A 72,089-nucleotide genomic window follows, 5' to 3' on the forward strand; every position below is an offset into this window, starting at 1 on the left:
TAAATAAAGTCCTAAAGGTCCTAAGTGTAATGATGTTTGCCTACGCAGCCCACTTTTAATTGTGAGCTTTAAAGTGCCAAATAGTTTTGTGATGAATAGGAAGCCAGGCAAAAACAGCTGAACAGGGATAAAAAACCCCGAAAGGCGACAAACAAACCACAAGCCTTAGACATGATCAGAGCTGACTCAAAATGAGATTCAAGAGCTACTGAAACATGAGTTAATAAAAGCAACAGGACTAATGCACTTTGTGATGTACACAGGTTGAAATTAAGACCAGAGTGGGAGGAAGGGAATTAACTGAGCTCAAACACAAGGCTCTTCACTTTCCCTTTGGGAAAAATATAATTTGAAAGATTAGAACAGAAGGAGAAATAAAGAGAGAAAAGCAGTAGGGAAAAACAATTTTGCAAAAAGAGTGACAAGTATGTCCCCTCTCAATAAGGATCATGACTAAGAAAAAAATAATTCTTTCTAGTTCAGTTTGGTGCCAAAAGAAGGCATAGAGACAGCATTTGAATTATGAATAACGTATGAATAACATCAATAGCCTGAAAATGAATTTTCTTGTCTTTTCAAAAAGCCCTCAAGAGACATCACACAATCTTCTGCAATATTGCCCCAAATGGCAAAATGACTTGTGGACTCAGCAAATGTGCACAGCTGGATACCTCTTGATACGTCTCACATGATACCTCTGGAAAAAAAGCAGTGGCAAGAATGGAGAAAAAGAAAACAGATACAGCCATCCAAACAGACATGCAAGTGGCAGGGACATTAAGCAGCCTAATACTTGCAACACAAACAATGAAAAAGTAAGAACCTTCCAGTTCAAAGCATCTTCTTTAGTGTAGCACCACATTTATTTTTTAAAATTTTCAACCAAAAAAAAAAACCCTTTATGTCTACAACCATGATTAAAATCATGACACATCAAATTAGCAATCAGTCATTACAAGCTCCTAAAATCAGAATAATTGTCAGTAACTTTTTCTTTCAAGATTAAATAAAGTGATTTAGTTCACTCTAGTCAGGTAAAGTTGAGTGTTCTGAGATTATAACTACTTGCACCTCTGAATTAAAATTTAAAAGTTAAAGTGAATCTTTAAGTAAAAATATGGAAATAAAGAGCACAGCCTGACTAATCAAAGAATCCCAGAATGACAGAACAGTTCAGGTTCGAAGGGACTTCTGGAAATCATCTAGTCCAACCCCTCTGACAAGACAGGGTCAATTAAATGACAGATCTGGGGCAGAGCTGCCCAAACCATGTGGAAGAGCAGATGCATAAGAAGTCTTCTCAGCACCTCCAGGGATGGACACTCACTTCAGCTTGGGACTAGAATTGGAGAAGCCCATTTGCAGCTGGTGAAGCACTGGGCTGGACCAGAGATTTTAGGCTCTCTTCAGGGCTCTCTTGCTATAGAGTCTTGAGCAGAGGATTTGATTCCCCTATGAATTCCATTCCCTATTTTTGTTGCCTCAAGCACACAGACTAAACTCTTCCAGGAGCACTAGTTTACTCTGAATGCTGACAGCGTCACATGAGCACAGTCTTGGTTAAAAAGCTACAATTCAGAATTAACAATTTTGAATACAGGACACATTCTGAGCAGAGTAGAGAGAGAAAAACATGCATATCTAGAGGACAGTATGTGGAGGAAGTCAGGGAACTCCTGAATTTAGGCTTAGAGGGATGCAGGAAGAAAGAGGACAAAGGATTCACAAAAGAAAGACAGACTTTTATCAGTAATATCTTGCTTTTGAGTGCTTACATGTACAGCCCCCAGGGAATTTAACATAAAATGGTTAAGCTCCACTTTGGGAAACAAAAATACAAACCACCACACAACACTTGAAAATTTCCAGTGTCTGCTTAAAGTGATTTCCACAATGTAAATAAATAACACTCTTTCCCTGCTTCTTTTGATTCCAGGTTCCTTTCATTCCCCTTAAAACAAATCAAGATTTTGATTATTTAAAGAAAATTACAACAGCAATTTTATGCAGTTCCCTTCCATCTCCAGTGAAGCATACCATATCCAATATTAACACAGCCTTCTGTACAATAAAATGTTACAAAAATTATGTATCTTTTTTCCCTTAGTAAAACTGCTGCCACTACCAGCAGCCTTAAATCTGACAATTGTAATTACAACTCGAGGATTTTATTGTCAAATACATTCCCCAGATAAATCATTCTTGCCTTTTCAATGATTTTGACTGATGTACTGAGCATAGAGTCATCTCTTAAAAGCTGGAATGTATGGGGTAATGCAGATTCTCTTGCCTTTTTACAGGCTATACAAAGCCTTTTGGCAAATGCATTTTTTAGTGCTTGTTTCTTATTTGTATGGCTCATTTTACATGAATCTGTACTGCATTGCAGCAAATCAGATTCAAGTATATTATTTGTGAGCTACATACAAAGGCAACAGTGAGAGCATTAATCTGTTCTTTTCAGCACACTAGGTCTCAAGAAGCTCCTACAATCTAGCATTAACAAGCTATTTATTTCATTTACCTACTTAATGACTGAAGAAAAAAAAAATGAAAATGATGATTGCTTGTTTGTTAATGAAAGGGTGCTGTGGTTAACCACTGGAAAAACTATTAAGCATCGTAAAATTGTCCTTGGAATTTGACACTTTTAATATCTCTGATGTGCCATACTAGCAATGCAGTAGAAATAGAAAGATCAATAAAGCTTTCACCTAACTCCCAATTAGATAATTTCATGGATTTGGGGAAAAAAATAAAAGTTAACTTGAAAAGACGGAAATCTAAATATTAAAACATTTTAGATTATTGAACAGTGAAAGGTGACATGGATTGAGTTTTGCTATTTTATGATCATAATTTAGCTGCCTTATAAAAACATGGACCTACTTATTTTTTGTATGTGTTGCTTGTTTTTGTCCAGCTAGGGAAGTTTCAGATCCTTTAAGGTCCTTTCTAGATTACCAATTATCTTCACAAAAATGGAAAACAAAAGAAAGATTTTTTGATAGATTTTGATATTTTCCTTGCTCTTTGCATTGGGAGCCTTGCAGAAGACACTGTACTGAGGAGCTGCTGACCTTGAAGAGTCCATGTCTCCTCTGCTTGTACTGTGGGCTGGAGCAGGCTGTATGCAGCACGAGTAGCCACTGCAGGGGAACCTGCTGCCTTGCCCAGTGCCAGCCTGTGCTGCAGCAGTAAGTGGTAGGGCAGAGAGAACATCCCAGCCTGTCAGGAAACTCTGATAGCTGAACAGTTTCCCAAAATAACCTGTAACTTTTCTCATGCTTGGGAACAGGAGAGTCCATGCAGATCAAGAGGTGCAGGCATGTCATTCTGACTGGGGGGCTGCTGTACCCCCAGAAGTCAGGGATCCACATCACAGTTGACCTGAGGCCTGTGCTGTGCTGGGCCACCTGTCCAGTGCAGATTCAGGATGTGTGCTGTTGCTCAAATACCTTGCTTGCAGGACAAACTCAGCCAGCTCACCATGGTAGAAAAGCATGCAGGCAGCTCCCCCTTGGTGCTGCAACTACACCACCTGTATGACCTCACCTTGAACAGGAGCTGCTGGGAGAAGCCTTTGTGAGAACATCCTTTATGAATGGAGAGGTTTGCTTGTTAGATAATTAAGTATATAGCTCAAAGGATCAGAAGGGAGGAACCTCTCTCCTTGGACAGGATCTCTCCAGCCTGCTATGGATATCAATTGTGGTCTCTCTGATGATGCATGAACAGGATGTTCCCAGCATTGGAAGGGACACCAGATTTATTCCAATAGTCTTCTCTAGAGGGCAGATTAGGCAAAAGAAAATAATTATCCCTATATTATTTAAAAGGCTATTTTATTGAATTACTTGCTGTTGGTTCATCTCTCTCTCTTGCCTTGCTGCATCTTGGTGTCCAAGGCTTAGAACTTTGATAAAATATTTTTTGCAAGGCTGCCAATAAAAAGAACAATGAAAATCTCAAAATCTAAAAATTTTTTCAAGAACTTTGCCAGCAGATCACTGCAAGTAGATTTCAGTACTGACTATGGATGTCACTACCTTTCCCCCTGATTTCATCCTGCCTAAAAATCTTGGCTAAAAATCTTTGACTACTCAATTCTCAACTGGCGAACTCTGCAATTAGCATTGGAAGCTTAGTCCTGCAAAGAACAAGAACTGAAGCTATAATATAAACTTACTGTTACAGCAATTTGGAACATCTGATGGGAAGGCATTTGGGACCAAGGTGGGACCCCCCCAAGTAAGAATTAGGTTTTTGACTAAGTTATTCAAAAGAGCACCAACGCTGGTTAGGTGGCCAGATGTAACCTAATTTAGCTGAAGAAAATGGTCAGGAAAGTGAGAGCTCCTGAGTAACATTCCTTTCCTAGGTTTGGTCTCCATGCTTTGTAATATCTACAGACACTTCACCATGTAAAAGCATCAGAACTAAACTTGCTGTTTTGCAGGCAGAGAGGCCTAGCAGACAATTACTTTCTTCCTTTCTAGATAGAGACACGGGTGGGTAGAGAGTAAGTGAACAAAAAGACTTTGCCCAAAATCTTGGGTTTCTGCATCAGATTGAAGCCAAACTGCTGGACAGTATTGAGATTAAGACGCTGCAGAGAAAGAAAACTTTAATTATAAATAAGACTATAGATGAAAGAAAGCTCACAGGTTTTAAGTATTTGTCACAATTTTGAACATCCAAACTATGGACTTAAATAAAATGAAAGCATCTAAAATTCAGTTTAAAAAAACAACTCCTGTCACAGATTTAATCATTAACATATAGGAAGGAAAGACCAGATGTACTGAAAGTCCTTTAGTATTTGATCAGTAAACATCAAGGTGTCTCTGCGTGGATTACAGATCCTGAGAAGCTCTGGTTCTCCCATCTTTTATGTGAGTTTATGTGTTATGCATTATTAGACTAAAAATAGAAATCTTATGAAGTCTACATATATTACTTCTTATGAGTAAACAGTAAGATCTGTGATTATGCTCATTGATTTCTCCAAGGAAGCTGACATACTAAAAACTGCAAAGCTAATTCATGGCAATAGATATTGAAATTTACAGATGAAACATCAATATAACTTGGAATACAGGCAGATTTTTGGACTTTATGAAGTTTATACACTGCCAGTCTACTGAACGGGTTTATGTTCTCTGTAAGTGCTTCATTTCATGGCTCTCAATTTTTACTGGGCACTCTGGAAAAAAAAAAAATCAGTATTTATATCTCTGGACACTCATGAATAGTATGTAAGAGATGAAGATGTAACCATAAAATTACTTTTGTCACTCTCCATACAGTCACCCTGGCCTCTCAATTCGGGTTTGTTAGGGGTTTCTTTTCCACCTTTAAGGTAAGAGAATATTTTTACAAGGTGTGTAAAAACAAGCAGATATCAAATCTTCCCTTTGCATTGCTTCAGTAACAGTCAAGCCCTTGAAAAAGAACTACAGATTGTGTTATGGAGGATGCTACAGAAGTAAAAAGAAATTCTTGAAGTGATGGAAACATAATTTAACGAACCTTTGAAGCTCATTATAATTTCAAATCTAGAAACCCCTGTAAACTAGCACTCATTATTTTTAAAATATTTGCATTGCATACATCAACTTTATTCTGGTGTAAGACTAATTTTTGAAGAAAGAGAAAAACCCCACCTATTAGTCGAAAAAAATCTTTTTTTTTGCCTTATCTATTTCAGATAAAAGTTGGTTACTAGACAGTTACATAGCTCAGCAAACATTTCAACTTATATGCCTCTGCTCATGTGCATAGTGTTGGTACTGATTTGATTACCAAAATAAACAAAAGATTGTGGAAACAGAAAAAAACCCCTGGATGACTGTGGAAAGAGAGGGACTGAAAAGAAAATGTTTAGCTCTTCCACAAAGCCTTTCCTTAGTAGAACAGCCAGACATAAATATAGATAGAAGTGAAAATTTTAATTCAATATATAATATTGAATTAAAATCTGGTCTCCGACTAGATTAGGATTTACATCAATCTTTATTGATATAAACAAAAAGACAGCATATACTGGTCAGGCTCTCGGTAACGAAATACTAAACCTGAATTAAAACATACACTGTAGAGATATTTGATACACATAGAACATATGATACAATAAACCAACAATGTAATATAAAAAAAACCCCAAATAATTTAAGAAGTATCATGTTCCTTTGATAAAATAACCAAATTAACCAATAAATACATTTCTAGTCTCCAGAAAAACCTACTCAAAATATGAAACATTTTTTTCATTCTTTGCCATTGTTTGCATAAGCTGTCTTTCAAAAGGGGCCTAGCATTCATTCATTCCTTGTCCAAACCAAAGCAAAAGTGCAAATGAATTATGGATGGCAGAAGGAAGATTGCACGATACCCAGGAATGTAACTCAGGGAAGTCCCCTTTTTAACAATTCTTTATGATTTATTTTATCAATCGCACACATTGATTGCAAAGCATCATTAAGCATATGCATGACCATACTAGGTATGATTCTATTGGTCTCATATCACTTTGTTAGAATTGCATCAGAAAATTCTATTACTTGTTATAACATTTATTGTTACCAATCTGTCTTTACCTTACTCTTTGCTACAAACAAAAAGTAATTGTAGCTTACGACTCTACATTAACAGAAATGTCCCACCTGTAATTTAATTTCTGAACAAGGTCAGTATAACCTTTCACATTTAGTTTCTGTGTTGTAAACAATGCAATTTGTTTATGCCATGCAAGCTGCCTAAGTTTTCACTGCTCACATTTCTGCACAGTTAAGTCACTTGAACATAATCAGCCCTTCCTTATTCTCGGCCTCAATGGATCCTAATTCTTTAAAATAGCCTTCTAAAGAGTACAAATGTTTCACTTTCGTTTGCACCAGTGCCAGAACCACAGGCAACAGCATATACCAAACTAGTAAGAGGGTGTCTCCTCAAAAAAACCCTAACTGCAGGAGATGAAACATTAAGATAAAATAGAAACAACAGCAGTGGAGCTGATAAGGGGTGCAGCTCTGTGGATTGTATTTATCTTGAGCACTTAAAGAAGACTCACAATCTACAGCTGAGTGCAATGAAAGATGGAAGATCAAAGAAAACAAAAGCTTTTTTAGTGGGGCTTTGCTATTGTGACACAGCTCATGATAATAAAATCAAGAAAGTCACAGGCAGAGTGTGTGAGGTGCTGAATAGTGAGAATGAGTCATCTGGGGGAAACGTGATCCATCCCAACTCAAAAAACACAAGAGAAAAGAGGCAGTGTAACAGGCTGAAGTAGCAGAAGAGAATTTAAACACCTGCAACAGTCTTTGAAAGATGTCATAGTCCCATCTCAATTAAACTTATCTTCATTCGGTATAAAGAAAATCTTTAAAAACATGTGTCAAAACAGAGGTTCTTCTTTTAATATGTTAATAATGATTCTATTATTGCTTGCCTTAAAATGTGAGAATGGTACCAATAGGACAAGAGTGAAAGTAGGACATCACTGTAGTGAAAAAGAAAATAGTGACAGAAAAAGCCAGTCCCATTTCTCTACTGAAGCCTAAAAAAATACTTTTCTAAAGATGCAGTGCTCTGTCTCACTACATACCTCCACTCCTTCATTTTAGAGATGCTCTGCTAATACCCAAGAACTTTTTCAAAAGTCAAGGAGCAGTATCAATGTTTCTAAATGCACAAACAAGAAAACCATTAGAAGTCCTTTTGAAGGGAAGAAACAATACAGTCACTGCAATGAGAAGAGACTCCTTCAGCTGTACACTTCAGAGACTTTCATCATGCTAATAGTTCCTTAATCACATGCTTAAATTCAGGTGCCTTTCTGAAATGCCTTAACATTAGGCAAGAAAAGTAGCAAGGATTGCCTGTGTCTACCCTTTGAGAAGTGCATGTTAGATTTCAATACTTGTGGGAGGAAAACTTTTCTGAGAGGGATCTGGCCAGGTTACCCTAAAGAGGTTTTTTCATTTTTAACAGCAGTTTACAGTGTATATCAAATTAGATATATTCAAGTAATCCGTTCTATGTTGCCTTTATTTCCTAAGTAATATAATAATACAACATCCTTTCTAAAGTGAGAAAATGAATAATTCCTTCTATAGAACCACAGACAACACTTAAAGTTTATGACAAAAAGAATATGATCCTGGTTCTGAGCAAGACACTAGTTTACAAATAAAAATTGAGGGAAAAAAAATAAGAAAATAACTTCAAATACTGCAATAACCTGATAAAAAAGAATTTTCATAAAAACCTACCACAACCATAGCAAAGATTAAAAAAATAGTGAAAGTAACAGACTTTTTTTTTTTTTTTTACTTTTCTATTAAGTACACAGTAGATATTAAACCGATAATTCATAATAAACTTAATAGCTAGTCTCAGGAAAGTGGGAAAATAAAACAGCAGGAAATAGGAAATTATGCATGAAATAATATTATCTAAGCCTCCCAGTGCATCTGGATTTTATACCTGCATTATATAGTATACTGTAGTAGATATTGTGGGCCCCTGGGCAATTTGCACTGGACCTAACCATGCTTCATCAACTACCATAAGGATGTAAATTTTATCTCTTGTCTATTTATTTTTTCCCCACAATTTAGCAAGGGAATAGCATTAAAGCTTAGCGTGGTGTTGCAACAGGGTTGCAAAATGCCACTGAAATGTTTTGTAAAACAACCAGGCTGCCTGCCAGCTCCGTTGTCGCTGCTCCCTTTGTGTGTGTGAATCCAAGCCTTGCCCAGGTGAGCTCACCTACCCTGTCCCTCCTTCACACCAGCAGGGATCCAGGTAGGGTTCAGGATTGACTGATCCTTAATTTCACACATGAGGTGTTGACCTTGGCTGGCTGCCCAGCACCAGCTCCTCCCTTTGCTCACTCTCTGTCCCACACAGGACAAAGAGCAAATGCCTTTCCTCCCAGTCATTCTCAGACCTTAATGTTTGTGGGACCGTTCCCCTTCTTCACACTTGTTTGTGAAATGCCAATGCATTCAGTCATTGCAGACCTCTTGGTTATGTGCCTTAAACAGCACCAATACCTCTTTTTATCACTCATAATGTTCCAGTCTGACTTCTCCCCCATTCTCCCACCACCACTACCCTTCTCCCTTTGCTCTCCCCCCAACTCTTGTGCTTTCTACTTAATTCTTCACATTCAACAGATATATGAAGTGCAAAAGGCTTACGTCAAGAGATGCTGTCAATTACGTATTTACATTTAGGAACAGGGTTTGGTGACTGTTGCAAAAACATGTCATTCAGAAGAACCCTCATTTCTTACATAAAAATAACCCAGCAATTTAAGTACCATTTGTTCACTTAGTCCTTTCAGTGTTTAAGACTCTCCTTTTCAAAGAAGCCTTCAATATTTCTTGTCTGTTATTGAAAATTACTTTTTTGAAATTTGGTTCAGGTTTAGACATCCAAGGCTTACTACCTCAGATGGCATGTGTCAAAGTTTTTTGAAAGCACTTAAAAACTACTCTTTGCAATTATTTTCTCCTGAAAAAAACAAGCTTTATAAATGCCACCTCATATAGGAAATATTATAGGATTATCACTGTTCTAGTCTTTCAGTTTGTTAAGCATATTTTGCAACACTACCAAGTGTGTTCCAAGTTAATGATGTCTTTCATTTTGTCCTGTAAGCAGGACATGACAGACACCATTTAAAGCCATGGGTGGAACAGAGAATTCCAGAAATCACAGTATTTGTATAGAATTGAATAATCCTGAATTTGTAAGTTATACATAGGTCCCCAGAGCCTCATGATTAGACACTCTGAAGTCTGAAGAGCTATGGGGCACTCATGTGCACATTAGAAATCAGGGCTAGTAAAATTGTTTGTTGAATTTTCAAAAGAAGTGTGTCAAAATTGGCAGTTTTAAAATTGGTACTGATGCCTTCTCACATTAATAAATGCCACTGTTATAAATCCTCACCATCTACAAAGACCTAGCTCTGATTATTTCTGTATAGAAGAAATTACCAAGACTGAAAGTTTACAAAAAACATTTCTAGCTGTTTGGTGTCTCAGCATTTGGATTATACAAATTAATTTCTCTACTTTTATTTCTGGGCACAAGCATGTACACCAGGACGTATGGAACTAGTAAGTTCTCACTGATGAAAATATGCTTTTGTTTTTGAAAATTTATGTAGTGCTTTTTAAAGCAGGAAAATAAATGTAAACAGACATAAAACAGAAATACAAACAAAGGAACAAATTTAAGAAGCAGCTTCCATTGCTCAGCATATCTGCAGATAAAGCTAGAGAGTGGACAAGGAGTGGATAATTTGAAAGCCTATCCCCTTTAAATGGTTGAATCAAGTCTTCTGGCTCCCTGTACCTTCTAAAATCCCCTGCTATTGAATAGGCACACCAAAAGCTTCTTTTCAGTCAACTCTGCAATTACACTATTTTACAGAGAATCTTTTCTGCAGATATTTGTTAAACTGTTCTTTTCTAGAGTATTTTTAGGCACTGCTATACTCAGGGATATTTCCTCTCTAATTTCTGGGAAACCAAATAAGTCGGTACAGAATTCACCCAATACTATAATTAAGGTCTTAGTTCTTATTTGGAAATAAATATCAGTAGGAAGTATCAGTTACTCCACTATTACCTGAAGAGTGGCATTGATGGATAAGTGTCTCAAGCATTTAGCTGTCCACATGCTATGGCATCTGAAGGTGCCATCTCAAACTGTGATAGAAAACAATTTAATTTTTAAAGGACAAACCCCAACATCAGTTTCTTGAACAAATAATATGCAAATGAGCTGAACACTGAAGTACTTACTGTCAAAAGTATAATGCAGTTGGTTTAAACTAATCCAACGCAATGTGACAAAATCTACTTGAGGAAGAAAAAATATTTTTCCACACAAACTGTCAGAAAATACCTCAACAATGTCTCTAGTAAACTATGCTATTATGTCTTCAAATTATTAAAATCTTTTCTTCTTCCACAAAAACAAGCCTTCCTTTAGGTATCTGAAATTATCTTTAGGGTGGCAGGGTAGGGAATTGGGGGGGGGATCCAGACTACCCTCTGCCGGTCCACCATGTGTAGCACATGGTCAAACTTTCTAGAAAATAAAATAAAATAAAATTAAATAAAATAAAACATAATAAAACAAAATAAATATATTTATGCATTTAGCTTTTCATACTTCCTCTGAGGAAGGACTTGTCAGATACAACATGTAAAACACTTAAAAACATCAGCAAAGAAATATTTCCTCTAACCCATCACAAATTGATGGATTCCACAAGACAAACACATAGAGAATGCTTTTAGTTCAAGGAATATTATGCACTATTTTACTGTTCATATCTTATTTTTGAAAGGGTGAGTGGACAGAATTAAATACGTGGGGCAGAGTGGCAGTAGTAGGGATTGCTGAGTAAAAAAACCTTCAACATTATTCCTAGGTTTTGAAAAAACAAGACATCTTACTAAGTCCTGATTTTTTTTGCCTGTGGCCCATCTTGATATGCCATCTATGGCATTTCTGAATGTTCAGTTTGTTTTGACCTATTCCCAAACTGAACAAATTTGTTGCTTATCTGTTCTCCATTAATTCCCAGACCATTCTGATTATCAATAAAGTATATAGTTTTGCTTTAAAGGCTATGGCTATGTAAACTTCAAAGGAGAATGGCAATCTAGAGGTGAAAAAGCTGATTCTGTGCAATTGCAGTAACAGTTTGCTTTGGACAGCTGAAAATATTAACATCCTCTTGCAAGCATATGCTGATGGATCAGAGGTTCATTGGCAAGTTAGAGATGAGAGACAGTTTTGAGAAAACAAACATGTTTTCTCTGATAGGGGCATGATCCTTTAACTGCCAGTGTATCAGAAACAAGTATAAAGCTGAAGAGAGGAGAGGAAGGAAAAAAAAAAGATTTAAGCTAAGATCGTAATTTCAGCAGAAATAATTCCATATGAAAATTCTAGGAAAACCCAAAGTAATCCTGTCTTCTACCTCTAATGTCAGCATTCATATTAAATGGAAAAAAATAAACAACTCAGAAAGATCATTAAAAACCAGATAAAATAGCCTTATCAGTTAAAGAATTTAGATCTTCACCAGAGATATTACATGACGCAAAAGCATGAATCCCAACTTGAAGTCAGCTTAGTATGTTGTCCAGTACTAGTTAATGCTCAAAAACATTACCCTTTCCTGTTTAAATAGATCTTTAAAAAAAATTTCTCCTTTTAGAAAGCATATGAATAATATTTCTCAACCAGCCATTTTCATTTTGAATTCCTAGGAAGGTTGGACAATAAAATTTAGCATGTGGACTTTGCCAAGGGAAAAAAAAGATAGTTTTGTATCATGTATCATATTGCAGTATTGCTGTACCTGAGACCACAGCCCCACAAAGCAATTGTAGGGAACAAAAGAAATATATAAATAATGCAAGTAACATGCATAATATTTGCAAAGCTTAAAGTAAATTAAAACTATGACAGCATTTAAAACTTCAAATCCATTTCTCACAAAGCAGATCCACCTGTCTATTTCTTGGTTTCTCTGAGAATCATTAGGTTTCTGTTCTTCAAACAAAATTATTTAGAAGGGTTTAAATAGTTGGTCAGTTCAGTAAAGCAGTAATAAGATTTTATATGTTTTATGTCAACAACTTGTACTTTGCTTCCTCCTTCCTCCCTTGTTAAGTAAGCCTTTGTGAAAAATCAGTCTATGAAATGATGTCTGCTGATTAGTCACAGTTAATTTTTACCTCCATGTAGCACTAATATCTTTGTTTAAGATGAAGGCTTATGTTAGCTTGTACTATCCACTCACTGCATTTTGCCCTCTTGAGTTAAGAGATGTAAGTCACGCAGGATGCAGTTTTAAGAGCAGTTCTGCTCAGACAGGCTTTGTACAAATAGCAACTCCACATTTAGAGACACAGTTATTAGCAATTTTGCCCAACTTCCTCCTGGGCTATAGTTAGGTAAAATTAATGAATTCTGTCTTGTTCAAATTAGTTCTTTAAGTTAAAGACTAGGGGGAAAAGCTAAGGTTGAGGGCAATGCACATTGCACTTTGTTATACACAGAACAAGCAGCTTCCCTATTCCTGTCTCTGGCGCTTTGGGCAAGATTCACCACATTCCACATTAAACAAAACAATGGATTGCAGTTCAAGTCCTTCAGGTTTCCTGTTGCTAATTAGGGTTTTAAACAACCTTTTAGAAGCATAAATGGATCAAATTTATAACAAAGTGTCCTGGAGGCACAAATAGATTTAATTCCTTTCCTGCTGGTAATCTCTCTCTGTCCTACATATCCAGTAGAACAACTCACTTCATTCTGATGGCTACTTCACCTCAAAGGTCTGACCCTCACTGGGGTGTCACTGGGCTAGACATTTACTTACAGCACCACTAAGTTCCCTGCAGTTTTTGGCTTATAAATCTTTGTCCTCCAGCCATGCTTTTCTTCCTCCCAGCTCTGTATTGCAGAAAGCAGTCATTTAGCACTTTCTAAACATAAATGGAAAAAAGAAAATTATGTGTCACACAAAACAATATAATTCTATATGCCCCTGGGAAACATCACATCTTTTGTTAACTTTGGTGTCTCTCCTCCTCTCTTATAGCTTCCAAGTGTGGTTGGGATGACACTGGTTTACTGGGATCTTTCTCAAGCAATCAGTTACAAAAATCATAGATTCATAGAATGGTTTAGCTAGGAAAAAATCTTAAATATCAACTAGTTACAATACCCCCCACCATTTAGAGTGAAACCTTCCATGAGACCAGTGTGCTCAGAGTCTCATCCACCTTGGTCTTGAACATTGCCAGGAATGGGAGTGGGGGCAACCTGTGCCAGTGCCTCACCACATCAGCAGTAAAGAGTTTCTTCCTAACATCTAATTTATTTACCCTCTTTCAGTTCTGTCATTACATACCCTCGTTAAAAGTCCCTCTCCAGATTTCTTGAAGGCCCCTTTTATGCCCTGGAATGTGCTATAAGATCTCCTCAGAACCTTCTCTTCCCCTGGCTGAATGGCCACATCTCTCACAGCCTTTCTGTAAAACAGAGGTACTCCAGCCCTCTAGTCAACTTCCTGTCCCTCCCGTGGACTCACTCCACCAGGTTCACATCCCTCTTATGCTGGGTGCCCAGAGCTGGACACGGCACTCCAAGAGGACCTCAGGAAAGGAGAGAAGAATTCTCCCCCTTGCCCTGACTTACCACACTTCTTTTGATGCAGCCCAGGAGGCTTTGGCTTTCTGGGATGAAAGTGCACATTATTGACTCATGATGAACTACTTGTAAACCAAAAAAATTACACAGAATAACTTTATCAGATGCTAAAACAGGGAAATATAATACTTCACTATGCTATTCAGTATAAGGAAATAAAATACTTATTCATCTTTTGGTAACTCATTGGAAAATTATTTTCTGTGTCTGAGACACCCTTATACATTGCCAAACATCAGTCACTTGAGTTCTCAGAAGAAGCTCAGAATGCTGGAATATATCATGACTCACTAAAGTACACTCTAAAAGCACTTCTAGTTTGCAACTGGCCCAACTTGCAAGAACAAAGAAACCCTGCAGATCCCTATCACAAAATGACCTCCCCTTTGGGAGGTCTGTGAACCTTTGGCTCTGTGAAAATGTAGGCATATATTGATAGAGATTTGAAATATTTGGCTGCATCACTGAGTTCTCTGTCACCAAACAGAAGACTTTGTTACTACAAAAATCAAGACAGAGCTTCTGGATATAATTACTTATGAGTTTAAAATCAGAAAGGAGAAAAAGAGTGATAACTATGTTGCCTACATGCAAATATAAAAAATAAAGAATCAGGAGTTTTATGGTAGTCATAAAACACTCTTGTTAGACATTTCCAAACATTCACTGCCCACCTCGCTTACTTCTTCCCCTGCAAACTATGGAGAGAGGAAAGCAGCTGCACAACTCACACCCCTTAGGCTGGCCTATTTCCCAGGGAGGGATACAGGCACCAGAAACCCAAGACCTTCAAGAGGCACTGAGCCTCTACTCTCTGAGCATTTTGTTTTCACTACACAGTCTAGCAAAGCTGCACAGAAAGAGTTTCTATAGTTGCAGCACTCACATGACTCTAAGGAGCTGTGCTCCCTGCTGATGTAAGAGGACACAGCAAATATGCCTACCTCAGGTCTCTGGGATGACAATAGACAGGAGCTGTGGTCTCCCCAGTCAGAGAGTATCCCTCACTAGCTGAGAGCCCTGAGTCCTTCAGCCAAAAGTTCAATTCAAGAGTTCTACCTTTATAAAACTTATAGATATGCAGATATTATGGATATTCACAAAACAATTTCAAGGGGAAAACAATTCTCTTTATTCAGTTACAAACCCCTTCTTTTAGTTAAACAAGAACAGTACTAAACAGTTTTACATATAGTAAACTTAATTCCTACCAATCATCATTAAATATTAATTCCATTGCAGTTTAACTCCTTTAAAAAATTATTTTCATAATCCTCCGTTTAGATATTTTGCTTGATCTTTACACTTCTGCCCTGTTTGGGATAAAATGGCAGTACTTTCCTTTGGATTTGTGTTCTCCCACTAAGTGAGAGCATACATGTGGCTCGTTGCCTGCGGCTGGGAGAGATTAGACTCTATAACCATTCAGATCCCTGTAGTCCAATGTTCTGTCTTCTTGTTACTGCACATACCATTAGCTCAACTGCAAGGAAAAATTACAAATGAATACTGGTAAATTTGTTGCTCACTGGACAAAACAAAAACCCTGGAGACTAGTATATATTACCAGGAAAAGGATTTTTGCCTTGAAATCCAGGACTAAAAAAATTATTTCACAGGACTTTTTTCAACATTGTATCTTAAATATATATATATATATATATATATGCTTCCTGGAAAGGTTCCTGAGGGATAGGGAGATGAGGAGTTTCTTGGTTTCAGATGTCTTTCACTTGACAATGGGTCTAACTCTAATATAGTCTGGAAGCAGATTATTATGTCAAGCCATTACCTTCAATAACTTTCAGAAAATATTATCCACTGGCAAGAAATCTGTGGAGCTCATCATTTACCATTCCCTTGCCCATTATAAACTCCTCAGGCTTGGAACTGAACATGGTAACAAGATTTTACTAAGCAGGTTTCCTTAAAAACAAGAATTACATAGTCTTGCTGCATGAATATGGCAAACATATTATTTATTTCTCCACTTTTGTTTTTTTGACTAATTTTATTCCAGATATACATGTTTTCAGATCCACACCTTTATCTCCTGTTCCAGCTCTCCAAAACCTCATGAGTTTCTGGTAATATAAAATATTTTACGTTGGCTCTGGGGACACCTGGCATAATAAGGCAGTAATTTAAAATAAAGTCTGCCAAAACAGGTACAAAAATTGCAGAAAATCTCAAAATAAGCATTCTCAGGAGAGCAAAGAGCTCTGTGAGTTGAAATTTAAGTCTGACAGAGGTCAAAAATACAGCAATTTTGTTATGCCTTATTATCACAGAACCCTTATTTCAGTCTACCATGTAGAGTATGTCTGGTCTTGGCTGTGATTAAGCATGCCATTGAATCCAGAAAGAAAGAGCTCTAGAATACTCTGTGTTGCTGTGCTATTATGAGTCTCACATTTACAACTGCTCAAAATGCTCTAAATTCACCTTAGAAAAAGCACCATCTGGCTATTACTGGCTGCAAATTACCAGCTGTGAAATATTACTATATTAAGAATGTCAGCCAAAACAACAGCTGACCTTTTGTGCAATAGAAATGCTGTGTATAAGCCTTGCAACATTTTGATCCAGATTTCAACTTACAAACAAAACTTATGCTAATTTTGCCTTTTCACAGAAGGGTGAATTTTCTTCAGTATTTTAAGGATAAAACTGATTTTCTAAAAGGTTTAACTCTGACGTTTTCTCTTTATCACTGAAATTAATGGAGGATTTGGCTGGATTTGTCTTTGTCATAGATATGAAGATAGATACTGTATTGTAATTCAGGGAATTTTTTCAATATTAATTCCTCTATATTGTCTTTCTTTCCAGAAAACTTTATAATTGATCCTTTATCAAGAACTATAAACGCTCTTGGGGTTTTTTAGTGTGTTGTTTTTTTTGTTTGTTTCTTTGTTCTCATGGTTTTTGTTTTTTGTTTTTTTTTAATTAAAGTAATATTTTTCTGACGTGGAAATAATTTTGGGGGAAACAAAATGTTTTGAATTGATAATCTTGTGGATTTTAAGGGTTAGAGTGTGTTGTGCTTTGCTTGTTTTCTCCATGCCTTCACTGACTATTTTGCATAATGTATAGATAAAAAACTTTTGAGAGGTAAGTGCTGTAAATCCAATATGATTTCTAATGGCAGGAAGAACTGGTATACATGAAAGCTTGCTTTTTTTTTCCCCCCCCCCAAGGTTATATTAACTGGTCCAACAGAAGATAAAATCTTTCCCTTCAAGGTTTGCCACAATATATCCTAGTCCTTGACAAAAGCAGCAACATTAATGACATAAATGCAAGAAAAAATATGTTGTTCTGCAACAGTTAGCAGAAAAAAAGACAGGGAAATTTGAATATTTGTCTCAGTGGAGAGAATATGAATAATTGTTTAGGATGCTTTGAAAAAATTTTTGCTTTTATCAGGCTGTTTATCTACTATAAGATTAATTCTGCTAAATATTGTTCTTCTTAGGCAGAGTATATTATGAAAAATAGATGAAAAAACATGATGTTGAATTAATGAAGTTAAAATTATGGAAAAAACTTATGCTATACTGCACATTCCCTTCTCTATTCCATAAGTGTTAATTAACAATGAATATTAATGAAATATCACAAAGATTATTAATCCAGAGAAGCAGCCTGGTACTGAGGGCTTAGTACACAACCAAGTAGCCACTCATTAAGACAGCTTCAATAACTGGAAAATATGCATGCTCTTTGCCCGAGGAGGTGTACAAATGATCTTTTATTCAGATTCAAACTAATACATTCATAATTGACTAGAAACATTTGCCTCATCATTATGCTTCAGATAACAAATGGGAACTCATTCTACACAGTGATAAAAAAAGTGGCCATTGCTCACATTTTGTGCTTGTGTTTCCAAACCTGACAATGTCATTTTATCTCCAGGGCCTTTAGTTCCACTGTAGCAACTATGTTCTGCTACCTCATCAGAGACATGAAGGAACAGCACTATTGCACTGTCTGGACTTTGGCACTGCACAAAGAGACTACCAGCAACTAGTACTCACTACCTGAATGCAATCAAAGATATGGCATGCACAGGCATGTCCTAGCAAGCACCTAGCTCTGCTTTTGTCTCCAAAACAGACATACTATTTAGAAAGACCATTCAGTCCTAGACACTTTCAGTCACCCCATCTACTCCCTCAAACCACCCTGATATTGAAAATTGTTACAGGAATGGCAAACAGCACATTGAACCAAATATTTCACAGAACTATCAATCCAAACTTTTCTTGCTCTGTTGGAGCTTCTGGTTTTGCATTTGGCACAATTTGCTTTAGTTTGGTCTCTCAGGAGTTAAGTAGTCTATATATTCGCCTAGGTGAAAGTTCAGCTTTTTTTCCTCTGTTTTATAAGGCTGTTCTAGACTGCTTTACTATTGAGGAAAGGAAACACATTTCCCTTACTTCAGGGGTAAATTCTTATCATCTGCAAGCTTGGAAGTTTCACACTGCATGTATTTTCAGTGACACTACTGAAGTTAAATAAAGTCAATATCATTGTCAATCCTACAGGACTGGTGTCTCATTTCTCCTCCTTTACCCTGAAAAGTGATAGCTAAGCCTTACCCTTCCTCTACTCTAACTTTTAAGACAAGAAAAGCCTTTGCCTAAAGCCACATGTAAGTTTTCAACATACTCTGATCAGGTTCTTTAATGTATGGAATGGATAATGTTTATTGTAAAATTTACTTACTTGGAGATGTTTGATGCCACACAGGGTTTCTGACTGAGCAGAGTGATACATAATATATTGAAAACACAATACACAAGTAACTTCACTTCACAAAATATAGCAGTTGCAATATACAGTTCAATTCCATCACCAGTCCTGTCTTCTGTTGACTGTCACAGCACTGGGCATCCCACCTTACCAGAAAGCAATGTGTGGGTTGAAAGCAGCTCAACATTGTTTCTCTCTTCAAAATATTTTCGCTGTTTTACTGTTTTGTACTCTATATTGGGCTAAGCATGAACTCACTCCCCCCATTCCAGTCTGACTAACTCAGGGAGACATTTACACCTCTAGTTAAGCCACTCAACTGTTGTCCATTGAAAACAAAACCCACTCTCTGGTGCCTTTTGAGTGAAGGCAGAAGTCAGTTTCTTTGCATCTGGGCATACTCTGGGCTTCATGAGCCCATCACCCTTGCAGATTCTTCTTCTTCTTCTATCACAAGGGTTCATTCACTGGGTTACATTACACCCCTAGGGTTTTAGTCAGTCATACCATAGTAATTTAATTATCTGCACTAGATTTACTTTGTGCACATGATACCCCATTCACACAAATGTTACACAGATTTAGTGAGGCAGGTCCTCCCTCTACAGAAACCATGCTGACTCCCAGAGAGCTTTAATCCATGTGCTTATACTTGTTATAACAGTTTCTGCTGTCTTATCAGAGGGATACTCCAGCCTCATTGCTCTGTAGCTGACAGGATGTCCTCCAGAGCCCTTTTGCAGGTAGGATTGCAGCAGCAATATTCCACTCCTCCTGTACAGTTCCTATTTGTAATGTTGGGCTGCAGACCAAGCTTGCAATTTCACATCTGAATTCTTCCAGAGTTCTCTGGTGAATATCATCCTAGCCTAACCAGATGGAACTTGTCTATCAGATCTAATACAACCCATATATTTACTGAAAATTGAGCTAGTGTTTCTGCTCTGTCTCTTAAAAAGCGTGGGTCACTAGGAATCCCTCCAATACCTGCAGCAGCAAAGGCCAATGCTAAGAATTTCACTGCCCTGCAATCCTACCTCTCTGACTCTTTTGTCACCAAGCAAAAGCACCAACTACCTTCCTGCTTCCTCAGTTTTGAACTATATAAAGAGATTCTTCATATGAACTCAAGTATGGCACCTGACATATTTTGTGGCCTTTCCGGCTCTTCTTGCTTTCATTCCTATCAACTTTTTGACTTCTTTTTTTTTTTTTTTTTAATGCTGACCTTTCAGTCTTGTTTCTTTTCTGTTTGCATCTCAACTTATTTGGTCTTCTAGTAAAATGGATTTTTATCTGACTAGACTGCTTGCATTGTCTTGCACTGCTGCTTTAAGGAGGTGTTTGGTTTTGACAAATTCTCTCATTTTCATACACTTCCAACTCTTAAAAATGAATATGCATGGACTGGATTTGTTTTGCCTATTGGCTCCTGCTACAACATTAAACTTCATTGTATTATGGTAACTACTACAGAGCAGCTGTACAGTGTGGATCAGCACTCAGTGTAAACCAGAAAGTCATATTTTCCTGTTGTTACACATAGTTTGTCTCAGAAGCAGCCAATTATTGCATCTAGGAATTGAATTGATCTGTTCACAGTAGCTTTAATTTCCTACTCTTCTACCTGCCATAAATTTGCAATTTGACTGATTTTGTTTAAGACTGTTCATTTTTTTTCCTAACCATGTTATAAACAGTATAATTAATAAAATCTTACTATTAGAATCTTGGAATTCTGGCCACAAGGGTTCCACAGTACTTTTCCTTTAAAAGCTGTCCTGTTATGCCATTCACTCTCACACCAGCGAAAATAATTTGATCCCTGTGAAGTTGGTAGCCTGGTAAAATTATGTCCTGTTGAATTTCCTGCTTCTGAAATGGCTGCTTGCAAGCACCACTTAATGTCATGTATTTTAATTTTTTTTTTTTTTTTTTCAGAATTTAGACTGGTGTAAAAATACTTCTAAGTTTTATACTCAGTCCATCATTTAAAGCTGCACATATGAATCAGTTTGCATTCTAGGTGAACTAATTTACCTCCTTTAATTATTGCATGCCATTTATTTCTTTCAGACTATTCAGGACTGAACTGGACATTCTTCACATTACTATAAACCAGGTGATCTTCTGTGATTCCAAGCTTTCCATCAATTTCTATGTTTCAATATTCCTCTGTAATCTTTCTAATTCGTATTATCAACTTGACTCCAATATTATAAAGATGCAGCTCATCCTTCCTACACAGTTTCCTCAGTTCCAAATATAAGTAAATCTCATCTTTACATCATCTACTCATCTTTATACCATTATAATTTATCATTATCATCTATATCTCATCTACACATTGGGACTTCAAATCTCTGCCTGGCACTTGAGATAAAAAACACAGATGAACCTAAAATAACCCAGACTCTGGTTATTCTCCTAAACACCTTTCCTACATCTTTGTGATTACTCTGTTGCTGGTTCCAATACAGATATCTGCATTCATGAACAGATATCTCCTCATGTTCACTGCTTTTGCACCTGGCAGAGAAGTTCCCATTACTATCCTACTGGAGGTCAAAAAGTGCCCATGTTTCCATGTATCACTGAATTTTCACTCACTACCACCTGCTTACTCCTACTTGTGGCTACCCTTCTGCTGTACCTTGAGCATAAGAGGACACTGACCTCAGCTGGAAAGCGAATCTTTTTCAAAAACCTTCTTGTTAGTAGTGTTTTCCATCTTTAAAACTTGGTGCTCTTCTGTAGCACTGGGAATGCAGAAACAGGTGAGGCTATCATGATGTTTTCCTGTCAGCCACATTAAAAGAAAAAGGGGTTTCCCTAATCAGCTTAAATCAGTCCCAAACTAAAAAGCACATGCCTGTTCACTTGGTACTGGTGGATCTTTTAATTGTGTTGACAGATATAAAATCTACTTTTTAGATCAGTCACTGCACTTTGGAACAAATTGGGTAAGCCCTGCTCCACTGAGGGTGTTTTTTTTTTTGTTGTTTTTTTTTTTTTTAATCTTAGTGGACTAATAGTTTCAAATTTTTCTGTTTTTATGGGTTGATTATTGTTTCTTCCTTGAGATAACCACCAAGAAGTGAGAGATATGCAAGAACACGAAAAGAAAACAAAGTTCAAGGAAGTCACCAACTACATTTCTTTCCTATCCAATAATGATAGATGCTAAAAAACCTGAAGACTTTGCTCTCTTCCTTTGGTCTTGAGAGATTGACTTTATGGATTTTAACTAACCTTAGCTGGGTATCTCAACATAACAAGTTTCACATTAAGAGCTGAGCAGTAACCTGCACCCTCTATTGAATATTTATGAAGAATCTGCTGGCCAAGACAGCCACAGCATCCTGTATCTTGTGATGTTCACATTGATTTTCTGAATTTATATGTACTAGAGAAAAACAAATAAGTCAACTCAAGTGCCCTGGTTACTATCTCATAGCAACTCAGATATACACATACACAACAGCAGGTTACTGCTATGTCAGTAGTCAGAGCACACGGAGCGTGCCTCTTAACACTTTGGTCCTGAGCCTGATCCAGAGCTTTAACACATTAGCATCCCTACCTACTGCTCTAGTGTGCAAATCATCAGGCATCTGTGAACAGTAACCCCAGCTGGAGATGGCAAATGACAACACAGTAACGATAAGAAACAGCTTGTTCAGTCATCCATTAGTTGTATCTGACTGGGTGAACACTTGTCTACTCCAGCAGCCGTTTACTTACAATTCAATGAAAGCATCTTTAACAGCAGTTTTTATGGAAAAGGAGCAGCAGAGAGACTATTCAAGATGGTACTTTTGCTCAAATGTTTCTTATTGTACTCAGAAATCTATTTCTGCCTCACAGTCCAGTTTAACATGACACACCATGCTGAATTAGACATCAGGCACATTAGGTGTGACAGATTTCTCGTGTTTTAAGGTTTCCAAAGAATGAAATGTAATACAGTCTAGGCTTGCTGGCTTAAAAATATAGCTAGGCAATGATTTAACCATACTGACATGTACATAAAAAATTCAATAATTAGTACCAGTCAGTCCTTCCAGCTTTCTTTTGAGAAAAAGACATATAGATTTTAACCTCCAGAATTCCACTGATTAAGTTATCCTGTTATTTCCCAAAGGTAGCTTCAATTAGAATTCTTCAGAAGTATAAAATGTGGAGCAGATATGAAGTCTGCATCCTCATTCTACTCCACTCTTGTGAAACCCCGCCTGGAATGCTGTATCCAGCTCTGGGGGTCCCAGCACAGGAAGAACACTGCTGTTGGAGTGAGTCCAGAGGAGGGACACAAAGATGATTACAGAGATGGAGCACCTTTCCTGTGAGAAAAGGCTGAGAGGATTGAGATTGTTAAGCCTGGAGAAGAGAAGGCTTTGGGGTGGCCCAGCTGTGGCCCTCCAGTACCTGAAGGAGGCCAACAAGAAAGAGGGAAAGGGACTTTTACAAGGGCATGTAGTGACAGGACAAGGGAGAAGGAATTAAGACTGACAGAGAGTAGGGAAAAAATCTTTACTGTGAATGTGGTGAGGCACTGGAACAAGTTGCCTAGAGAAGTTTAGAGTGCCCCACTCCTGGAAGTTTTCAAGGCCCGGCTGGATGGGTCTCTGAGCAACCTAGTCTAGTGAACGGTGTCCTTGGTTATGGGACATTGCAGAGGGGCTGGATCTATATAATTTTTAGGTTCTTCTCCAAAGCAAAACATTCTATGATTCTCCATAGAGTTTGTGAAAGAGTTGGCTAAAAAGAAGTACAGTGGGAAGAGAAAGGGAAATTATTAATAATTAAGATTTCAAAGTCAATTTATGAACTTGAAGCAAATATACTTTTCACTCTGCTCTGATTTCTTTGGTTACTTTAAAAAAAAATGAAAAGAAAAACCACTACATTTTTATTAACATTTTCTGAAATAACTTTGTTAACATAATTCTTCTCTAAAAGCCTGTCTTCGGTAGTAATAAGTTTTTATCCAGACAAACAGATTTGTAGCTCTTCTATCAACCTACCTAAAATCTTTAAATAAAAAGAAATCCAAAGTTTTTGTTTTGAGAACTTTATCTTTTTAAAGAGCTCTGTTTTAACAAGCAAGCAAAAAAGCTTGATCATTGTAGTTTTGTCACTGCTTACCAGAAGATGAGAAGCCTATACAGAATTCCTGAAATGGAATCAATAAAAAGGGGCCAGTATATACCCAGTAATTTTAAATAGCCAAGTAGTACACAGACACTTATAAGCATTCTCTCTTTTGAGGGTCAGTTTCATGATGCCTGTCGGTCATTAGCAGACATTGCTGGAACATATATAGGCTATAATTCTTGAACAGTCTGAGTGCTCTACAAGTTCTACCAAAAGTAAAAAATTAATTTAACAACTGGTCATATAGTACCTTTTCTGTTTTACTCTTAGAGATCTGACAATTACTGTGTATCTTAAAAAGGATGGACACAAAGTTTTGCTTTATTAACCAGGTCATTTTGCAGAGACAAAGTCAGGACTTGGTGTAACTGTGGGACACAATTGCAGAATATCAGGAATAACCTATATAGCAGTTGCATTCCAAAGTCCTAGAAAGACAGCTTTGTAGCACTAAGAAATGAGCACTACTGCAGGTATTCAAACAGGAAGCCCTCCATGCAAGCAACAAACACATGCAAGCAATTTGATCTTTTTCTCAGATTCCTGGTTCTTTTCTCATTACTGTCTCTCTATTTGGTACCCATTCCCAATGTTTATCCTACTTGTAAGCTATTAACTAAGCCAGGGTGGCAACAGACAATAAAGGGAAAGCCCCTCCTCTTCCACAGCATCATGTTCCTAGTCCTTGCCCCATCCATTGTAGCTTGCCTTCCTGAGCACTGCTCACCTCAGAAAAATCCCAAGCAATTCCTTTACTTGATTTTCCTTGTTGCCAGGGTCCAGAAATTACTGTACACCCACCTTTTTATCCTTCCTCCAGTTCATGCTTGTTAACTTCCCCCCCCACAAAAAGCTGTTGCAACTTGCTATAATTCCTACTACACCTCTCCCTGTGCCAGTCTCTCTGCTATGCCTTTCAGTTCTAGGCTAGCTGCTTTATCCCATAGTTTTTCCACTGGAAAAGCAGCAGTATCCAATAGAACAGAAAATGCATGTATTAAGGACATCAAATAGCAACCAGAGATTCCATCTTTTGCCTCATTTAAGTTTCCTAAGTACAAACAGAAAAATGTTAGCATGGTTATGGAAAATGCTATGCTAATGGTGACATTCCTCTTTTTATTAATTCTTTCAGTTACAGGATAATTAGTACACTTCTGGGATTTTTTGTCTTTCTTGTAAGGAGCATGAAGAAATATCACAGATGTTTTCTAATGTAAACAATCAGGATTTTATTTTACTTTAAGCATCCCTATGAATATTGCCTGTACATCAAAATATTTTTCAGGATTAAAAAAAAAAAAAAAAAATCATCAGAACAGGTTGCAGACAAAGTTTCTCCTTCAGAATGTTTCTGAAACAGATGACATTTGAAACAATTTTTAAAAGAGAACAAAACAATAACCACTCAAAGTCTTTAATATTTTACCTTCAGACTTTCAAGCTTGTTGTTTTCCGCAGGCTTTCGGAGACACTAGGAAAGTGTCTCTAGACAGGAAGAGGATGCCACTAAAAAGTATGGGATTTGCCAGTGATAAAAACGTTCCTATTAGATTTCCTTTTGGAGGATAACTAATTCAAAGTTCTTCCTAAAATTAAATGCTCTATCTGGACTTGGAAGAGGGAAACAGACTAAAGTATATGTTATGGGGTAAAAAAATTGAGTAGTGTGACTTTAGTGGCTAGAGCCAGGTTGTTTGGTTGGTGTTTTATTTGTTTGTTCACTGTTTTGTTAACCTGGGGCTTTTTCCCTTATTTTTATTGATTTTTGGGGTTTTTTTAGGCACCGTTGCGGACTTGTATCAGTGACACAGCTATAAGCCAAAAATCTCCCATTTTGAAGTTCCTTGTTCCCTTTCTGGCTGGCAGACACTATGTGTTCATTTACGTATAGTGCGTTCCAATGCCCAAAGCCTCGTAATCTATTGATAAAAATAGCAGAAGATAGTATTGCTCCCATTTTGATCATGCTTGCAAACAAATCTAACCCAACACAGCATGTTTGTTTCAAGAGAATACCATATCCTAATTAAATTCTTGCAAAGATGTAATTATGTAAAAAGCCTCAATGCATTTCATGTTAGTGCTTATTACTTTATCTTAAGTACTGCTATGATTAAAATTTCATTATCAGCTGTCAATTGACCCATCCCTGAACATTTTGTAATATTTAAAAAACATCAACCCTCCTCCTATTCGTCCTCTTGAGTTTCATCAACTGCTGTGTGCCTATTTATAGCTGAAATACCTAATGGGAGTCATTAAAACTTTACCAAATCAAGCATTAGCAAAAAGCACAAAACAGCAAATCAAAAAAGGAACAAGCAACCTCCTCTCTACTCTTTTTTATATAGTTTCCTTTTAAACTCAATAGCAAAGCTAGGACACATTCAGGAAATCAATTAATTTGCTACTGACTCTTTGCAGGGGTTCATTAGCAGGTAAAGGAAAAGTAGCAGCAGGTATGGGATATACAATTGCTGCCTAAATCTCTAACCAGAGGAATTTGAGCTGACAAAGAAAAATCAGCTTCTAGCTGGGCTTGCCTATGGGGTTTCTGTGCTTACCTAGTTAACTTTAATAATAGCTAACCAATAGGAAAATAAAGGAGCAGGAGAGGATATTCCTGTGAGTCCGCTGAACCTCCACTGAAGCGGTAGTTGCTGCCTACCTAAATCCCAGACATCACAATTGTGGAATTTGCTCTCCCTGGGGGGGGAGTTCCTGGGCAGATGGGGACAAGAGCAGACTCCTCGAGGTCCAAGAAAGCAGCTCTCCCCTCCCACCTTGCACTCAGGCCCGGATGGATAATTTTGTGCTCGACCAGTTGAAGAAGAAGGGCTCTAGACACGGCTGAGGGTCCAACAGGGATTATTGTAGGAGAGTCAAAGGGTCCAGAAAGGATGAGGGCGAGAAGAGGAGCACACACACAGCTGACAGGAAGCCTGTGGCAGAGCCCAGACCAAGGCTGGGGCCAGGGTTTATAACAGAGAGAAGGTGGGCAGGGCAAGGGTACATGTAACCAATAGGAAGGGGGATCAGGGGAGGAGTCGAGGCGAGGCGACGAGGGGTACACCAATGAGAGTGGGGGAAGAGGGTGGTCTTACAGCGAGATCCCATAAGAAAAGGAAGGGCAGGGAATCTTCTAGAATTGGGGAGTGGAGCACAGCTTATTGACAATCAATCTGAAGCGTCCTCCCAGGGCACCTCTGCCCCATCCTCCTTGTGGTCCACTCCCACACACAATGCTCTGGGACTGGGAGGAAAAAAAATAAAACAGCAAACTTAAGAAAACCAATCTAAGCTATATAGCATATGCAAAAATTTAGTCCTGTCTAATCCCTTCTGTTGCTGAAGCACAGGCAATATCCCGCTACCAAAGTAACTTCCATAAACATGAGTTCTGATTATTTTAAATTTCATCCTTTAAGGACAATCTTCAACCCAGACTCAGGTTGTTAAATCCTTTAAGAAAACAGAAGAATCCTGCAAAACTTTCAGTAGAATGTGAGTGCACTTCAGCTGATTCAATCAGCTTCCTCAATGACTCCTAGATAGCTGAAGTCTCCTGTGGCTTTTCTTTAAAATTTGACGTAACAAGTATCCAATTTGGAATATGAGATTGGTGTTCAAAGCTGAGATTTTATTAAGCAGAGAAAGAAAAAAAGAAAAAATATATAAAATCAATTGTTCCTTAGAATGATCATCCTAACACACAGAGTAGTTGGTCTTTTTACTTTTGGATTAGCAGTAGTAGAAGAAAAAAAAAAACAACACAAAAGAAACTGTTCTCCTGGAAATAGAAATTTGACTTGGTGCCTAAAAGGAAAAAAAGTATTAGACTTAAGAACTATTCAAAATTAATAGAAACTGACTTAAAAACATATCCTTACAAAGCTGATCAAAAATTTATAGCTACATTGACACTGGCAATATTCAAATTGCTGGTAAGGGAGTGGATTTTGTGATGAAAAGAGGATATCTTCTCTGCTCTGGGAAAGATATAGGTCTTGTCTAGAAAAAGCTGAGACAACATATACCAAATGTCCTGCTTTGCTATCCAGTAAGCAGCAGCTGACATTATTTTTTCTAAGCTCTCCTCTTTCTTTCATGCACACTTGTACAAACAGTGATGGATTATGTGCTATTTAAAATCAAACTGTGCATCTGGATTCAGATTAAGATTCTTTTTTCCTTGCCTTGGAGCATATATAATATTGTGGGTGGTATAGAACCAAGTGACTGACTATTAGTCAGCCTACAATGAAAGGTTATTTCTTCATAATATAGTATTTTCTGGCAGCTCCCTACTTTGACTCTGCATTTTAATTGCTTGGTTCACTTCACTAGTCTGTTGTTAAGATGCCCAGGAAAGATAGTTGAGCTAAAGTTGCTCTTTATTTGAATTTATGTTTAAGCAACCTCTCAGAATGAATAGAAATGAGTGCAGATTCTGAAGAAGGAACCAGCAATTTTCTATAAACCCATCCTAGGGCGCTGTGTATTTTGTATGTAGTAATGACTTAATGACACTGGAGAGGTAGCATCAGTCAAAATTCTTCACTGAAACAACCTGCTCATTATTCTTGGTTGGTTTAATCCAGTTAGAAACTAGTTATTGCACTACCTTTGTCTCCTGCGGTTAGTTTCATACAGTGAAACTACGTACACTGTTTCATACAGCGACTATATGTACATTTCTGTTTCCAAAACACATCTGTGCTATCTGTCCTCTTATTGAAGCTCACTAGATAATCTTGGTATCCCATTTTTCAACTGTTTTTTTCTGGTGAAATTTCTGGTGAAATTTTCTATATTGGCAATATTCTTCAGGAAAGGTACTTCAGGAAGCTTAAGACAGAAATCAATCAGTCATGTCTAACAATGAAAATGGGTGCCACCATTTTTCTCATTTAAAAAGTCAAGCCTGTTGAAGTGTGGAGTTTAGAGTCCTTAGCATCTCTGCACGTCTGTGCAGACTATAAAATCTGTCCAGTGGAAAAATAGAGAGCCCAACAACACTAGCTGTGATATAATCATAGCTTGTATCATAATATATACACATAGAAAAAGAGAATTATTATTATTATTTGCATAACACTACATTATTTTTTAGAGTTTTCTGGCCTTTTATTGCTTGGCTTGAAAATTTTACTGTTTGAGCATACTGGGTTTTTTTCTAGTAATTAACCCTAATACAAAAAAGATAGGGTTTTGAGTTAGCTTGATTTGGACTTGAAACTTTGGAAGAAAATTAACAGGGTTAATCTTGGAGTAATTAATTTATTTACAGAAATAACTTGAAGTCCCATTTCTCTCCATAGCAATATAAACATACAGAATTAGTGCACTCACAAGAGTCCTGCACCAACATTTTCCTCCTCAGTGTGGTACACAGTTTTCTGCCTCTTGATCTCCATTCCTTAAAACAAACAAAAAAATATGTAGTCCTCCACAGTTTTCCTCTTCCGTACAGTTTATTAGACTGAAAATCACCCTGTAGTCACTTTATGCTGTACATATACAAGAAGTTTCTGAAAGTGGAAGCTCATAATTTGTAGATCTTACAAGTATAAGACTAAACTTTTGTTTTATTAATTTTATTGAAGTTATTGGAAACCAAGCTAGCAATTAGAAGTGTTTAGCTGAAAATGTGTGAATTTTCTCTGTATACACAAGAAATCTGCCTTGAAAACAGGGTGTCTAAAGATGTCTCAGGCTAAGCCTTGAAATTAGCCTGTTATTTTGAGAGAGCTTGCCTGCAAATAATAACATTCAAAGTCTTTGTTACAGCGTTAATGTCAACACAGTTTTGGAAATTTAAAGTGCAGTGAGTTGGAGCAGTGGAAGACCCAAAAACACTCATTATAAAACTAGAGATGTTTTTCAGGCATCATGTGGCCTCACCTTTGTGGGTGGCTTACATGAAGAGTAACCAGAAAATATGTTTTTCCATCTCAGGGAGCAGCAGGGGGTAGAAAAATGGTGAAATTGAACATCAAATGTATTTTTGAAAGGGAAGATGATAATTTAATAGTACCTCAGGAAGCAGAAGCAAGAGATTTATCAACAAGTTAGTTGGACAAATTAATTTATCTGCCCAAAGAATAAAATGAAAAATAACACTTAAGTACTTAAGTAATTCTAGTTTCCCTAATAAAATACATATGTTGAAAATACTAAATTAAACAATTAATTTATGTAAAACAGGTCTCTTTATTTTTCCCCCTAGTGCTCTCATATTTTCTTTTATTAACCTGACAACATTTTCAAGTGTGTAGTTAATGCAGAAAGATTACAGATTTGATCTGAAGTCATATTTGAAAACTCATCACTGGAAACTAAGGCCAGGAACACTTTTGAATTCCAGGATGCAGGACAGAGCCTGTATTTGAGAGCCTCTAGCAGAATGCATATATCTGTAATATCTGCAAGTTAGATTTCAGCTCCATGCTTTTCCTATGATAAGGTCAATTATACCAACCAAGTAAATGACTCAGTGTTTTTATTTATGGGAGCATTTGCCAAGAGAAATAGACCATTAAGTCCACATTGCAATGCACGTGTATACAAACCTGCCTCAAGTATTCAAAGGCTGTTACAAGGCTACACAAAGGAGCTTTGCCAGGGCACCCAGCTCGAGCTGAACAGCTGTGCTTTTGTTGCCACAGACATGACTGAACTCCTAGCAGCAGATTACTCATGTTACCCATCAGTCAGTCACTTTCCATGAGTTTGAACAAAGGCACCTGGTCTTGTTGTTGTCACAGCATTGTTCCACTCTGTCAAACTATGCTTTCCTGACTGCTTTCAGATCCAAGAGCTATGCAGCAGGGCAATATGGAACTGCAATGATGAGGATATTCTTGGCAAAAATTACTTTCTTGATGCAAACAGATCTGCAATTCAAGCCATGTGCAGTATCCGTCTTCCTCTTCCCAGAGGATTAAACTTTTAATTTCATTTTCTTACTGCAGCACATCACTTAAATGCAGAAGTAAATTATTATTTCTAATCCCACACACACTCCATAAAGAACAGAGAATCACAAAGAGAAGTGCTCAGAACTTCAATAACATCAGATACATTTTAATCCTTTTTTCCTTCAACATATATGTTATGATTCATTTTTAATTACAAGCAACTTATTTTCCACAAGATCCTTGCTTAAATCAGAAACTCAGAAAGGACAGTAAATGTTTCCTGGTTGACTAATCAATATTTTCCTTCCTATTCACCAGTCATTTTGTGACCTCAAGTTTTATTTACTACCTGCTGTTCAGGCTCTGCCAAGAAGACAGAATCAGTAATTCCCTTAAAAGATTTTTCTATAGCCCTCATTATTCTGGCGTCCAAGTACTTCACAAACCTCCTCCCCTGCCAAAAAAAGAACAACACAATACAAAACCAACCAAACAAAAAAGTAATGGCTACAAAATCTCATGAGATGAAAAAATATCTGTCCCATTTACAGACCTGGAGCTGAGGATAAAAAAATTAAGATGTGTGGGGCCTTAGAGTAAGCAAATTCAGGCCACTGCACCTTGTCTCTCCATACAGTCACTTTGAACAGTTCTATCTCCAGCCCTTGCAACAATGTTACCATTACATGAAGATCAGCTTTATTATTCCAACAGACTTTCTGTACAGCAAAATAATTGCACCTGATCATGTCTGACAAGGTTATTTTCCCTGTAGGGTTTGGAGTGATTAAGGAGAATCTGACCTTGTGGTGCAACCTCTCACTGGAAAAACTAGTTTATAATTCCCACCCTAAACTGCACTATTCCCTGGCTCCAAAGACTCTGTAAGCACTAAAAGATCCATCCTGATGGCAAGTTTTTTCCTGAATGTTCTAGTAGAAACTCAGTTTTTGAAATTCAAGAAGTACCTTGAGGAAGAAAAAGGAACCAGCTTTATTAGTTTGAGATTTTTGCCCTTCTCTCTAAGTCCCCTGAAGAAAATGGCCATAAAAGATGGAAGCCAAGTATAGCATAACAAGAGTTCAGAAGCAGCTAAGCATTACTGCTGAGTGGCAGGTAGAATCAACACACTATTTATCAATCTCCCTAAAGGATTCCTTTTATTCCCAAAAAGGAATAGCCAAAGGCAGCTCCATAGTAAGACCTTATCCCTCTCTGCTTGCTCCTAAACAAAGCATATTTGAGAAGAAGCAAGTTACATCCAGCCTTTTGCTGCCTCCGTGAAGAGACAGAAGTCAGAGATGGCTGTTAATGGAAAGAACATGCTAGCTAGGTTCCTTCACCATCTTCCTTCATTTTACAGATATTTTTAGTTCTTCAGCTGCAGTAAGTATGTAGATGCCTTACACCAAATTCATAGATTCACTGTCTGTAAATAAGGTATCTCACTTGAATTATTTGTACACACTCAAGAGCTATCAGACTCATACACCTTATTCAGGAGAAGATTGGTCAACATCTAGAGCAACATATTCACTGACTACACAGCTTTTATAGCTGGGCTTCATGTCCAAGCTCTGAAGACAGAAAAGATGACTGTGTCAGTTTACTTTCAAAGCATAAGCAACCATAGTCTAAAATATCAGCATCTATATTTCTAGGCAAAAAAGCCTAGCTTTTTGATGCCAGCATATTCAGCACTACAAAACAAAGTAGACCTCTTCAATCCATCCAATTTAATGAAAAAAACTGTCCAACTCCTAGTCAAATTGTAGCAAATCTTTAGGAGATGCCCACTTTAAAAAACATTGTTCTTGAGCATTAACCTAGTCACAAACAATGAATTTTTCCCATCTTTTAGGTTAAAACCCCTTTGCTTCTGTTTGTCAAGTCAGTCCTCTCTATTGTCCTTGAAATGTAGGATAGAAATGCCAATAACTGCCAATTTGATGATAAATAACTGCCAATTTAATGATAAATCTTCTAGCCACTGCAAAAACAGCAAATATAATGATATCTAGGAGCCTGGACTAAACAAAAGCCTGTTCTTAACAGGAAAACAGCACAGGTGTGGCAGTAGCAGAGCTAATGAGCAGCACATGTTTTCAGTTAAAACTCTTAATTTAGAGCCAGGAAAAATCTCAGGAATGGAGATAACAAGTAATCAATGATCCTGTCACCTAAGAAATCAAAATTGGAACTCAGTTTTATTGCTAGTGTATTGCTAGGCCAGCACTTACTGGTTTTTATGAATTCCATAGAGAAAAAATGATGCTTTTATATTTACATCCTCTAGAGAGAATTTCTAAGAGAAACAACAGGTTGAAGAAAGGCTTTGAATGATTGCATACAGTCATAGTGCTTTACCTGGTACTATATCTTGTTAGCTTATTTTACCTAGAGGCTAAGAACAGGATGAGTATAATAGAGACTGAATAAAATTTGTCTTGTATGTGCCCATTAATTCTCCTATCTTGGGTTTAACCTGTGTCATTAAATTGCATGCCAAAATGATTAGAAGATTATTCATGTGATCAGGAGATGTTTGGTCTTGTTCCACTGCTGCACAGACAATTAAAAGTCCAGCAGATTTCTGCACTCTCACACTGCAGCTTCTGATAATGAAGAGAAGGAATGTGGGCATCCCACTGTGGCAGGGAACTTTAAACAGCAATTCATAGGCAATTGCTTCCAGCTTCTTCTTCTGTTTCATCCTCTTAGAGATGGGGAAGAAAGGATGGAGCACAGATTCACAAAGAAACAGGAAAATGTGGAGACAAGACAGAAAAAAAGAGGACAAATAAAATGTGAGAGCCCTCCAAAGCAGGAGGAAGCACTTACACATATATGTCTGTTTGTTTAAAGTATCTCTGTCCTTTCCTAGGAGCTTTCACAGGATGAATTTAAAACCTTTTCCTAAGGATGCCATCATTGCTTCTATAAAGGAACAGGAGATTTTGGAAAATAACTTTTTCATGATGGAAAGAGCATTTTACATCTGGAAACATCTTTATAGCTTCCTACTCCTAGGTTCCCTCACTATTACCATGTGGAAAGGACTGCAAAAGTGGTATTGCACCATTGCATAGTCAAAACCTATACTGTGTTTATAGAGGGGCCTCAGGGAAAGCTCTGCTGAGACACCCTTGGCTGGGGTCAGCCAGTTTGGCAGCACAGACCCACTCTGGCTCTGCAGGCATTTGTTGCCTCCTGCCATCCAGCAGTTGGGATGGCTTCCTAATTTATGGAAGGCTGGCTAATTTCCAAGGTAAACAGGGACAAATTTAGCTTCTAGTGTCAAAGAGGATCACAAATTACAGAAATTAACACCCAAGTCATTATGAGCTACATGCCCAGATATTGAATATGATGGTAGAAGAGGTAGAATTGCTGCTTTAATGAGTTTCTGGAATGTGGATTCTGCTCAAACGGAGGCTACAGATGGAGTATATGTGAAAGGATTATCTCTCCACCCCCTGGTTGCTCAACACTGAGGAGATCCCATTACGTGTCATGATGCCTCTCTGACTGAATTAACTTTATTAAAAAGTATGCAGAGATATTGGCAGATCTGCACATTGTTTCATCAGATAACCCATTCTTCCTCGCTTAAAGCAAGTATTTAAAGCCTACAAAAATTATTTGCATTTCTGGGTCAGAGAAATGTAGGTGGCAAGCTGATGAAAAGCTTACGTCTCATAAATATCTACATGCTTTCTTAATATATTTAGTAGATTTTAAAGGTCCTACATTACCAAAGGTTTCCTTTTTATCAATACTATGTTGAAAAATATGTAGTTGTTCCTTGATTACTGTCTGAATACTTTTTCTCTTTTGCTAATAATTTCATTAGAAATTGACTTGGGAGAATCCTCTGGTTTCTTTTCTTTTTTTTTTTTTTTTTTTTTTTTTTTTTTTTTTTTCTTCTGGTCCATAGAAATAAATTGCTTTTGTAAAATGGGGCAGAGATGACTCTGTCTTGCAAGTGTGGCAAATTATTTCTCTAGCTTAAATTTTTACATAAACATGTTTTTAGAAAGATGGATTGCTTTTTCTGGGATAGCTTCAAAATATATTAAATGCCATAAATCTTTGTCTGTAGAGATCATATTCAGGAGAGATAGATTCTAAATGAGTAGATTTTATTAATGCAGAGAAGTTGAAAACAGTCATGACAAAAAATCTTTTAGAAGTGACTGCAAATGAAATGTTTATGCAAAGTTATCTTGTGACCCCCTTACCACACACCCAATCCTTATTCAATCCCACTTAGCAAAAATGGAAAGGTTTGCTTTATTCAAAATAAGGCATTTTTCAGATATTAAATGATCTTGTAAAGTATTAGATTTTTGCTTTTTCTCATCTGGATATTTGCCAGAATACTTAGTGCATGTGTTTCTCTAGCTAGATAAATAGATAATGACCAATGACTTTAGCTATTAGCCTGAAGATCAATAAAAAGCCATCAGGTAAACAATGAAACTGTAGACATTTGTTTTTGTTGTCTACCAATGTAAGCATGACTAGTGCATAAATCCTACATACAAGCAAATAATAAATGTTATGGCTATGGACTCTAATAAACAAAGACAGTGACAACCATAAGGCTTAGTAATTTCAGTCCTGTACACTTTTATTTGATTCTCCCAATGCTCACCTAACTCAGACCATTTTCTTCACCACAATTGCTGGAGGGATTTATAAAATGCAGCAACATGCAATTCTGTCTGTTTCAGCACCAGGCTCACAATGAAGCTCATGGATGCTGATGACCTCAAATATTGCTTGTGTATGAGATGAAAAGTATTCCCTTGCTTTTCTGCCATAGTAGTGTTAGGTATATGAATACTAAATTCTTTGATCATAAAAAATAAGCTATTGGCTCCTTGGTTAAAAATAAGTCATAAGTCCTGGAAAAATTTCTCTGAGCAGAATCTACCTGCTAGATTAGAATTATTCTCAGCAGAATCTCTGAGACTAGGTGCAGAGGCCATCATAAGCTTCTATAGAGTAAAAGATTGTAAGGAATTTTCTTGATTAAAATGAAAATAATTTTGCTAACAATTGCAGATAAAGGATACAAACTTTTCTCTCATTCTAGTAAATTCTCCAGTGTCTTTAAAGACACTCCTTTCTTAAATAGTTTATTTGTTCTATTTAGTGCACCGAAGAGGTTATAAATTGTTTGTGTGTTTTTATTATTTATCATATTTTGCTTTTAAAATGGCTATTTTTAATGCATTAATTGCATTTAAACAATATTATTAGTTAGCTGTGACAGGATGAACTGCATTATTTTTCTGCTATTAATTATTTTCTGTTATGTTCTGCAAATTGTGCATTTCAGAATAAATTTTACTTTCCCCTCACGGCATCTTTAATATTATCTTAGATTTAAGGTGTGATTTCAACATTAACTTTGTACCTGAAATAAAGAAGAACTTTTGCTCTTACTACTACTACCACTCCTACAACTACTAAAATTATTAGGGCCTTATTTTAACTTGTCAGTGCAGCATATTGAAACTTATCTGTATTTGTTCTGCCATGAACTGATGTTAGCTGTAATAGCAATCATCTAAAGGTTGAGGCACTACTACCTAAACTTTATCAGCTTTACTCTGTGGATATCACACAAGGCTAAGGTTTAAGGATCTCAAACCTTAGGTGTAGGTTTTGTGGATGGGGGCAAGTGACGGCTGCAGTGGAGCTCTCAAACATTACCTATAAACTAATGAACAGAAAATAGCCCTTGGTACTAAAGTTTTAAGTATAATAGCACACTGGCACTACCAGCAAGGAATTCCACTTGCTGAGGGGCCTAGAAGGCTGATCCTTTCTGCTCAAGACAGATGCTGTAGACCTTTAGACCCAAAAGCAGGCAGCAGTCGGATTTTATCAGCAATTCTCATGATCAACAGAGAAAGGAAGAGAGGTGGACATCAGGGGATGAGGATGCAAGACCATCCTTTGCAAGGCAAAATAATTTTGAAATGAGGTTAAGCCCACATCTGAAATTTCAGTATTTGTGACTTCTCACAATGGTTTTATGTAAACAGCATATTTTTACGAAAATTAATAGAACCTCAAGAGTGAGTTAATCGTCACAAAACAGGAGAATTTCTCTTACAAATACTATTTCCTCAATAGACTGTAATGATTTGACACTGGCCCAACACCAGGCACCCACGAGAGCTGCTCGCTCACCCTCCCCTGGCACAACTGGGTAGAGGAGAGAAAAAAAAATTAATAAAGCGTTCACCAGTTAAGGGCCAACAAGGAGAAAAACTTCAAGGGCAAAACAGGCTCAACTTAAAGTTGCAAAGTGAATTTATTACTAACAGAATCAGAGGAGGATAATGAGAAGTAAAATAATCCCTTAAAATACCTTTTCTCCTCCAGTCCTTCCTCCTTACCACTGACAGTGCAGGGAGATAGGGCACGGGTTTCTTTGGTCAGTTCATCACTGAGATTTTCTTCTGCTGCTCTGGGAGTGGAGTCCTTCCCATGTGAGGCCATGGGATCCCTCCCACAGGAGACAGATCTCCGTGAACTTCCCTGGTATGGGTCCACTCTCACGAGCAGCAGCCCTACCGTGCCCACGGCAACGTGAGTCCCTCCCAAGGGCAAACACTCCTCCCAAAACTGCTGCGGCGTTGGTCACTCCTCCACGGGGTGCAGTCCTCCAAGGACAGGCTGCTCCAGCCTGGAAGCAGGGCCCCTCTCTCCATGGGCTCTCCCACCGGACCACAGCCTCTTTCAGGCATTGACTGCTCCGGCATGGGCACCTCTCCCATGGGCTGAAAGGTACCTGAGCTTGGCCACTGGGAAAAGCTCTCTGTGTCCTCAGTTCAGATAGAAATCTTAAGCTAGCTGTTTCTACATGATTTCATTATTTCAGGGCTTTGGGAAGGAAGGAAGAAACATGAGCATTTGCAAGTTCTAGAAACCCTGCAGAAGTGAACAGGCCAGCAGCAGAGCAGAAGTATGGAGGTGTACTAGGGATGCACAGAAACACACAGTATTTTGCCTAAATCTTATGAAGTGCTGACATGGGTTTCTGTAGCACACATGGACTGATTTCACAGTTTATTTATAATGTGAGTGTAGGCCAAATTTATACTGCACTTTAAATAAGCTTCACCATAAGATGAACTCACCAGTTCATTCTCAAAGATAAACTTACCAGTTCTGATTTCAGGTTAGAGTTCCTGGTAGTTACAAATGTTAGAAGCTTTCTTAGTCACAAGAAATAGCATTTGAACTTACAAAAAGAAAAATATTGGAAATGTTTTTCACATCCTTCCCCAAAAAGCCACCTAACCCAACACTGTTGTGCTACATAAAGAGTAAATTAATATTAGTAACGTTATCCAGTTGCATATTTAGATTCCAGCAAACCAGATATGATTGCTCCAGTCCTTGTTCCAATGTCATAGGCAAAGTTCACACAGTGGTTTGGAAATCTTTAGAAAGAAAAGCCACATGTAGAGCAACATTATTACTACTGTTATGCTTGTTTGGGATGCTTGAGCTCTTTTTGTTAATTCCATTGTTTTTTAAAAACCTCAGTTGCATGTATATCTAGCACTGAAAAGATATCAAACAATGTGTTTATTATCTGTTATTTATTGTCAATGAAAAAATACAGATACCACCTTTTTGAGAAAATAATTAGTTGCCTTAAATGACTAACATCTATTCAGAAAAGCCAGTAAAACCACAAAACTTCTGAATAACTTTTCTTTTAAATACAATCAGAATTAAGCTTTTGTATTACAGACAAAAGTACCTTTATTGCCTGACCTTCTAACTGGCAAGCTTTGTACATTACACTATAATTATGACTCTGGGACATAAGTGACGTGCAATACTGCCAGCTTTCTGCTACTTGCAATCTTAATGCTAAATAATAAAGACATCTTTCATAATAAAGCCAATTTCAAAAAACTTGAAACCAGCTGATTATTTCAAAAACTTTATTCAATAAGCATCTAAAAATTTATATAATGGGCTATGCCAAGGAAAGAAATTGCTGAACTGAAATGCCCTCTCCCCCAAAAAACAACCAACAATAAACATTTGATACTTACAGCCAAACTTATCTATGTATGCCTATGCAGATAGGCCACTTGCATGTGAGTTAATTCACATGTTTTATAGACTGAGAAATGGAAGTTTCACTGAGATGTGAATGTTTTACTTCCAACATAATAATTTCCAGTTTTTCTTCTAAGCAGTCTTACTGTGAGTTTGGATACTTTATTCTGACATGTGTTCACGGGGTAAAAATCTCTATGCATAAAATTACAGGTTTTTTAAATTTATTTACCGACATCATTAGTAATATGAATGAAATTTCTCTGCACCTACATATTGGCAGCTGCTGCAATTTTTCACTTTTTTAGTGCAGAAGCTAAATGAATAAGCCCACTCAATTTAGCATATAGCTAAAACACTTCAAGTTGACCCCAGTTAAACCAAGCAGTTTAGTACATGCTAAAATCAATACTCAGCAAAGCATTTAAATACACATTAATCACCAAAGACATAAATAAATTTGAGCACAACTTCTAAGCCTGCATTTGAACACTGCCCTTGCGAAGATATTTAGATGCCAAAATATTAATATAATCACCTCCCCAGATTTTCAAAAATGGCTATCTTGGAAAATTAATTCCCAATTAAACTCTGGAAGTAATTTGCACCTTAGTCATAACAAAGTTAATTACTAGACATCTTGCACTTTACAAAGCTAAGTGAAAGGATTGAAATATAGACCCTTGACCATTATTTTTGGTAAATCATTATTCTCCTTGCAAAAATCTGAGTATTTTTTGTAAGGAATAGTGTTCTGGTACAGCATATATACAGCCGTAATGCCACGATTCACAGTTCCTGAGGAAGACTACTGTTTGGCTGTAGCTGATGAGATTCTTAATAAAGTTTTTATAGAAGAGAGTGGTAGAGCTCAGATTTTAAATTCCACAAACCCAGCAACTTGAAAGTTAATACCTTCCCAAGCAAAAATTTAAGAGAGAAGGGAGGTTAATGAATTAGTAAGTGGCAGCTTTGTTAGGTTTAATTACATTCTGTCAGTAGAATATAAACCTCTCATAATTAAGGAAGGTTTTCCTTTGTTTTAACACCTGTAATTAAACACAAAGTATTCCTTAGATCTTGCAATGTCCAAAAAGATTCAGTCTTCAAAATTCTCAAGTCAAAAAACTGGCACAAAAATAAGAGAGAAAAAAAACACAGAAAAACTCCTCTAAGCACCTTAAGAAAAGAATGCAACATAAAAAAGGGAAAACAGAGAGGAAAATACAGAATATTTAGTAGAGTGAATAAGTCTAATAAATATTGTCTAATAATGTCAAATGGGGAAAAAAAAGTAAATCTCAATTAAACCTGAGCACAATTAGTTATTCTGCTTTCCATTTTGTACAAAAGTTCAGTTTAAACTTCTATCCCTTCTCAAAAGCCCAACTAACAATCTGTCATGCAAGTGAAACAAATCACCATTATTCCCTATAAAAATAGTAGAATACACCTGCCAGGTGTTGTGTGCAGTGATTTTCAGGAATTGGTTCATTTGTTCATTGCATATGAGCAAAGAAGTAACTTTTTTTTTTTTGACATTTCTGTTTTTCAAAAACCACTTAATAATGCAATCAGATTCCAACAGAGGCTCACAAATCCACTATACCAACAAGAACACAAGCTGAAGAAGGCACACCAACAAAATCAGAATTCATTTTTTGTGCATCTTGTTGTTGCTCCTCTGTTTGCATTGCTTTTGAAGAAGAAAAAAAAACGCTTAAATTATGGCTTAGGAGTGTTTACTTCATGGCACGATGTGTCTCTGTCACAGAAATTGACCATGAAAAAGACAGAAGTGAGGTCTGAGAAAATTGCATTTTATCCCCATTATGCCCAGCAAGGATTGGTGGATTGGAACATCAGGAAACATCAGGAGGTTATTTTACCTTGTATTGCACAGGCCATGGATTGCCAGGGTAACCTACACTGCTTGAAATGAATCCATCAAACTTTAGGGAACTGAATGAGAATTAGAACCTGTCAGAGGTTCTTTTAAAAATCTCAGTCTGAAAATCAAATCATATGTAACCATTATAGATAAAGGGAAGTACCCCAATAAGTGACCATAATTAAGATTGCTTAAAATAATAGTAACATCAATTTTAAAACTTTTTGTTTGTATTTTAATATCACTTGCATTTTTTTGTTTTCAACTATAGTGCCTCTTGTTCTTTTTTTATTCCTTTTATTTCCTTCATGTCTGTAGCCTCTCAAGACCAAAAAATCACTGATAAAATCCACTGACTTTGGCCAAGACACTCTTACAGATGGCCACATTCCACTAGGCACTGCATATGCATGTAATAAATGTCTGTTTCTATATTAAGCAGCTTAACATTCAACATCTACTGAAATTCTACTTGCACTAAAATGTTCAGAAATCAACTTGGACTACATGCTTAGAACAATGAAATTACCAAACATATTGCCTTTATTTTTTTTTTAAGTGATAAATGCTCTTGGCTTGCACTTTATTTCCTACACCTGGGAAGGTATATGTCCATTGGTTATCAATTCCTATGAAATTTTCTCTGATACAGTGCTTTAAAAGAATGGTCACCTACTGCTTGTGTTCAGTATTAAATCTGGTTTATGTTTCTAACTGGACTCAGAGGTTACATGGAATGTTTCTGTTTGGATCAGTACATCTTTCAAAATTGGCATGACTACAATTATCAGGAATTATACGATTTGTCTGTAGATACCAACCCTACAAAAGAAACCATATGTTATAAACACCTGATGATTCATTGCAACTATTCTGTAAGCTGCAAACTGCCTGCACAGAAAAGTTTACACCGTTAGGGTCTCACATTTATCCAGAGTCTGCAACGTTTCCTGAATTTGTCCTTCTTTTCAAATTTGTTTTTCTTCTTCTAAGACCATCTTGTACCACTTGTAACATCCCTTGAGAATGACCCAATTAAATAACATTATTCCCAAAAATCAGACTAAAATGAGAATCTGATTAGTGTATTTTTAAAAATTTTATTTCATTTAATAATATTCACCTAGATTTCTATAGTATTGGAATAATAGTGCCTATTAGAAAACATGAATTAGAAGTCACAGAAGTTATTAGTAGGCAGTTAATTAGCACATCAGCATTAAAGCTGATTTATTCTGTGAGGATGTTTCCATTTTGACTGCTTCATAGATCTCAAAAATCCCTACAGAATAAATCAGATCGTTCCCTTGCTGTGGCAATGGAGTTGCATAGAGGAAGACAGGTTATCATTCAGCTAGTTAGCTAAAGTGCTTTGTAGCACTATGGGCATAACAGAGAACTCATAAAAAGCTGTTTAACTTGCTACTCCACACTACACATTCTTCTAATCTTGCTGCTAGCAAGATTTGAACTTGTCCAGGTTTGTCTCCCATCAGCTATGTCGTAACATCTCTGTAGGCATGCCTTACCTGGAGAAATGTATTCTTTTGTTTCTATAATAAATTCAGTATCTTTTGAAGAAAAAATGTATACTAAATAGATGAATAGATATTTTTGGTTTGGGATTCTACTCCCACTTTCTACAAATGTAATTTTTGAAAAAGGAATGTTTTCCAACATAAGTTTGAAACTTAAAGCATAGCTGTACAGCAAAAAAGATAAACTCATCTTCTAACAACAGAAGAGTAACATTAGCAGATAGAACAGAAACCACTTTGGCTATTTAGACTCTTAGCCATCAGCATTTCATTAATCCAAGTACCAGGCATCACAGTGATGCTGTCATTAAAAATTCCCCAGTTTGGGATAACAAACAAAAATATTAGCCTGGTCTTTGTGTTCATGTTCAGCATTGTCATCATCTTTAAAGGGGGTCTGAATACTTACAAATTTTGTGGAGTTCTTAATGGCATCTCTGGGCCATGCTGTGGCTGGCCCCTCACCAAACAAAGAGGAGCTGCTTACAGGACATTTTTCAACAATGTGCTGCCTAAGATGCTTTCAGAAGATGTGATTAAAGGAATTTTGTGTTTGTATTTTGTTTTCAAGGAAGAGGAAAATTATTTGATTGAAAGAAAGAGTACTAGTCACTACTATGATTCTAAACTTCAGCCTCAAGAAGATTTTACAATAAATGATGTGTGATGCTGAGGTGTGGCGGATTGAGGGGGTGGCAATGAAGCAACAGCATCTCACTAAATGACACCAGCTTTTTATCTAATAGAAAAATATTTCCATGCAAGACTGAAAGAGACAGAAATTTTGGAGAAAATTTTCTTGTCCAAGGGACACAGTCAAACAATTTTTTTTGCTACAAAAATGACGTCCTCAAAAGGCCCTCAGCAATTAGCACTAAAAAAAGTCTTAGGCACTTGCAGGTGTCTCACTACCTGCTCAGTCCTTGAAAAATAATGCAAAATCTGAAACTACATTCATGGGTTTATTGTACAGTGTGTGTAACAAATTTGGACCCTTTGCAGAATAGTCTCAAAACCACTGGAAAAAGCAATCAGATAGTTGCTGGAAAGTCTAAGGCAATTCTCTTAGACTTAGGTTCCTAAATCACGATTGCACAGACACAATTTTTTCAATTTAGGATTTTGAGTAATGGAACATAGCTTGAACTCATTTTTTTTTCTGTTCCAAAATATGGCTGCTCAAAGAACCATTCTGTCATTGTTAATGGCACCTATATTTTACAGAATAGTTGAGAGATTTTAAACACCCTCTGGAAGCTGGAAATACGAGACCTAGCCTCTTTTCAGCCTGAGAAGGTCCAAAGCCCTATTTACCATTTTCAAGTTTAGCTTCTACTAAGAAAGTGAGAACCACAGAACTACTTTTCCAATGGCTGCTATCTTTTGGTTGTTTGATGTGAAATTAATAAACTATAATGGGAACAGGACTCTTGATTTGCCCCACTTTTTATCATTGCATGCCTTTTAAAAATAAAGCCACTGTGACTTTTTTTTGGTGTGGTATGTAAATTTTAAAGGAAGTTCCTTATCTCGGTTTTTTTTTTACTTTTGCAGCCTTGGTGGCTTTGCCTAGAAAATATAAACAGCCAAGTCTCAAAAACTATCAGCTGTATCTGTCTAACCAACACCTGTAAAGTCCTTTCCTTTGTAAAAAATCAGCAGAGAAAAAAATCAATCTAAAAGCTACGAATGAACAAGTTTATTAGTTTGTATAAGTGCAACAACAGATAAGAAATCTCTGTTGCGAAAGAAAGTGATTGAAAATGAAAAAGAAAAATGCAAGCCATGTAGTAATGGGAAAATCTTCATTAAAATAGTTAGAGCATGAAGAATAAGGGTTTCTACTTAAAGAAAAAAAATGCATTTAGTTTCTAAGTCATACTCTTAAATATAAAGAAACTTTGTAAGGAATTTCACGATTCACTTTATAGCTACCTGTTTAAAAATAGGAAAGATTATGTTGTAAACCCTATATCAAAATACTTTAAAAAACCCAATAAATAAAGAAAATATAGTGTAAGATGATATATTTTTCTTCTCACCATGGACTATTTTGTGGAAAAAGATTTCCTAACTGTCATGTTTCCTTTAGTTATTTATTTAGAATGGTTTAAGAAAATTCATTTGAAGCACACTTCCATTTATGAAAAGTAGCTTTCTACTAATCCTACAAATTATTTTGAGTGTTTGTACACTCTATTAACTTATTAACTTTATATTATAGAACAAAATGTTATATCACAGTGCCAGCAAGACTGATGGATTTGGTAGTTCATGAGAAAATAGAATATATTTTAAGGGTGCCCTAAATTTTCCAGCTGAAATTCTACAGAAAAAAACTTTATTAAAAACTTCCTAATTTGATGTAAAAGAAGAGTAAGATTAAAGTCTTTACAACTAAAGTCTTACTTGGGTATTATTTTAAAATAAACCCCAGAAGGATGGATTTATATTCACCAAAAATACATATAATTCTGTGTTTAAAATTCAGTCATATAATTCTGCAATCATTAAACTACAGCAGAACTAATCATGAGCTGAAAATGATGCAAGGGATTACGCACCTCAGTGAATCTGGCTTTAGGAAGGAGACATGTCTCTTTTTTAGAATTACAGTTTCCTTTTCAGCTTCAAATCAACTTCTCTACAGTTTATTTTAGAGTAACTGTTCAGGTAAAACTTTTTTTTTTCTCTTTAGAAACGAACCAAATATTTTTATTAATTCATTATTTTAATGACTTTTTAACATTCAGCTCTAACTTTTGGGTTTTTTTCATTTTCACACATTTTAATTTGAAATACCATTGAAATGATGAACCACATTTAATGTGCACAAAAATTCTTCTTAATCTTGCTACTTGTGTTGATTTCTATCTTATTTGGGGTTTTTTTTGTTCATTCAGAAAGTCCATCTCTTAAGTACCTTGACTATGCAACTAAAAAAGACATGAGCCAAAATGAAATTAACACCTGAACAAATTCCTCCAGATCATGGCATTGAATCAGTAAATCTAATGAGGCTTCAAAATAAATGAGTAAATATTTTCATTGTGCAAGACACCTCTATAAGTATTGAGGCATCAACTCATTAGAACCACATAAAAACTGAGTTCAAATCTTATTAACTCCTTGGCAGATGCCACATCTAATGTCCCTACTCCTGCCAAAACATGCACAGAAAACAAGTTGGGTTTGGACCATAAAAAGCATTAAATACTACACTTAATCCATTATATTGCAAGTAATTGAAAAATTAAATAGATCAAGATGCACAGTCATGACAATAAAAATGTTTTTTGATATGTTAGTGGTGACATTCATTTGGCAGAAGCAAAATAGAGATTTTGGGGAAAATAAAGGTAAGATATCTTAAGTAAATTGTTTTTTTTCCATGACATGAGTTTTACAAGTATTGAATTTCCTAGGTTAGCACTTGTTTTTTTATCTTGCTCTAGTGAACATTCTCGGTTTGATCTAGTGTACTACCAGTAATGCCGGTAAAGTTTCTTGATCTTGGAAAATTAGGAATGCCAAGGTAGTAGTGTTTGACAGTCAGTTGTAGAACAAAACCAGCAGTAAAACTAATCTCAAATATGGGCTAGATTTATCTAAAAATATGCCTAAAGTAATGATTTTCAGTTAAGAAATTATAAATGTGTGTGTATTAGAAAAACTTGGGAAATTCATAGATCTTTGTTTGGATTGAGGGGGTGTATATATATATATATATATATATATATATATTTATATATTTATATTTATATTTAACAATTTTAGCTATTTATTTATTTACATATGAACCAGGAACTTAAAATACTAAAAAAATCTCATGGCTGCATATTTAACTAGATAAAAGATTTGGTGCTATTGTCTGGATAGAAAGTGTTGAGTTTCACATAGCTCTAAGCAGTTGTGCAATTTTCTTCTACTGTAAAGATATTGGAGTTCTATGGAAAATTGTGTACACTGTAAAAATAAAACCGCTGAAGTTAATCCCTGCCCCAGATGAAAAACGCTCTGTGGTACCACCTACAGTGAAAGTAGAAAATATTCAAAGGACAAACCAATTTCTTCTCTGCCACCAAAACATGACATCACATATTATGGACCAAATGCTTCAAAAGGGTCCAATTCCAGAGTTTCAGGGACCCCTCTGCTGATTGCACTGGGTTTTGGACTGGGCCCCTAGTATGGCTCATCCTGGTGTGGATGCTCTACTGTGGACTATACATCACACTGTCAGATTTACTCATGCAATTTCGAGTTACTCAGTGGCAGTGCAGGTGAAAGCACTTCAGAACAGAAATAGAAAGCAATCCTGTAATTAACTGAATACATTATATGGGTAACAGGCCAAAGCCACAGTAATTTTTGTTTGTAACTTTGTTTGTATTTTCTTTTCATCAGTTTGCACATTGATATTTATACTGGAGGGTTTTTTAAAATATATATATGAAATGTATATAATATTTTTAAATGGATTTATATTTATATGGTGAGATAAATATAACACATTACATGCTACATATATATATATATATATATATATATATATATTTATATATAAACGTAACTAAACTGTTAACATTTGAATGTAGATTTTTTAAATTACACATTTATTCTGCTTTAACCTTAAGCTTTGCAAGAAGGAGGTTCTTTTTATATATGATGACTTTTGTTTAACCGATGTAACTACCAGTTGAATTAATTTTGGTTTTGCAGGGAAAAAAATTGAAGGTGCTAGATTAATATATTTGGAATTGTATTGCAAAACCATAACATCCTCATTAGCATCTGATGAAGAACAGACTAGACAACTGAACAATGAGGTGGAACGAAATTTAGCTCACCTGTCAAACTCAAATGGTTGTGAGCAGTGGCACAAAGTTTAGCTGGAGGCTGGTCACTAGTGATGTATTTCAGGGGTTGATACTGGAGCAAATACTGCTTAAATCTTCATTAGCAACCAGGATGCCGGGATAGTGAGTGATCAGAAAATCTGCAGAGAACACAAAACTGAGAGGAGTGATTGATCAATACTACATGGTTATGCTGCTATTCAAAAGGACATGGTAGGCTGAAAAAATTAGCAAATGGGAGCTTTATCAAGTTCAACAAAGTGAAAAACATAAGTCCTACACCATGGATGAATAACTCTATGGCTGGAAAGCAGCAGGAGTTGGAGTCAGCATGGACCATTTACTAGAAATACATAAAAGAAGGCCAACAGCATCCTGAGCTTCATTAGGAGGATGAGTGTCACAAGAAGGTGGAGGGAGGTGATCCTTCCAGTCTACTCAGCACTGACCAGACCAGCAGTGTGTCCAGTTCTTTGTTGTTCTATGCAAGAAAGACATGTTCATACCTGAGCCAGTCCTGGGAAGGATCATGACGATGAAAGGGGTTTGGAGCATCCATCATCTGAGAAGTGACTGAAAATGCTGGAACCTTTTAGTTGGAAGCCTTAGGGGGACCACATCAATGTGTACAAGTATCTTAATAGGAAGGATGTCAGACACTGAAACAGGCTGCCCAGAGAAGCCATCTCTCTGTCCTTGGAGATATTAAAACACCCAACAAGAGCAACCTGTTCTATGTCACTCTGCTTTGCCCAGGAGATCTCCTGTGACAGGAGATCTCCTGTGAAGCCTTCCAACCCCAATCTTCCTCTGATTCTGTGGACTTGCAAAGATCAGACAGAGTTTGAAAGGAGCCTTGGTGATTTGTGTCTGGATTCTCGAACCAAAAGTTCATTGAAATAATTAATTTTATTTGATATTTTATACTACATATAATACCTCTACTTCAACATCTAAACTCTCTGGGCCAACAGCAGTTATGTTTTAGCTATTTGAGAAGAGTACCAAATGAAGAAAGGAAAAAATGTTTTATGAAAGAATTGCCATTTTGACTCTAGCACTGCTCTTGATCCCAGGCCTGTCCACAGTCACAAAAATGGCATTGTACCACTGGGAAAAAATCAGATGAAGGCTTGTTTGCTCTTTCCCCAGCTCTTTGTGTGATATGGACAGCACAAAGAAAACACCACAGTCCATCTGCTTTCTTATGGAAATTATTTTTTTTAATACTTACTGTTACTCAAGGTGCTGGCAGCGCCGGGGCCGTGCCGGGGCCGTGCCGGGGCCGTGCCGGGGCCGTGCCGGGGCCGTGCCGGGGCCGTGCCGGGGCCGTGCCGGGGCCGTGCCGGGGCCTTGCCGGCGCTGCCCGGGCCGGCCCCAGGCGGTGCCGGCGGCTGCAGCGACCCCAGCGCAGGGCACGGCTGAGCCCCTGAGCCCCGGGGAAAGCCTGGGCAAGGGAGGGCAAAACGCTGCCCGGCAGCCAGGGCTGAGCCAGGGGAAGCGAGCGAGAAACAGCGCTGGGAGCCCCGAGGGGACAGCGGGAGCAGGGACGGGCCGGGAGAGACCCGGCAGGGATGGCCCTGCGGCCTGGAGAGAGCCCGGCCGGGCGGGTGGATGTGCCCGGAGGTTCGTGGGAATGGTCCAGGCTGGAGCAGGGAAGTGCGCTAGGAGGAAGGAGCGGCAGAGAAGAGCTGCTGGGGACTGGCTGCAGTCCCCCATCCTCCATCCCTCTGCTCTAGCTTGCTCAGGGTCAAGGAGGGAAGAGAAGTCAGAGATGGAGTGAAGTTGAGCTTTGAAAAGGGATGTGGAATATAGGGAAAAGCATTTTAGTTCACATCTGATTTTCACCATTCAACTTTATTTTTAACTGACAATAAGTTAAATTAATAATCATAAGTCTGAGGTTGTTTTGGCCATGACAGTACCTGCCAAGTGATCCCCCTGCTTTTACCTTGACTCAGGAGTTTATCAGTATTAAATTCTCCCCTTGTCCTGTTGAGAAGGAGTGACATAGCAGCTGTCGCGGTGTCTGGCTACCAGCCAATATCAACCCACAACAAACATTAAAATTACATCTTGAATAAAACTGTAAAGATAGGTGGGTTTGGGTGAGGTAAAGTATATTTCTTCACAGTGTCTGGTATAAGTCTGTGTCTTGGATTTGTGCTGAACACAGGGTTGATAATACAGAGATGTTTTTGTTTGCTAAACAGGACTTAGAGCCAAGGCCTTTTCTGCTTTTCACACTGACATGCTGGGGAGGAGACTAGGACTGCTTGGGAGATTGGGAGGACACACAACCACGACACGTGGCCCAGCCTGACCAAAGGAATATTCCAGACCACATGGCATCATGCTCTGTAAGTAAAGGGAGTGAAAGAAGGAGGGAGGAGATGACATTTAGAGTGATGGCATTTGTCTTTCTAGGTTACTATTACATGTAGGGCCATGCTATCCTGGAGATGGGTGAGCATCTGCCTGCCCATGGGAAGAAGTGAATTGTTTGCTTAGTGTGCATGCACAGCTTTTCCTTTCCTATTAAACAGTTGAACCAGCATCAAATAAGGTAACAAAGGAGTAAGTCTTGCTATTTCACTTTCATCCCTTAACAAATTATGTCAGCAAATTGTGTTGAGAAAATTAAGAAATATCAATCCAAAATTCTTTAGCACAGCTTTGCTTGAAAAGATCTTCTTTATTCCCCAAAGAATTTTTCAGCGAAGAACGTATATGTGAAAGTCAATTTACAGCTTAACCTCAGAACTGAGACGATGTCTTAGTCTAATTTGCCAGCAGAGGCAGATAACAGAACAATAACAGAATATGCACTAAAGCATTTGAAGACCATATCTAGTTGGGGGATAGTCCCCACCAGAAGAAACTGTGAGAAATTTAAAATATGGGTAGGTGCAGAAAAACAAAATAGCATGAAGTCTTTCAATACTTCAATAGAACTTGTGTCCCAGGTGAGTCTTCTCATCTCACTAAAGAACGAGAAGATTCATTTAAACTTCTTGCTTTTAGTAAAGAAAACCTTCTGAAAGAGGCCATAATATAAAAATAGCTGGTAAATGCCTAGTGGATGCTTTAAAATGCAGGTAGGAGACATATAATACACACCTTGTAAAGATACTTCTTGAAAGATCAGGAGCATATTAATTTTTGAAAGAAGTTTAAAAAAAACAGTTTAGATATATACATATATAAAATATGAATAAAACTAAAAAAATATTTTTTGAAGTTTAAAAGGTTTTTGTGCATTTTTTTCTGTCCTCTACGTCCAGGGTTTAACGTTTCCTACTTCCTGAGAAAACATGCCAAACCTTTTCTTGCTTTCAGAGCTTACTTCCTCTATGATTAGGCAATCTATTGACTCAAATATGTGAGACTGAACACAGGGCAATTCATTTTAGCAACTCTAATTTATCCATTGACCATCTTTATCTAGCAGTACCGTTTCAGCCGAACTAACAAATAATCTAGGTTATGCTTTATCTCCGATTATTGGAAATTGTGTGGTTTCTGAATTTAGTGTTTTCTAAGATGTGGTACTCAAGTTAACCATCTTATTTTATAAACAAATACACTGGCTAAACAGAACGCTCCTTGTTAATGTTGATTGAATTTTGTTTATACCAATTGAAAAGGTCGTCTGTTTCAAAATCTTTTTACAAACATGAAAACAGACTAGCAAAGACTGTTAGGAGTATTTTTTGAGTAGTTTTGGGGGGCTTGTGTCTTTTTTCTTTTTAAATGTGCTTATATGGTTGTTTAGAAATACATAATTTGATGGTTTCCATTGTAACATTTTGGGACAGCCAGCCAAGCAGGAAGTCCTTGTTCACCCACCTATGCTTTTAGCACAATTCTACCTTCCAAATCACTGGTACAGAATATATACAGGTGAAATGAAGATAAATATGTTTGAAAAGGAATAAACCAAACTCACGAATAAACCAAAATCAAAGCAATAAAACCTAAATTCAACCAACTCTAAAAGAGCTAGAGATGATAGGTATCCTGTTAGGGAAACAATGTCAAGTAAACTGAATTATTTTCTCAGTGATGCATATTAACTCATCATTTACTAATTGAAAATTGGAAGTACTTCCTTTTTATTTCCTGATTCTTGGTAACATACAGACTCATCCTCAGGGAAAGAACAGATGCAAAAAGGATGTTGATCTTAATCAGCATTTAAGTGCTTGCTTTTATAACTAGGTGCATAGTGATATACAACTTTTATATTAGGTATATAACTTCATGTTAACACTGGGCAGAAGCTAGCTAGAGCTTCTGTATTTGTATTGGCTTTTTCAAAGTCTCACTTTCAAATGTCTGCCTGTAGCAGAAACTAGGAGCTAATATTTAAGGCAGATTTCTTTGCCTACTCTAGCTGCCAGACGTCAAACAGAACCTTTAATGCTGATATCAGACTTAGTTCTGAAATTTCCAAATTGATTGCAGACATCCAGAATATTTTTTTGTATTGATTACCTCTGTAGAAACAAAAGCATCTCCAGTTTTACAATTTCATTTGCAATGTTTTGAATACTTAACAAGCCTACAAATAAGAAATAAAAGCAGTGAATTTATTTTGATGAAAAGAGAGGTTACACTGTTGTTTATTAAATGGAAAACAATGTGGCAAAATAAAGTCAGAACAAAAGGAGGTATTTCATGGATAATTGTACAATGCCCTCCTCTAAAGTGGTTTTGTATTAATTTTACTTTTGTTTTTACCTTTAGTAATTTATTTTAGTAACTTGTTAGCATATAAAGGTAAGTTAATTGAATAATAACTTATTCAGCAACATTTTGAAATCCTGGGAAGAAAATCCTGAGACTAGAAAGGAAAGGCTGAAATGGAAGGCAATATGGTTCAAAAGGAATTTGAGATGTGGGGAAAAAAACCCCAAAACATATATATTTGCAGATACATTTGCAAAATTGCAGCATAAATCAAATTTCCAGAAACAAAAAAATAAACAGAAGGGAACCTGTCTGCTTTAGAAAGGACATTGTTGTCCATAATAGATTTGAAAGTTATGCAGTATTTTTATAGGTTCTCCTTTGGAAAAGAAAGGTTAAATGCTTTAAAATCTTGTAGGATTTCTAACTTGAGTTTTGCATTGCTCATCCAAACATTGTTTTTAATGGTTGTTGATTTCACAACAGTAACATTTCATTCAAATCTTCAGTTTTTTTAGGCTTATACCATCCACCTTCTGAATTGTGGATTTTTACTGTTAGAGTGGACTCCTCTGTGGGATACAATAAAGAGAACTTATGATATTTACTTTCTTCTTTCATCCTATTTGTCACAAAAAAAAAAAAAAAAAAAGAAAAGAAGGCAGGATATGGCCAAAATAACAGAATTTATTCATTCATTTGTCACTAGTATCAGTCTTTTGCCTCATGCACATACACAGTGCACCAAATCTAAATCTGCCCAGACTGCACTGCTTCAAAGAACATATTTTTGAAGAGCTACACTCACACTTAAATTGTACCTTAGTACATTACTGTAGAACATGAGGAGTGCTCAATCACATCTATAAACTCATACTCCAGCTGTAGAGTGAACACCTCTCTCAGCACTTTTCTAAACTTAGTTTCACTTGGATCAACAAAACCAAAAGCATAGTGTGGCTAAGAATAATTTATTTCTATCTCAGAGGTGATTATCCTTGCAAGAAAAAAAAATTTAAAAAATGAAAAAGGAGGAAAAAAACCAAAAGAGAGTGAGAAACTCTATGCAAGGAAGCTTTCTGTCTGGCCACAACATTTTTATGAACTATTGACTGTGCACTTATTTTTCAGGTGAAAGTTGTTAAGCCCAAGTGCCTCAGGCCAACTAATTTTCAACAAATTCTCTAGAAAATGTTCATAATTATATTTAGAGGTAATGGCTTAAAGATTGCTTACTTATTTTCTTCACAAATATGAGCATTATGCCTATGCAGTGAATTAGAGGACAAGTTTTTCCCTTGCAGAAAATTTTCTAAAGTACCGTGGGCAGAGACAGTATTTTCCAGTATTTACATTTTCAGTGCTCAGTAAAAAATTATACTAAAAATTCTTATAACTTTTAAAATATTTTATCTTTTAATTTATCTTTTATCTAAACACTGTAGTTGTAGGCAGCACTATGTACTGTATTATTACCATATAATAGGCAGTATATTCCCTCTCTGTATATACATAGATAAGGACAGAGACATATTCAGCAACACAAAACCTCACATGATCAACTGACAAGATTCATTACCTGCTGCTGATAAAGTCCAGCCTTCATAAGAAGTTTCACTGCTCCTTTACTGCATAATTTTAAGCAGTCAAACAGGTCTTCACAACTGAAATTGGTCAAAAACCAAAATCACAGTAAGCTTCCAATCCAGGAAGAACACACATGGTCAGAACATAAAAAAAAGTGCACGGGTTTTTTAAGAAAATTATTAAATTTTTTTTTCAATGTTAAATTTCTGACTTCTTTCTGGAAGTATTAGAAATTATGTTGATTAAGGAGTTCAAAATGTTCTTAAGCAGTGCTAAACCCAAGTGAAGAGAGGGTATCACCTAACCAAAAAAGCTTGGTGCATTGCAGAGAATGCAAAACTCCCTGTAAATTGCTAGAGACATTTAGACAATGCATACCATTGTTATTCAGCCGTATTTTAGACAGAATCACTTTGTTTATCTCAGCAGATAAAAGCATTAACTTACAGTATTTTTGTAAGAAAATCTTTGACATCTCATGAACTACCCGTCTCACGCATCCTTTTCCCTTACTTGAAATTTAAAATTATTTTAGATTTTTCGGTGAGTTCCTTTTCTGACCTGTGAGCTTATAATCACAACCTCTATAGTCCTTCCTAGAAAAAGGGACTTCTTCTTTACTTTGTAACCCTTGACTTCAAATTACTTCTTATTTGTACTGGTCTGGCAAAAGTTTGATCTCAGGATTTACAGTCCATAAGAGGAAGAAAATAGCCTGTTCTGGGTTTTACTGGGATAGCTTCCATTTTCTTCACAGTATGGAGCTCTGTGTTGGACTTGTGCTGAAAACAGTGTTGGTAACACATGCATGCTTTAATTGGAGGAGTGATTGCATGGATTGAAGGCCTTTTCTGCTTCTCAAATAACCCCACCAGCAAGTACGCTACAGGTGCACGAAAAGTTGTGAGGAGATCCAGCTGGGACAGCTGACCCCAGTGACCAAAGGGGTATTCCATACTGTGTGGCATCATGATCAGTATACAAAGAGACGGAAAGAAGAAGGAAGAGGGGGGATGTTCAAAATTATTCCATTTGTCTTCCAAAGAAACCATGATGCATGATGGAGTCCGACTTTCCTGGAGATGGCTACACACCTTCCTAGCCATGGGAAGTGGTGAATGAATCCCTTAGATTGCTTTGCTTTCCCTGTTAAATTGATTGTATCTCAGCCTATGTGTTCTCTCACTTTTACCCTTTCTATGCTTTCCCTTTACCCCATCAAGGCAGTGTGAACAAACAGCTGTGTGGTACTTAGTTTGGGGTTAAACCATGGCAAGAGACTTCAACAAGATTCTTGAGCACATAAAGGAAGTAAATTATTCAGAGAATTTGTACTTTACAGAAAAATTCTTCAGAGTTCTACTTTGAAGGGCAGGGTACTATACCAAGAACATCACAGTAAAATTCATCCCCCTCCAAAATAAACTCCAACTCCCAAACAGAAGATACTATTGGAAAACATTCTCCTAAACTGAAATATAGAACCTTGGAGCATTTAAAGCCTCGTTACAGAGAGCAATGTGCACTAAGGTCTCTACTGCAGCTAATGTATATGCAAGCACAACATCTAAGCTGAGTGTCTAGCATAAATTTTAATAATAGGTAGTTGCTGCAAGTAACTGTGCTTTTTAAGCATTTTCTTTACATCCATAAAGAGAATTTCTTGGGACCCTGGGATTAGTACACTTAAAATTGTTTACTAACAGCAATATCATTATGGAGATGGTTGTGGTCCTGTCCTGGACTTTAGAGGATATAGTTAGAATACACTTGGAGACATGGATGTTTAAATGCTTCTCTTTTTTCCTAAAAAAATTCCTTAACTACATTAATTTATAAAAGTTAAGAATCACACACTTCTCTAACACTGCCTAAAAGTTAAGACAGATTTAAAACATTTTTATGAGGAAATCAATCATGTCAGTTTATGTTAGAGGTGATTTATTAGCACCTAATACAAACTGAGCTCCAAATTAGTGGGATAAAATTAACAGAATAGTATTTTTGTATCTCAGTGATGTATAAAACTGATGTGAATGTCAAAAATTTTAGTATTGTTCAGGCTGTCTCTGTTCTGAACAAGTTTCTGAAGCTGTATTAGATGTTCTCTGAAATAGAACTTAGCTGTAACAAGATAATAAAATTGTATTGAAATAAAGAGTTTGTGGGATCATAGTTAATATCAAGTACTTTAATCATGTCTCAATCTCACTTTAAGCATCTTAAAAAATCTTTGCAAACTGTAGAGACCACATGGTTCAATAATGGTTCATAATTTTTTTTATTTAAACTTTCCCCATCTTTTGGGGGGCCTTAGATTTGACTTTTTAATTACAGTCACAGTGCTGGTCTTCTAATTGGGTCATATTGTCTGAAGTAAGAAATGAAGGTCTACTTTAATTATATTGAAAAGATTATAAAAATTTGGTTTCTTTCTCCACAGTAACTGCACTGAGAACCTAATTAAAATGAAAATAATCTGTTTTCAGGATAAAATAGAGAAAGTCTTCTGAACCAAAAACATAATTTAGTTAAAATGCAGATTACAAGAGCATGATTTTAAAGGTATCATGCTTTTTATTTCTGAAGACCAAAGGTAGAGATTAGATCATATTAAATTACATAAAAATGTTAGTGTTCAGTGCTTTCTCCTGTGTTCAGTGTTTTAATCTGCTCTTCGCCTTAAAGATAGTAATAATGAGAAATGTGATAATCATAAAACTTACTGTTTAAAAATTATACCTTCTTATTCAGTGCATTACTTCTGGGATTATATCTACTCATTTTAATGTCGAAAATAAGCTTTTACTGCTTTTTACACTTTTTAGCACTGAAAAGTTAGAACAGAAAAGAGAAATTTAATCTTTTTCTGTAATGGTTATCATAAAAATTGTAAACTGAACTTTAGTCGTAAGATTTGCTTTACCAGTTGCCGTACTCCCATCAGGAATGGAGAGAAACATGATACTTGTAAAGTTGAATAAATTGTTCTGATAAAACTAAAGTCAATCAGGAACTTGTTTGGGTTTTTTTTTTTTTTTTTAATTAAAATACAGCTCAGGAAGTACCAAGTATGTTCAGATTCTTCCAAATCTACTCCACATGTATCACAGAGGAATATTTTTCACAATACTGTGTACCTTAAGATTATGATGTAAAATCTTTCATGGTTTGAAGATGAAGTGACAGTCAGCAAAAAATCCATGCTGTAGAGAAGGCTACTGAATAATGTAAAGAAAAAAATTAACAAAGCAGAATTCATCAGGTACATTTTGCACTAGAATCTAAAAGCTTATGGAAACTTAAAGCACCCTTTTCCTCTCCAGTGAAATGTGTCATTGGTCATGAAAGGAGGAAAAAAAAAAGGAGTAAAAATGTGTATCTTTAGCCAAAATATAAAAGTCTAAGAGTATGTCATATAATTTACTCCTTAGAAGGGACTTTATATAGGTAGTGATTATTCTATCAAATATTCTGGAAAATATACAAAATTAGCCATTTTCATGTAAAAATGTTACATTGATTAGTATTTAGTCTAGTGCTTCATCACAAGGAACTCAGCTAGGGGTGTTTTACTCCTGTAAACATAAGCCTGTAAGTTTACTATAAAAATGGCCTGTTACTTACCTATTTTACCTATACTAACTGAATTTGGGGCAAATACTGAAAAGCCCTAATTTCTTACTACTTGGAAAGATTTCAAAACCTTTTATTATCTATCTATCTATCATCTATCTATCTATCTATCTATCTATCTATCTATCTATCTGTCTATCCATCTATCTATCTATCTATCTATCTATCTATCTATCTATCTATCTATCTATCTATCTATATCTCTATATCACCTAGCTGTATATTCTGTATGTATTTCTTCTGTATTTATCAGTCTTTCTCTTGTGTATTTCCCACAATGTTATCTGAGTGCTCAAAAGCATTTAAAACTGTGTCAAATTCATGTGTTTGTGTCTTGTCTCATGGTAGTGATTTTTATTCATCAATCTTACTCAGTTATCAAGAATGTTTTTGTTGTGATACATCTATAGTTTTTCTTTGAGGTATAGGCAGTGATTCACTAGAGACAGTTGGTTCCTATCCTTCACTTAATCAGGGACGTTCTCTTCAGCCAGTCAAGGAGGAGTGATGGCAAGCCTGTTTTGACAATGCCAAAGAGGCATTTTCGTTGAGGGGATTTGATGGAGAAAGGCTGAATTAAAAACAAAACAAAACAAAAACCAAAAACAACAATTAAAAAAACCCAAACAAAACAAAACACCCCAAAAAACCCAAAACTCACACCCACACCTTGGGGACCTTCAAGAAAGAGATGGAATTCAAAAACTATTGACAAGACATTCTTTAAAATGTGGAGCAATGAAGCTGAAGACCCTGAGCAGCTGGGCAGGGAAAACTCTGAAGTGAATCAGAGCAAAAAGAGTTGCTTATTTTATTATAAGCAGTGCAAGTTTTGATTCCCCTTTTTTTCCTTACTCCATACCTAATCAAATAAATGTCTATACATAGAACAGGCTGTGTTATATACATATATCATATGCATTCATATTTTTATACAGGTGTATCTATGTGTTCTATGTATTTATGCAGTATAATCATAATCAAGAGTCTAAAAGCAGGGTACTGTGACAGTTTGACCATCCCCTGATTCTTTTCTCTTTATGCCATTGTAGGAACTTCATGAACCTAAAGAGAGATGTTACTGCTGGGCCAAGGGGATGAAATGTCTTCCACTGTGAGGATAACTCCAAGAGCTCTATCACACCCTTCAGGGCAGTGCAGAGCAAACCTATAAACCCCAAAACTCCCAAAGGAGTGTTATGTTTTTTGCTTTACAGGTATATAAATCTTTTTATATACACTTTTGGACACCAAATTTATTTGTCTAGGAAGGAGGCAACTGGCTGTTCTTTATGACTTAGTAGGCCTTTAAAATGAAGATATTTTCACCTTCCCAAGTGAAAGAGTGGTAAAGTATTAACCTTATACCAAAAAAAAGACTGTCCCTGACAAAACCACTCCTCCTGACCTTAATTTTCCCCTTCATGCAGATCGTCCAGTGCTATCATGGCCCAATTATGCTTCACTTCTAAGATCTGAGAGAATTACAGCACTTGATGACAAGATTACGCTCTGTATTTTTTCTCTAATTAGCATGTATCAAAGTATCCAGAGTCCTTTTGATTTCATGCTTTGAGGGATGATAAGTCTGTACTTATTTCTTCTGTACCTTACTGAGGATCTGCACTTCTTAGCCAGGATGTCAGGTTGCTAACTGTAGCCACAAGGTTCGTAGTTTCTCCTACAATGCTCATTGACCTCTATCCCTTCTGTCCTTGTTTACAATGAAGGTGATTATACTGAACACACTTACACAACTCCATTTACCTTCAGTAGTTGAACAAAATGGCTTTATATTTTCTTCAAAGATTGTAGACCCTCACTTTCTACAGGTATGACTGGATAGCAATCTTTTATTTTGTGTTGTTATCTATGGAAGAAAGGATATAGTAGCACAAATCCTCAATTTGAAATTCCATTAACAGAGCGGAAGCATCTTCTGATAATTTACCTTTTTAAACCAGATGGAATTAATAATTAAAAAAAAATCAATCATTCTCCCTTACCTTCTTGATTTTACATACACTTGGACATATTAAACAACACTTCAAACAGGAATGATAAGGAAAACATAGTCCTGTGATCAAATACAGAACACTCAATATTTATAAAGGATAGCGTCAAAAGCAAAACTTGAAGTATATCTTCTTGTGCTTGTGCATCTGCCAAAATAATTGCAACCGAGTCAATTCAAAATTACTTATTTGCTTTCTTCTGGAACACTGGTCTTCTTCTATAGGTGAAGGAATAAAAAAAAAAGAAAGTGGATGGCCAGTGGAAGCAAGGTTGGGCAATTTGGGAGGACTATGGAGATGCTGCTCACCATTGTAGGGATAAATTTTGTGTGGCCAAAGCTCAGGTAGATTTGAAGCTGGCTGAGTACTGAGGAAGACGACAGAAAGAGCTTTTAAAAATATCATAGTAGCAAAAGGCAGACCAGAAATAACATTGGCAATTAGCCCCATTCTGGTATTTGATGAGGATGGCCACCTCACAAACAGGGACATAGACAAAGTAGAGATGTTTAATGCTTCCTTCACCACAGTTGTCAAAACTAGTGATAACCTATAGGATACCTGAAGCCCTAAAAGCTGTATGTCAATGACAGCAAGAATGATAAATTCCCAGTGAACCCCGAACTTGTGTGTGATTTTCTGCTGCAGTCTAAGTTTATGAGACTTGATGGGAGTCATCCCAGAGTACTCAAAAACCTGTTGGAAGCAATTGGAAGAGCTCTCTCAATGACTTTTCAGTGATCTGGGGAATTTGAAGAGGTTCAAGTGACTGGAAACTGGCATATGGCCCAAATTTAAGGAGGGGCATGAAGTTTGATCCTGATTACTCCAGGCCCGTCAGTTTCACTTCAGTGACTGATAAGAAGGAGAAGGTTATTCTGGGTGATACTGAAAAACAGTGTAGTCATTGGTCACAGCCAGAATGGGTTCTTAGGGAATCAGTCCTGCTCAATAAAATTCATTTCTTCTTAGGAAAATGTCACCCATCTAGTTGATCTGGGGAAGCCAGTTAATGTCATCTTTTTGTCTTTCCTTCTGAATAAAATTTCAGCATACAAAAGGATAAGCACATCACAAGGTGGGTTCTACAGATCTTCGCTTTAGGGCCAGTACTCTTCAATGCTACATAAATGAGTTGAATGCAGGAAGATATACTCAGTTCGCCAATGACAATGGGTTGGAAGGAGCTCTAGACTCCCTGGAAGGCAGAGAGGCTCTACAGAGAGACCTGAACAAATTAGAGGGCTGGGAAATTGAAAAGGGCCAGATTCTGCACTTCAGATGGGGCAAACCTGGATGTACGTACAGAGTTGGGTGCGAGGACCCGATGAGCAGCGCCGCAGAAAGAGACCTGTGGGTCCTGTTCATCAAAAAGTTGGATGTGAGTCAGCAGTGTCCTGGCAGCCAGGAGGGACAAGAGTGCCCTGGGGTTCATCAGGCACAGCACAGTTGGCCAGGTGAGGGAGGAATTGTCCTGTTCTACTCTCTCTGGTGCAGCCGCGTTTGAAGTGCTGTGCAGTTTTGGATGCTGCAATATGAGAATGATATAAAGCCATGGGAGAATGTACAAAGGAGGACTACAGAGGTGGTGAAAGGGCTAGAGGGGAAGCCATAGGAGGAATGGCTGAGGTTCAGTCTGGAGGAGAGGAGACTGAGGGGAGTTACCGTCTACAACTTCCTCATGAGGGGAACAGGAGGAGCAGAGACAAGTCTCTTCATTCTGGTGAGCAGTGACAGAACCCAAAGGAATGGCCTGAAGTTGTGTCTAGGGATGTTTCAGTTGGAAATTTGGAAGAGGTTTCTTTACCCAGAGGGTGAAGTTTGGGCACTGGAACAGGTTCCTCAGGAAAGTGGTCACAACACCAAGCCTGAAGGTGTTCAAGGAGCCTTCAGACAATGCTCCCAGGTTGGAGCACCAGACTCTTGGGGTTGTCTGGTGTAGGTCTAGGAGTTGAACTTCAATGATTCTTTTGGTTCCCTTCCAACTCTAAATATTCTATGACTCTTTGATTTAAAAGAGAATGTTTTATTTCTTTTTTATGTCCTTTAACTCCTTTCTTTAACTTTGATTTTAATTCATAAAATATATTTCAGGAAAGACTAAAAGTTCAACACTGAATATGAAAGGACAGCACATTTCAAAATGCATTTCCAAATATGTTGTGCAGTGCACACATTGAAAAATTTCCAATTTTAATGAAAAGAGGGAAAAATTATGACAGTTTTCACAGTGGAATTTACTACTGTCTGCTACACCGCAATGAAGAAATGGATAAAGCCATTTAAAAGTAGCTATTAGAATCATCCAGCACCCATAAATTTTGAGCTCTTCATTGAGTTTAAGCCTAAGCAGGCATACAGGAAGTGAAAATTAATTGAGGTTACTAATCACACACAAAAAAACCCTACCATTAACTTATGAGCACAGAATAAAAAACAACTTACTGGTTTTATTTATTTATGACACTCTATGAAGGATGAGTTATTTCCAAAATACTAGAGAATTTAAAAATTAGTTTGAGAGTTGCAAAGAGAGGAAGAAAGACTCTGTGGAATTATAGTCCAGAGAAAAAATTTGCTTTGCCTTGAAACAGTAGCAAGATCTTTTCCCATAAATAGCTTTTAAATGAAAAAGATATTAGCTAAATTCAGTATGGGTATATAAAATAATTTAGGTCACAATAATCTACCTTTGTTTTACAATATCATAATATAATGGGGGTTTTTTAAACATGAAAGATGCCATATATCTTGACTTTAATTAGGTTTTTGACACTGCCTTAGATAAATTCTCATAAAAAGTCATTGGATGTTTCAAGAACAAACTAGACAAACATCAATCAGCAGTGACACAAGTATAGATCATTCTAGTATGGATATGAGCTCTTCCTCTGAAGCCACTTTCAAGTTTGTGATCTTAAGTAAAATTGGCCTTCCATATTATTTGCTATTTACTGTAACTCCACTAGATTCTTGCATTATTTATTCATTAATCATGTGCATTTGAACATCATTACTTCAGCTCCAAAATCCTGATATTTAAAGTCCATGTAAAAACAAAAGTAAACATTTTAAATGGTCTTTCAGTTGCTGAGTAAGACAGACAAACTCTCCATAGCAATCAGGAGAGTTAGATTTGGGGTTTTTCTTTTTTTGTTTTGGGGTTCTTTTCTCTGTTTTTTTTCTTTAAATTTGCATTAAAAATATTATCTCTTCATATGGGGCTTTAAAGAACACCTACATCAAAAGGGGTACATGAAACTAGAAGAAATATTCTTACACATTAATGAAACATCAAGAAAACATGCGGCATTGATAACATCCAAGTTTCTTACTTAAAAAAAAAAATAACAGGACTTCAAAAATTCAGCCATATGTTTAAAGCAGAAATCTAAAGTTGTGAGGAAAAGGAAAATAAGAAATCAGACAGCTGGCTTGTCAATTAACATTCATGTCAAAGACAGAATTCTGTGATTTTCCATACAAAATGTTAGTTACTTGAAACAACTTGTTGAAAGGGTGTTACTCTTTTGAGGGGAGTGATAAATTTTATTGGTTTTCCAAACATGGGAGAAGAAGACTTAATAACTATTAAAATTACTCATTTTGACCTTTACTTACAGGAAGAATTTTTGATCATGAAGATGAAATACCTCCTCTTTTGAATGTACGTTTCTCCTGATGAGAGGATGGTAGTTAAAATACGTAAATGATGCTGGCCAAAAATTTGCTTTTAAACCTGATTTGCTTTTTTGGTCTCAAGAACTCTTTTTATATTGAAAAACAGTTTCTTATTTACACCTGTAGTGTGAAACACCTGTAGTTTCCACAAAGAATCAAAAGGGACTTCTGCATGTCCTGCTTGTGTGTCTTGCCTTCTTCAAGGAACATTTGAAGTACAGGCCTTTAGAGCCTTTCAAAAATGTTCTTACTTTCAGATTGACTTGCATTGTTTAATTACTACAGAAAGACAGAATATCAGAATATCTGCTTTCTTATTACTAGGACATAATTATTACTGAATATCTGCAAGGACTATGACTTTAAATGAGGCAAAAGTATAAAAGGCTACTCTGTTCTACATTTATTGGGATTGACAACCTGAATGATATTCCAAGTTGTAGATTCTGTATTGCACAGACTAACAGGACAAAAAACTATGCGTGATGGTCATAAACTGAAGTGTAAAGGGCATTCCTGAAGTACATTTTGGACATTCAAAAGACAGTTCTGCTATGTTAGTATTGCCAAACTCATATTTTAATTGAGATTGAGGTTAAACGAAGGGCTATCCAAAGGAAAAAACTTCCCGGCCTTGATCTGAACCCTTTACCAGGTATGAAAACTTGGAGAAATCCTGATCTCCTTACCCAGAAGTACAGCCTTCACACTGGCAGGGTAGCTCAGACAAAAAGCACACTTCCTGCCAGGTTGTTTTGGGAAAGGGTTTAAGGGCACCAGCAGCCAGTGCCTTCTGGATGGGATACACTGCCTGCCAGCAGAGACATGTGCTTGTGGTGATAGTCTCAAATCAAAACTGAGGGGTGACAGGCACTGGCATGCCAGCAGGCAGTGTCATGAGCTGCCTTTGTGACTAAGAGCCAACATGTCCCTGCTGTCCTCTAATCTGAGTATAAGAATATACTGGTTCAAGATGTTTGCTGTGCCAGGAGTCAAGATTTTGGCCTATAAGCAATATAACTTTTCTTCTCACATTGGCCCAAGCTATAAATCCTCACGTAATCTTTCAGGGAGGGAAGAAAAAAAAAAAAAAAAAGAAGAAAAGAAGTGTTTTATTTGTGTCTTGAAAGGTTTTTATTATTTGTATTTTATTTTTCTAAGAATAATTTTGAAGAATATGAATGCTAAAGCTGGCTGAACTTTTTAATTTACTAGTCCAATGCAGATTGTTGCTTTTTCATTCGGTTTCCTCACTACACAATTTTGTCAGTGCACAGATATTTAAAAGTGTCAGTTCTTTTCTCTTGCAATGTTGGGCTTTTTCAAACCGAATCTTCCACATAAATAGGAGCTTGTAACAGAACTTTAATGAGCACCAAACTTGCATGTCACTTCTAGAATGTGAAGAAACACAAAGAAGCTAAAAATGCTTTCACTGGAAGCTAAAAATGACTACTTTTCCATGTCTGTTTCTAAGTAGCTAGTCACTGACTGAGTAGAAAAGGATGGAGTATTGAATGCAGGGCAAGAGAGCTTACAACTTCTGAAGAGCTGTCACTTTTTTTGTCCTTTTTAGCACAGAGAAAATTATTTCAGCTGTATCTCAAAAAAAGCTTTAGAGAAAAAAACAAAAACAACCACAGAATAAAAAATGCCTAAAGTAAACCAAATATCTAGGGACTACCTAGATTTAAAGTTGTTTAGCATCTGCAGTGCAATCTGGTACAAGAAGTAAATTTTAATAAATAAGAAGATATTTCAAAATCTAAGACATTCACCAAATTCATTCCTGGCCAAATAAAAATAAAGTAATAAGTCTGATAATTTAGCAGATCTGGATGTATATTTTTTGTTTGGTTGGTTTTTAACAGGAAAGAATATAAGTGTTACAGAACATAAATCAGAATGTTAATTCAGTTGTTTTCCACTGGATTCTCTTTCTCTCCTCCCCAACATTTTGCTAGTGGCTGTTTTTTAAGTGCAGTAATAGTAGAAGTCTTACAAACATTTGAAGGTATGATCACTCATCCTAATATTTGAAATGAAAATAACTGACACAGTCATTTTTGTAAAGTTTCCTATGGAATAAATGACAGGAAAAGAAAAGTTCTTTGTGAAGGGAAAGGATGAAAAATAAATAGATAATAATTTTGTAATCCATTTGTTGGATAAAAAGTAGAACTCTGCAGTAGTAAACCAGTTTGTTCTTTAAATCTCATATTAATGATTTGGGAGGCATTATTTGATATCTCATGATAGTTGAGAAAATGTGATTGAACTCAGCAAATACCATCAGCATGGAGAATCCCTTTTGTGATGGAGCAGTAGATCAATGAAAGCATAAATCAGAATAAAATAAAACCAACTATTTTAATCCAGATATTTTGCACATGTGATGCTAGAAACATTGTGAAGAATGACACAGATACTGGAAACCTTGTAGATAAATATACAGAAGTTTCCTGAAATCATATTCATAATGAGCTTTGTTGCTAAAGCAAAAATATCAAACTTTACTTGGCTTTACCAGACAGCTTCACTTATTTGTTAAAAATCAATACAACAGCAGTCAACATAAATATATATCTTTTTAGGATAAATTTCTGCACCAAAAGATTATACATGTCCTAATATGATCAAAATTTCTCATCTGTCCTTGTATTGTCTTTAATTGTCACTGCTGTAAAGCCCCAGAAATACTGCTGTGGTATTAGTACTTGTTACCTATGCTAAATTGAGACACCCAAACCTGGAACCAGGGTGGATCACAAATGATGTGTGACTGAGTTACCACTTACAAGCTATTTAATTTTTTTTAATGCAATCCAAAGGGCAATTTTCTAGAAGCCCTCTGTGGGCTAGGGAATTGTCAATCAGCCACTAGAAAACATTGAGCAATTTCTCAAATAGATAAATTTTCTGCAATGCAGATTTCAAAAGGGGTATGATTACATTTGGCCTAATCAATCCATAGAAGCACTGTTCAAGTACAAGCACCTATGGTAGTGAAAGTCAGTTCCCAGTCTATCATCCTCCTTCTCTACATGTGCTTATCCATATAGGCGTGCATGCCTTTCTTTTAATTCTATGGGATACATTCTAAGAATTTTTCTCAGCTTTATGCACCAAGAAAGAGCTTGTCCTCCACCCTTTTTTGTCCTTTTGAAAAGGTACTGAAAACTGGCAGCACATCACTGACCAAAACTGCTGTCTTTTAACTATATCACTGCTCAAATGAGCTTAACTGCAGCTTTTAGTAAACTAAACAAGTGCTTCTAAATCCAGATTAAGGTTTGGCTCTGTACAGAGAGGAAAAACAAAGAATAAAAGTTGTTAAAAAAATGCAGAGACACACAAAATCAACAAAGAAAACTGTTCACATTGCATCCATTAATATATGCAGAGTACACATTGTGTACACACAGATACTCTTTGAAGTTGACTTGGCATGTTTCCTTAAATTTTGTCTTGTTTCCACTGTCTTGGTTCGGGAAAACTCAAACAGTGTTTTTTTCTTTTTTTGTTTGTACCTCTACTAAAGTAAATTTGGAGAGCATAAACCTCACTGGAATCCCACGGGTGCTAATCAGGTCTTCTAGAACTCTATTCTGATTAATTTCTATTCAGCTCTGATATTCTACACTGTTTAAATGAAAAGTTAGCCAACAAAGTCATCAATAGCATGCATCTTAAAGCATGAGGCAAAATATTATCAGGTAAACAATTCTTTAGTATACTTATTAGAAGATTAAAAGTTTTGGGGATGAGTTTTGTAAAATATTTAAAAAGAATTGTTTAGATGAAAGATGGAGAATAAAAAGATTGCATTGCCCATGTAAACAGGATGCAAAGCTTGCTCTTTTTTTCAGCATCTCCAGGACCTCTCAACATTTTGTGCACTTGTTGGTAGAATGAGAAGTGCCTGAAACTACTGGGCAGTTAAGCAGGTTTTCACACATTATTTATATTCAAAGCTCAGCTTTCTTTGTGCAAGACAAGAAGCAGCAGCATCAGAAGAAGGTCACTTGTCGCAAACATTCCTTTTACTGTATCACCTAACAACCATGGACCATGACTTAAGTGCACTTGAGACTGATCTCTTTGAGATACTGACATTTGTAAAAGTAAACCGAGGTTGATACATTTTGTCTGGCAGTGATAACACATCTTTGATTTCAAATTCAATGTTTACCAAAAGAAATTATAAAAGCATTTATTATCTATCAAAAATATATCTTGAATACTAGTAAATAATTTGGCATGACAGTACTCCCTAAAGTTAAACATTATTACAATTAAATGTTTGTAATAAAATATTAACTTTAACAACTATTTTCCCAGTACTTTATTCTTTCTTCCTAGTAACAGTCTTTATTACTTTCTTTATACAGTGAAGAAACCACAATATAAAAATAGCAATCACTTAAGGGCTTCAACCTTTCAAAACTCCAAGCACTCAGGTATATCACATTCACAACTTGTGGGTATCCTTTTAGATAAAGTATCTAAAAGAGCCTGAAGAGACCTACCAAGAAGATTTAACTTGTGGGGAACATATGCAGTCATATTGCCATTTTCTGTTGCTTCCTCTATAAGTATTCTAATATGTACTTTTAAAGTTATTTTTTTGAAGGTCTTAGAAAATTAGTTACACATCTGACAGATCCTATTGTTGCCTGTTCTCATTGTGATGAAAAAAAGTGAGCATAAAATTTCTAATTATTAGAAAAATGACAAAACATTAATTTATGATTGGAATACACAGTGAGTAAAAGAAAATACTTATCATTTATATGATTCATGTAGTTTGCTAAGAGTGAGAACATGGAATGTCCAAGCAAAGGTTGTCTCTCTTTTCTGTGCTTGACTGCACAGAATGTAATTTTGCCTTATCACCTCAATGAAGTTAAAGCTGACATAGTGGTAAACTCTAAGATGATGCTTTAGGGACAACAGGAAGAAAAATTCTAAAAGCAGTGCAAGAGAAGTAAATGTGAGTTTACACAACTCAGACTTGTGAAGTGAATTGAATTAAACTTGTGAAGGGACTTGTGGTTGATGTTGCACACCACCAGAGCGAACAGAAGAAAATGGAAAAAAAATAATGCTAAGGTATGTATTTTTTCATAATATCTCATTTTCTTGAGCAAATCAAGTGCCATAATCAGAAACTGTATTGACTGGGAAAAAACATTTTTATCAGAGAGTACATAAATTTGTTCATTAATCTACAGAATTTTAATTTGCAGACAATTTATGTGTCACTTTATATTGACCTTATAATTTAATCCAAGTTCATAGAAATAAAAATCATAAACAATCCAGAAAGGTAATTCACTGCTCAAACAGCTATGTAAGAAAAATAGAGATTAATTTCTCCTTTGCTCTACATGTCAGCGATCATTATTGTCAAATTTACACTACCTTCAAATTAACTGAAGGAATATAATTTCAAAATCACAGAATTTTGTGCCTCCTTGTACAGGGCAATGATTACAATGTGTGAAACTGCTTTCTTTTATGAGATTTCTAAGATCCAACTCTTTGTTGTAGGTTCTTTCGATATATAAATATGTTGCCTTCTGTAAAAAATTACACTTAGCAAGAAAACAGTCTGAGGCACAAATTTTGTTTGCAGTGTTATTCTGACAGCTTGGTCACAACAGAAACTAGAGGGGGTTTCAAGTCCCCAGGGAATGTCTTCCCTCACCTATGGAAAGTTGAAATACTAATGCATGTTCTCTGTGTAGTATAATCTTGACAGGAAACTCACAGAGCAAACAAGAGGGTTTTTTGCTCCTGAGGTTCTTAACAAAACAAAGAGTGAAGATATATATTCCTATTTAAACAATAACTCTGAAAAACTATCCTGCAGTTCTCCTTGAAAAAAACCCCAATCAACCAAAATAACAAACCCTTAAATCCTGTACAGTAGCAATTCTGAAACGATGTGCCTTGGGTCTTCAATTGCTTGCTTCCTATTTACTCTTTCAAACCTATTTCAGATAGAAAATCAGGTGCACAACCTATTTTTTTTTTTCATCAGCCCAGCTCTGGATCTGTATATGATTAGGAAATCAAATGAGGAACTGAATGCCTTAGACTCTAAAATGGACCTTTGCTCTCCTTAAAGAAGCCAGCTGAATGAATGCTAGAAAGACGTTGGAGCTATAATTCTGAGACAATCTGAAGAATTTTCATAGGACAAAGAAATCAATATTGCAGTAATGATTTTAGTATTGTATTTAGATTCAGTAATTATTTTTATTGTATATGTGATTAATCTCCACAGAGCAAAATATTTGACCATTAATATATAAGAAAGATGGCTTGCAAAAGACTTTTCCTTACTTGCTATCATCAATGACATGTTTGCAAATATAATTGTTTAAAGTCTTATCTAAGGGAGAAGTTTAACCTGACTTCAGAAAGCAAAAATTATCAAAGCATAGTTGATACTAGTCTTTTATACATTCACATAAACCATACTTTTAAAAAGTGTAAATTTATTTTAAAGTCTTGCTTGTGTGTAATTTTAATGAATGGATTTCAAATTATCATAAAACATTGAAAATTTCTGAATCCATCACCAAATTTACTTTCCTAACAGTAAAGCTTTCTCATTATTGATGATGATGACCTATTCCATACCTACACTGCAGATACCCTGTTCCCTTTTTTTGAACAGACTATTCTGCATATATCCCTCTATTTTAAATTCTGGTCTGAATTTGTAATTATGGTAAGACATGGAATATGATATTAGCACTATTAGTCCTCAAAAATACAAGTCAGAAAACTAGTGAGACAAATGGGCAGCACCCAGAAGCCTCTAAAATATCCATAGGGATGAGACAAGCTCTCTTATATGTAATGCTTTTTTTTTTTTTAAGTGATATAAATCAAATTAAAACAATAACTCATGAAAATGTAGCCTCAGCTATGATATATGTTATTATGTGCTATGTGTTCTGTGGCTTGTACAACAATTTGTTCTAAATCAATTTACTTGGTGGCAAATTATAAAATGAAGTAAATCTTAGGATCCTAAAAGTTGTTTCACTGAGGTTTTTAAATGAGTGTAAGAAACACGGAATGATTTGTCAATACACCTCTAGTAAAGGGCAAAATCCTTTATATTGAAAGAATCCAACAGTAGAGAGACAGGGCATTAGACATTAGGTGGGAAAAGAACACTAATGGATGAAGGACAAATGCCATCTGAGTTTGACCCACATCAATTAGTTCAACTAGGATGGATCAGGCATCGTCCAGAAAAATCCCAATGATAGAAGTAGGACAAATGCTTGTTTCTAAAAATTATTGTTTCCCTCTGTCCTCTTAAGGGGAAGAACTATAAATGAGTAGCTTGAACAGGTCTGTATAGAACAGGTTTCTTTGCAATTTGATACGCATTCTTATGATTAAAATTCAAATTAAAACCAATGCAAGAGATTAGATGATTGTTGGTGGATTTACTAGTACTTGTATCAATAAAAGTCTCAATGATTATTCAACAGCTGATTTATGAATGCCTAAGACTGAATAATTAGTAGAAATCTTTACTCCTCAATGCACATTGCATAAATAGGAAAAAAATCCTATCATACTTCCCTATGAGAGCTTTTCCACTGGCTAAATAATTTCTTGGAGATGTTATCCCTAATGCATGCTCTAAAATGTTATCCTCCCTGTGTTGTGCATTGCCAACTCTTGCAATATGCTTAGAAGTCCCACAGTGGTGTAATTTTTCCTTTTTAATATCAGCAACCAGACTCAAGGGAAGGGATGCATGAGAATATTCATTTACAGTTATTGGGGCGGGGGGAGGGGGGAGGGAGAAGGAGTGAAGGAGTGAGACATGAAAGTATTTTTTTGCTTGCAGAGCTGTTCAGAGGAACCACCAAAATACCAGTAGCATACATACAAAAACATTGGAAAACATGTCAGTCAAAAAAGGAACAAAAAAATATTTATGCAGAAAATAACAATAAAACTGGAAACTTCACAGCTCTGTGTGGATAAATGCTTGATTTTTCTTACCAGTCTTGATAGACAGTGTAACAATGGATTTAGTGAGACTGATAAGAAAAGGCTCTTGTGAATTACCTGAGATACCTATGAGTTTGGAAGAGGAGTCTTTCTTTAATTCAGGAGAAAACATAAATTGCAATTTCTCTAAAAATCATGCCTAGGTATGACTCAGGTGGCCTCTTGCTGAGCCAGAGTACACTTTCTGACACATTTTGGCGTGGAGGATGTGCTGCCCCTGCTGTGTGGCTGAATTATCCCTGTGACAAGGAGGCACAGAGGGCACAAGGAGGCACACCTCTGTTGAACAAGAGATGTGTGAGGGCCCAGGAGCAGCAGTGGCCACCAGTACCAGACAAAATGGCCACAGAGCTGCCCCCAGAGAGCAGCAGCACAGCACGGAGTTGCTCTGTCCCAGCTCCACAAGGAAGGGGGAAACAGAGGGGAGCAGACAGCAGCTCCGCTGCAGGAAGGGGTCAGGTCACTCAAGGAAAGTCTTCAGCCTACACAGGGGCATGGCCTGGGACAACCCCCTTAGCTCCAGCCCTGAGGAACCTCCCATCCTGTGGCACCTGGGTGCCCCACTCCCATCTGGCTCCTAGATTTCTTTAGTCTCTTTGGAAGATGGTGCACAACTAGAAACTAGTTGAGATTGATTTTCACTGGAATCTTGGGTTGCTAAATAATTACTGAACTTTGGTCATTAATAAAATCTGACACAAGGTTTTGGGTCCTACAAATGAAGGATCGTCATGGAAATATTGAATCCTTGGATGCTACATGCCAAGTTTTGCCTTCATCCTCATTCATGCCATTTCAAAAATGTATCAGTTACTTTACTGAGTGTGGAATTTTGCTCTGGGTTGTTCAAATAGCATGCTTCAGATGATAGATTCTTAACCATTCTTCCAATTAAGTTCTAGGAAGGAGTCAGACACTGTCCTTCCATCCTTTCATAAGCA

Source organism: Haemorhous mexicanus, chromosome 1 (genome assembly GCF_027477595.1).
Source record: "Haemorhous mexicanus isolate bHaeMex1 chromosome 1, bHaeMex1.pri, whole genome shotgun sequence".
NCBI classification, from domain to species: Eukaryota; Metazoa; Chordata; class Aves; order Passeriformes; family Fringillidae; genus Haemorhous; species Haemorhous mexicanus.